This window comes from Malania oleifera, chromosome 9, assembly GCF_029873635.1.
Source record: "Malania oleifera isolate guangnan ecotype guangnan chromosome 9, ASM2987363v1, whole genome shotgun sequence".
Lineage (NCBI taxonomy): Eukaryota > Viridiplantae > Streptophyta > Magnoliopsida > Santalales > Ximeniaceae > Malania > Malania oleifera.
In genome coordinates, this window is record NC_080425.1 from 57,294,323 (window position 1) to 57,366,411 (window position 72,089).

The window sequence follows — 72,089 nt, forward strand, 5'->3', positions numbered from 1 at the left end:
GCTCCTAATGTGGCAACTTCAGGCGGCTGAGGTTCCAAGGTCAGGCGACCGAGGTACCTCTGGCAGGTTTTGTCTTTCCTCTTTAATTCTTTAGGCTACCAAACTTAATCTTCAGGCTATCGAAGAAATTCTTCAGGTGCTTGAGGATAACTTCAGGCTACTGAAGTCCCTTTTCTCACACATATTCATTTCCAGTTTAAAATTCTACTTTAATTCTTTGCTTGGGTCTTTTATAAAACAAGTTTTCCATGATTTTAAAACATTTCTAAGCCCATGTATGTACTCTAATGATCTACATGAAATGCATGAATCCAAAAATCATTCTAAGTTGTATTGAGCCTCAAGACAAATCATACAAAAATGTAAGTACATGAGTTCTAAATACCCATTCCCAAAACATTCTTGACCTTTGCTGCTTGCATCTTGATTCGCATACTCTTTAAGTTCCATGGTGCTTTCTAAAATGTATAATCTTTACTTTATGGCATCATTGACTCATTATCTTTCCATGCATGCTCAGAGTAAGTCCTGTTCACAAACTCAATGCACAGATTAAATATCAAGTGATTTGTCATTATCAGAAACTGGATTGGACTCATAGAGTCAACAGAGTGATTTGATGTTATTTTGATTATCAATTGAAAGGCCAACTACATTCTCTACAGGGCTTACAAATTCATATATACAGGGCTACAAACAATCAAGTTGAATATTGCCTAAAGAATTGCAAAGTATATATTGATTGGTTACTTATATTGTGGTTGATTGGTTTGAGTAGTTGATTGGTTGTTTGTTTGTGTTGTGGTTGTGGATTGAATAAAAGACTAAAGCCTTTTTGTGATTGCTAAAAGAATTCAAGAAATCTTTGAAAGAATTATAAAAGGTTAAGAATTCATAAAAGGATTTAAAAGAAATTTTAATAACCCAATTCACCCCCCCCCCCCTCTCTTGAGGCTACACCTTAGTTTTCAAATGGCATCAAAGCGAAGTTATAGTAAATCCTATCAAGAAGCTATATAAATATCTAGATGGCACAAATAGGAGTAGCTCCCTTTGGTGAGGGTCAATCCTCAACTAGACCACCCATTTTTTGTGGATTCAACTACACCTTTTGGAAACAACGTATGAGAATCTACCTTCAAATAATGGATTCGATGGCATGGAAGGTTGTCACAAATGGTAATCTAATCCCTTCTAAATTAGTGGATGGAAAGGAAGTACCTAAGGAAGAAAAGGAGATGAGTGAAACAGATCACAAAATGCTACAAGTTAACTCTAGTGCAATAAACACCCTATATTGTGCACTTGATGTTAATGAATTCAATAGAGTGATGGCATGTAAAACTGAAAAAGAAATTTGGGATAAATTAGAAATGACCTACAAAGGCACAGTAGATGTTAGAGACAGTAGAATTGATATGTTGACTAGTGAATACAAAGCTTTTAGAATGAATTCCGACAAAACCATCACAAGCATGTACACTTGGTTCACACATATCATAAACTCACTAAGTGCCTTAGGAAAAATAAATTCCACCAATGAGATGATTCGCAAAATTTTAAGAGTACTTCCTCCTATTTGGGAACGGAAAGCCACAGCCATAACGGAAGGTAGAAACCTCAAAACAACCTCATTAGATGAACTCATAGGATCACTTCTAACCTATGAAATGTCTATAAAATAAAGAAACATTGAAAGTAAAAATAAGAAGTCTATAGCTCTAAAAGCTTCGAAAGAACATTTGTCATGCCCCAAACCCAGAAATGGGACCCGAGGGGTGAAAATGTAATCTAACCTATCCTTGTATCCGATAAAACATCCAAAGATACAGTACAAAGGATGAGGGTTTGACCCTGTGGGGTTCCTAGGCACCCTATACACATCCAAACACATCCATATACGCAACGGAAAATGGTCATACTATATACATATGCAATACCATATCAGAGTTTATACAAAAGCAAAAACAGGCTCTATCAAAAACGTGTAAACGGGTGCCTAAAAACATCTCAAAATGGTAACCCACCAAAATATAGTCCTAACACTTACCCAAACGCTAATTGCAGTACACCAGCCACTATGCTCCCTACACCAAGACGCTAGTTCTGGTTACTCGAAGGACCTATAAAAATGTACGTACAGCAAGGGTGAGACATCTCTCAGTAAGGAAGAGCACAGGTTACATCGGTGTGTGGCATTTGAGTGTTATCATGATGCAACATACACACAGTTAAATGCAGTCCAGTACTAATTTTACACAGTACATACACACACACATACACATGATCAACAATCCCGGTGTCGTCACACCCTTCGGCCCGAAGCCAGCCAGTGACATACGGCGTTGGCCCGTAGCCAACCCGCGAACACGGTGCCACCGGCATTTGGCTAGTCCCCGACTCCCATGGCATCGTACCGGTGCTAACTAGTGGATCCACACCCTTCAGCTTTATCTGCCGGTATAGGCTCACGCCCTCAGATATAGAGCCGGACACTCTTGCCTATGTGGTAGGTGATAAACACACGCCCTCGAATATAAAGCCGGACACTCTCAGTACCTAGAACAATTCGGAACCGCGTTCCTACTAGCATTTCAACATATCACACACACATGCATGCTCATATAACCAAACAAACCACACCCATTTGGTAATCTAAATCATGGTTTTCCAAACAAATACAGTTTAAACAAGTCAAGGCATGACCATCCCAATAATCTAGTATAAATCAACATATATGCTCAGCTTTCAACAAACCAGGGATGCAGCCCGTCGCCCCCTTTTTTCCAAAACTGTAATAATGAAAAACTCATAGTTTTCCCTGTTATATTCCCCCAAATGAGTAGCCAAAACACACACAGGACTGTGAACCACCATTCCACCGAGTCCGATTTCAAAAATAACCGATATAAACACAGTTTTCCTTACCTTTTCCCCGAATAGCAAATCCCGAACTCCAAGGCCCCTAAACAATGAACCGAGTTTCAAAACCTACAATCAACAGTACAAAAGATATTCACAACATTGTTCTCTACTAAACTACCATATCAGAGTTGAAAACCGAGCCTTACCTCGATTTCTAGCCGAGACCCAAAAATCTCCAGAACGGGATTCCGATTCGTAGAACTTGTACAGAATCCTTCCACGATTCTCGTGGTAACTTCAGATCTATGATTCTCGCGACAAACGGTGAAGAAATCTATTGAGAGGAAGTGTAAGCATAGTTATAGAGAGAGAAAGAGAGAGAGAGAGAGAGAGAGAGAGAGAGAGAGAGAGAGAGAGAGAGAGAGAGATATTGGAGTTTCTTAATGGTTAAGCAATGAAATTTCTATTTATAGCCCCTTTGATTCGGACAAACTCGTCGACAAGATGGTGTCCTCGTCGACGAGATGGAGGATTCATCGACGAATCCTGATATCACCGATTCCCGAAACTCCTCGGCTTCTCCTCGTCGACAAGCCTCTGAACTTCATCGACGAGAGATGCATGACCTTCGTCGATGAACTCTAGCTTCGTCGACAAAGCCTGTTCAAATACCACTTTTACCCCTCTCTTATTTGTTTAAACCCACTTATCATGATTCGAGTTCTTATAATCTCCCCTCCTTTCAAATATTTCGTCCTCGAAATTTTTCATCTCTCATTCACAAACTCGTACACTGAATACATATACACGAAATACCAACAAGACACCGGCGACTACTACAGCGCAGCCCCATCATACACATACACATATGTACCCTCACTTATGGCAGAGAAATACCATGGTTTATATACAAACATCTCAGGAGTTCACGATACACACACTCCCAACGACTAACCACCTATTCCATCCCAAAGTAGGATAACATACAAGTGCTAAAAACAATCGTGGATACTTCCGGCATATTTCAGTTTCCAGTTCCCAAGAAGCTTCCTCAATCTTGTGGTTTCACCACAATACCTTTACTAACGGTATCTCTTTAGTACGAAGCTTCTGAACTTTACGATCCAGAATCCGAACAAGTATCTCCTCATATGCTAAAGTATCCCCAATTTCCAACTCATCGTAGCTGATAATATGTGAAGGATCCAACACGTACCTCCTCAACATAGATACGTGAAACACATCGTGGGCCCTCGAAAGTGCTGGAGGTAATGCAATCCTATAGGCTACCGGACCCACTCGCTCAAGAACCTCAAATGGTCTGATATACCTCGGGCACAATTCGCCCTTCCTCTCAAACCTCATCACCCCTTTCATCGGAGCAATACGTAGAAATACCTTACCTCCCGCTTCGAACTCTAACACACAACGGCGAACATCTGCGTAACTCTTCTACCGACTCTGAGCTGATCTAATCCTCTCCTGGATCAAACCCACCTTCTCAGACACCTGCTGCACAAGTTCAGGTCCTAACATCTGACGTTCACCAACCTTATCCCAACACAAAGGCGATTGACACCTTCGACCATACAAAGCCTCGAACGGTGCCATCCCGATACTAGAATGGAAGCTGTTATTATAAGCGAACTCTACAAGTGGCATAAACTGTATCCAGTTACCACTGAAGTCTAACACACAAGCTTGTTAAATATCTTCCAATATATGTATCGTCCTCTTTGACTATCCATCAGTCTGGGGGTGGAACGCTATACTGAAAGTAAGCTTCGTCCCCAATGCCTCCTACAAGCTCATCCATAATCAATAAGTAAACCTCGGATCTTAATCTCATACAATGAACACCGGTACCCCATGCATTCTCACAATCTCATGCACATACAACTCCACCAGCCTACTTAAAGGATAGCCAACTTTCATTGGTATGAAATAAGAAGATTTCATCAATCTATCCACGATCACCCAAATAGCATTTTGCCTGTGAAGCGCTGGTGGCAAACCGGTTACAAAATCCATGGAAATATGCTCCCATTTCCACACTATAATAGGTAAAGGCTGCAATGGCCCTGTCAGCCTCTGGTGTTCAGTTTTCATCTGCTGACATGTTAGACACTGCTCCATAAACTGAGCAATATGCCGCTTCATACTAGACCACCAAAAAGTTTCACGCAAGTCCCCATACATCTTCGTACTATCAGGATGTACGGTATACCAAAAACAATGCGCTTCCTTCAGAATCGTCCTTCTGATCTCATCATCGTTTGGAACACATAACATAGTCCCAAATCTTAGCACACCTCTGTCAGAGATGTTAAACTCTGTAACCAGTCCTTGCTATACCTTTTCCCTAACCTCTGCCAACTCTCCATCACTAGCTTGCACGGCTTTTATACATTCAAACAGGGTCGACTGGACCATCAATCTAGCAATGAAAGCCTAATGATCACCAGAAACCAATTCTATACCCGAGCTCTCAAAATCCTGTCTAATGTGACATTGAGTTACAACCGCAGATATAGCCGTAGGTCCAAATTTCTAACTCAATGCATCAGCCACCACGTTAGCCTTCCCCGGGTGATAACTGATCGTACAATCGTAGTCCTTAATCAACTTAAGCCACCGTCTTTGCCTCATATTCAACTCTTTCTGTGTAAAGAAATACCTGAGACTCTTATGGTCAGTGAAGATCTCACACTGCACACTATATAAATAGTGTTTCCAGATCTTCAATGCATACACAACAGCAGCCAATTCTAGATCATGCGTAGGATAATTCTTCTCATACTCTTTCAATTGCCAAGAAGCATACGCTATTACCTTACCCTGCTGCATAAACACACATCCTAGATCTTTCAGAGATGCGTCACTAAAAATCACAAACCCACCATCCTCCGAAGGAATGGTTAGAACTGGGGCAGTAACCAGCCAGTGCTTCAACTCCTAAAAACACTGCTCGCAATCACTAGTCCACTCAAACTGCACTCATTTCTGGTTCAATCGTGTCAGAGGCCCAAACAGTTTAGAGAAACCCTCTACGAACCGACGATAGTAACCTGCCAGTCCCAGAAAACTCTGAACCTCCTACACATTCTTCAGCCTCACCCAGTCAACCACAGCTTCAGTCCTGCTAGGATCAACTAATATAAGAACACAATCTGACTCAACTAGAATTCACACTTCTTCAGTTTAGCATACAGCTTCTTCTCACGTAGAATCTGTAATACTAACCTCAAATGATCCTCATGCTCTTCTATACTCCTCGAGTATACCAGAATATCATCAATGAATACTACAACAAACCGATCCAGGTACTCATGGAAAACCCTGTTCATCAAATCCATAAACACCGTCGGAGCATTCGTTAACCCAAATAGCATAACCAAGAACTCATAGTGGCCATATATGGTTCGGAAAGCTGTCTTCGCTACATCCTCAGCTCTCACCCTCACCTGATGATATCCTGATCGCATGTCAATCTTCGAAAAGACCCACGTCCCCTGCAACTAGTCAAAGAGATCATCAATACGTTGTAAAGGATAGCGATTCTTCACAGTTACCTTGTTAATCTTTCGGTAATCAATGCACATCTGCATCGACCCATCCTTCTTCTTCACAAACAATACTAGAGCTCCCCAGGGTGAAACACTAGGTCGAATGAATTCCCTGTCCAATAATTCCTATAACTGCTCCTTCAACTCCCGAAGTCCTGCTGAGCCATTCGGTACGGAGCTTTAGAGATCGGTGCCTTACCAGGCAGCAACTCTATCGTAAATTCCACCTCACGATCCGGAGGTAAACTAGGTAAATCATCTGGAAACACATCCAGGAACTCATTGACTACCCGAATATCCTCGAGCCTCAATTGATCCCGCTGCGGTCCCTTCATACAAGCTAGATACCCCTGACATCTGTCCAAGAGTAATGTCCTCGCCTGCAATGCCGATAGAATCTGTGGCGTCGAACGTACACACGATCCCACGAATTCATATTCCTGCTCCTTCGGTGGTCTAAACACTACCACCTTCCTACGACAATCGATCATCGCATAACTAGAGAACAACCAATCCATCCCCAGAATGATATCGAACCCCGACATGTCGTATACCACAAGATTCGCTGATAGTAGCTTCCCCTAAATCACCACTGGGCAGTCTTCCATCATATTCCTACAAAATGATACACTCCCTGGCGTAGTAAAAAATAACACCTCGTTCATGACTCGGGTCTCAAATCCACACCGTCCCACATAATTCACAGATACAAAGGAATGGGTTGCACCCGAATCAAACAAAACAGAAGCCTTATTCGAAAGCAATAATAACGTACCTGTCACCATGTTCCCTGCATGCTCAACGTCCGCTGGAGTAAGAGAATATACTCTGGCCGGAGCTGTATTCGTCTGAACGGTTCCCTGAGGTATTTGATTGCTCCCTCGGTTCCCACTAAATGCAGGTACGTATCGCTTTGATGCATGACAATCACAAGTCATATGACCAGGCCGACCACAGTTATAGTAATTACCTTCAAAAGATCGACACTCACCCTCGTACCGTCTGAGGCACCTAGTACAACGACCACTAGTCTTGCTCCCCTGATAATCCTGGCGCTTGGTATTCTGGTGGTAGCCTGAGGACTTGTTCCTCTTCTTCCACAATCCCTGATGAGATCCTGTCTGAGAACTGGAAGGTACTGTCCTCTTCCTCGATTCCTGATCCACCTCATCCTCTCAGATACCGGTCTCAATCACCGTGGCTTTATCCACCAACATCGAGAACTCGAGAATCTGAAGCATACCCACTAGTCTACGGATATCCTTCCTCAGACCCTTCTCGAACCTCCAAGTCTTCTTATATTCGCTCGAGATCAGACACGGCGCAAATTGGGATAGCTCTATGTACCGAGCCGCATATCCCTACACCTTCATACTCCCCTGAGTTAGAGCAAAAAACTCATCTGTCTTCGCATCACGTACAGAAGCCAGAAAATATCTGTCGAAGAATACCTCCTTGACACGGCCCCATAACATCTCCTCTGGAATGGCTCTCTGCTTCTCCAGCAGACTCATCGCAGTCCACCATCGACCCGCCTCCCCAGATAGTTAGAAGGTGGCATAAAGGACTCGCTGTCTATCCGTGCAGTGTAGGACCTCCAAGATCCTTTCCGTCTTCTCCACCCAGCCCTCCACCATAATTTGGTCAGGTCCTCCAAAGAACGTCGGAGGATGCATGCGTGTGAACCTCTCAATGGTACACCCCGCATCGACAGGAGAGCGCTCACATCTCCTCACACTCCACTCGATCTCCCGTAACACCTGCCTTGTCAAACCTCGAGGCACAGAAGGAGACTCATCACCCGCAGTCTCCTCGGAACCACTTCCCAAGTCATTATCCTTGGGCTCCATTCTGTAACACAATAGGAATCTATCAGTATCCCTACAACACATAATGTTAACACAATGATCTACACTAATCATGTTAACTACTCCCTGCCAGGTCTAGGTCTGTCCCATTGCACTAACACGAAACTTGTCAATGATCTGCCCTACTTTTATTGGAATTGTCATCCTAGGAAAAACACGGATTACCATCGACAAGTCCCGGTCTAGCAATAGAACAACCCTCAACCAACACTACCCATATCCAACATCCTATACTCTAGTATGTACTCACAACTAAGCCTAACCAAGTCTAGAAAACCTAATAATCTGGTTAGCTCTGATACCAAGTCGTCACGCCCCAAACCCGGAAATGGGACCTGGGGGGTGAAAATGTAATCTAACCTGTCCCTATATCCGATAAAACATCCAAAGATACAATACAAAGGATTTGGGTCCGACCCCGTGGGGTTCCCAGGCACCCCATACACATATAAACACATCTATATACGCAGAAGAAAAAGGTCATATTATATACATATGCAGTACCATACCAGAGTTTATACAAGAGTAGAAACAGACTCTATCAAAAATGTGCAAATGGGTGCCTAAAAACATCTCAAAATGGGAACCCACCAAAATATAGTCCTAGCACTTACCCAAGCGCTAACCGCAGTACACCAGCCACTACGCTCCCTACACCAGGACGCTAGTTCCGATTACTCGAAGGACCTGTAAAAATGTACGTACAGCAGGGGTGAGACACCTCTCAGTAAGGAAGAACACAGATTACATCGGTGTGTGGCATTTAAGTGTTATCATGATGCAACATACACGCAATTAAATGTAGTCCAGTACTAATTTTACACAGTGCATACATGCACTTATACACATGATCAGCAATCCCGGTGTCGTCACACCCTTCACCCTAAAGTCGGAACGTGACATACGGTGTTGGCCCGTAGCCAACCCACGAACACAGCGCCACCGACACACGGCTAGCTCCCGACTCCCATGGCATCATACCGACACTAGTTGGTGGATCCACACCCTTTAGCCTGATTTTTCGGTATAGGCTCACGCCCTCGAATATAGGGCCGAAAACTCTTGCCTACGTGGCAGACAATAAACACACACTCTCGAATATAGAGCCGGACACTCTCAGTACCTAGAACAATTCGGAACCGCGTTTCTACTAGCATTTCAACATATCACACACACATGCATACTCATATAACCAAACAAACCACACCCATTTGGTAATCTAAATCATGGTTTTCTAAATAAATACAGCTTAAACAAGTCAAGGCATGATCATCCCAATAATCCAGTATAAATCAACATATATGCTCGATTTTCAACAAACCAGGGATGCAGCCCGTCGCCCCCTTTTTCCCAAAACTGTAATAATGAAAAACCCATAGTTTTCCTCATTAGATTCCCCCAAATGAGTAGCCAAAACACACACAGGACCGTGAACCACCGTTCCACCGAGTCCGATTTCAAAAATAACCGATATAAACACAGTTCCCCTCACCTTTTCCCTGAATAGAAAATCCCGAACTCCAAGGCCCCTAAACAACAAACCGAGTTCCAAAACCTACAATTAACAGTATAGAAGATATTCACAACATTGTTCTCTACTAAACTATCGGATCATAGTTGAAAACCGAGCCTTACCTCGATTTTTAGCCAAAACCCGAAAATCTCCAAAACTTTTCCAATCCATAAAACTTGTAGAGAATCCTTCCACGATCCTCGTGGTAACTTCAGATCTACGATTCTCATAAAAAACGGTAAAGAAATCTAGAGAGAGGAAGTGTAGGGAGAGTTTCTTAATGGTTAAGCAATGAAATTTCTATTTATAGCCCCTTTGACAAGGGCAAACTCGTTGACGAGATAGTGTCCTCATCGACGAGGCTCTATAGTCCTGTCATCGATGAGACGGAGGATTCATCGACAAATCCTGATATCACCGGTTCTCGAAACTCTTCAGATTCTCTTCGTCGACAAGCCTCTGAACTTCATTGACGAGAGACGCATGGCCTTCATCGACGAACTCTGGCTTCGTTGACGAAGCCTGTTCAAATACCACTTTTACCCCTCTTTTATTTATTTAAAACCACTTATCATGATTCAGGTTCTTACAACATTCAAGTGAAGAAGATAATGACTCCAATGAATTAGACGATGAAGAATTAGCTTTTAACAAAAAGACTTGGAAAATTCTTCAAAATAAATAAGAAATACACTAGGAAATTTAGAGGGTCAAAAATTGAAAAAGGTGAAAATAGTAAAAAGGAATATAAGAGCAAAAATGAACCTCCCACTTGTTATCATTGTAAAAAGGTCGGACACATCAAGTCGGACTACCCTCAGCTCAAGAAGGAAAAGAAAAAAAAAAAAAAAAAAAGCCTGCAATGAAAGCAACATGGGACAACACAAGTTCAAGTGAATTAGAGAGCGAATCCAGTGAACAAGAAGTGGCAAACATGTGCTTCATGGCGCATAACGAAGAGGTAAACTCTTATTCCTCCTTCTCGAAAGATTTGTGTGATGAATCATATAATGATTCATGTGAAAGTATGCCCTCTTATAAAGAATTTCAAGCTGAATTATTCTCTCTTCATAATAAGTTTATCAAGGTCTCAAAAAGGAACATAATCTCGAAACAACAAAATGAATTACTTAGAAATCAGCTTGAATCTTCAAAATTTGTTGAAAAAGAAAAATACTTAAAAATCGATAAGCTTGAGAAGAAAGTAAATGACATGTCTCAAAAATTAGCAAAGTCTCAAGTGAATGAAGATGGCAAAAAAGACCTATAAATAATTCATCTTAAAAACTCAATTCAAGATAAGGAAAAGATTATTTACAACTTTACCAGAGAAAAAGAAAACTTTGAAAAAATGATAGGACAACAAAGGATGGCTAACAATAGAGAAGGAATTGGTTACAATGGAACACCAAACAAAAGAAAGAAAAACTTGTTTATGGGATATTTTGTAAATCAATCTAAACACTATGCAAGTACTTCATCAACAAACATTTATAAGCATACTACTTGCTACATGTGTAAAAATAAAGGACATATAATGTTTAATTGTCCACTCAAGAAAAAATACATCAAAGTAAAAAATGAATGGAAGATAAAAACTAAAACTAGACAAGATTTAAAAAGAGTTAAGAAAGTTTGGGTTCCAAATGTAACAACATAAATCATTTCTTGTAAGTTTGCTTTAGGCCCACTCCATCTAAAGAAAAATGGTACTTGGATAGCGGGTGTTCAAGACATATGATAGGAGATAGATCAAAATTCATTTCCCTCACTCAAAAGGATGGAGGATATGTAACCTTCGGTGACAACATGAAAGGCAAAATTATCGGAATTGGTAAAATAGGTAAAGATTTCTCCCTCACCATTGATGATGTTTTGCTAGTGGATGGTCTCAAGCATAATCTATTAAGTATTAGTCAACTTAATGACAAAGGATTTGAAATAATCTTTAAGAAAAACAAATGTATAATACAAAATCCTAAGGATCATGAAATACTATTCACAACACGTAGAATGAATAATGTGTATTGCATAAACCTTGATAGCCTAATTTCTTGAGATGTAACTTGCTTGACTACCATGAGTGAAAATAGTTGGCTTTGGTATAGAAGATTAGGACATGCTAGCATGGACCTTATATCCAAGCTTGAAAAGCAAGGTGTAGTCCCAAGAGGGGGGGTGAATTGGGTTTTAAAATTTCTTTTAATTCTCTTCAAGAATCCTTAACCACTTTTAAGTATTTTTAAATGAATTCTTGTTTCTTGTTGTTTTATTAAATGCACAATAAATCCACAACCATAACACAAGTACTTAAACAATTAAGTAACCAATCAACCTTTCAATCAGCCACACTATCCAAACCAATCAAAAACATTCAATCAAGATACACGTTGTAACTTGATGAAAATTCTCTTTGAATAATCCACAACCACAAAAAAAAAAAATGATCAAAACAAGGTTCAATCAAACAACCAATTGATTTGCTAAGTACAAGTTAACTGCAGCACTATTTAGATTGATGAAAGCTTGCAAGATTCAGCACTCTTTGGAATATAAACACATTCCAATCAATATCAAACTTTAAACCATTCAACCACAATATATTTAATCAATATATTATATTCAACTTTCAGCTTTTGTTTTCAGCCATGGGTATATAAATTTGAATCAAGCCCTGTATATATGAAATTGTTTCTTCAATGCAAACCACAACTCAAATCCCAAACAACTCAGAATTTAAATAAACTCTTAGTTAATTTTTCTTTGGGTGTTAACCAATGAACGTACTTTCTTTTGAGGTTTCCGCAAAAGTTTGATCAACCAACGTACTCCCTTTCAATTTCCGCAATCCCAAATCAAAATTGAACCTTAAGTTTATTTAACTTCCAAATTATGTAGTTTGTATGATTACCAATTAAACCATCCACGCAATTTAAATGTGCTGAAAATAAAGAGTAAGGGAAAGAAAGAGTGAGACTGGGATTTTTACGAGGTTCGGCTTATACCCAGCCTACGTCCTCACCTTTGGAAGACCACCAAAGGATTACTAAAATCAGTTCCTTTTTTGGGCAAAACAACACCAATTACAACACTCTTTTGTTAAGGCTAGAGTCCGCCTTCTCCAAACGATGTACCCTCGTTCGGTCACTCCTTTAATTGGGCTAGAGCTCGCTTCTCTAAGTAATATCCCCTTTCTTAGCCAACGATCCAAACAATCATTGGAATCATAAATCTACAAGATACAAATCAAATATATGTACAAAGAATGCTCTCACAAAGAGCTGATTAGTACAAGTTAAATCTATATACTTCAATCAAATTCACATTATGGAAATATGAAACTCAAGAAGATATCACCGTAAGCCTTCTTTCTAGATTGAAAGAATTAAGAGTAGGCTCAGAATTTTCTTGATAAATTTACAACAAATCTCAGTAGTGAAACTTTGAAATTGATTGCACAAGAGAGCTTTGAGAGAATTGGGAGATTTGAGAGCAAGAAAGCTTGTTTGCTATATTTTCTTGGCGTATTTAATCCTTAGCCTTGGGGGATTATTTATAGATGATAAATCAACTCTATTTCATGTTCCCAGAGTGGCTTGTAGTTTTTCCCAAGTTTATAGAAAGTTTGGAGCACAAGAAATATAAATTTGAAGTTAAAAACTTTATAAAAATATGACCGTTAACAGTGTTTAGGCGCCTGAAGTCTCGGGGTCAGTCACCTGAAGTTTTAGAAAACTATAATTTTTGAAGATAGGAAGGTTCAAGCACCTGAACTCACTGGATCAGTCGCCTGAGGTTGTTCTATCTACTGTTTAGGCGCCTGAACAAACAAGGTCAGTCAACTGATAGTTTCGAACCCCTTTTAGTATTTTGGTCATAATATTACCTATATAACTCAAAATTAGGTGTTCTTGGTGTCAACATAAAGGTAAGAGAACATACTACAACTTTAATGTTGAAGACTTTTTAAAATAAGGAGTTTGTGATAGAGAAAAATGCACCTCAATGCGGATGTAGAAAAAATGACAACATTTGGAAAAACCTCTTTTTGGTATTTTTCATTCCGAAAATAATTTAAACCTTTTTGAAATATCTTTTCATCTTATAAAAATATTTTTCAATTATTTTAAAAGGTATCTAGGTTCAAGAAATTAACCTAAGAGTTTCATGTATCCATATTAAAATTATTTGAAGTACTTACATAAACCTTCCTTAAGATTCCTTCAACTCTTGAAGTCTTCATGTATGTCCTTGCTTTGAGTCCATCTATTCTTCAAGTTTTCAATGTACTTTAGGCTTTTAACAAGTTCACTTTAATATGCATGCTCTCATAATCTTCAAGCTTTATTTAAATCATCTTTAAATCCATGCTTCGACTCTTTTAAGCTTCATTTGATCCTTGTGAGCACTTTGACCTTGCTTTCTCATATATGAGCCCTAGAATAACATTACTCACACAAATATGTTAAGTTCCACTTGTTTGTTAGCATCAAAACAAGATTTTAAACCTTTTAAGGCCAACAAAGCTTTCTAAAAAGAATTTAGTAAAGGGCTTGCCTAATACTAAGTTAATCAAAGATAAAGTTTGTGATGCTTGCCAACTAGGAAAACAAATCAAGACAAGTTTTAAAAAGAAGAAGCATATATCAACTAGTAGACCCCTAGAACTCATACACTTAGAATTATTTGGACCTACTAGAACTCAAAGCTTAGGAGGAAAATAATATGCCTTCATGATTGTTGATGACTACTCTAGATACACATGCGTACTGTTTTTAGCTAACAAAGATGAAGCTTGTGATTTGCTAATAACTCTATGCAAGAAACTTCAAAATGAGAAAGGTTACAATGTTTCAAACCTAAGAAGTGACCAAGGAAGAGAGTTTAAAAATAAGAACATTGAAAAATTTTGCAATGATCATGGTAGAAGCCATAACTTTTCAGCACCTAGAACCTCACAACAAAATGGAGTTGTTGAGAGGAAAAATAGAACCCTTCAAAAAATGGCAAGAACTATGATAAATGAAAATACCTTACCCAAGTATTTTTGGGCCGAAACTGTAAATACAACTTGCTATGTATTTAATAGGGTTTCTATTAGAACAAACCTAAACAAGGCACCTTATGAATTATGGAAAGGAAGAAGGCCAAACATAACTAACTTCCATGTTTTTTGGTGTAAATGTTGTGTTCTCAATTACAAAGATGACTTAGGAAAATTTGATGCTAAATCAGATGAAGGAATTTTCCTAGGATATTCTACAAATAGTAAGGCCTATAGGATCTTTAACAAAAGAACACTAACCATTATTGAATCAATTTACGTAAACTTTGATGAATCAAACCCTTTTTCAAAAGAAATCAAAAATGAAGAAAATGATGATATTTTCAAAAAAGAGGATGATCTAGAAATTAAGGAAGAAAAAGAAGAAAATGAAGAAACCTCAAGAGATAAACCTATAGAAAATCTTGAATTACCAAGAGAGTGGAAGTATGTAAGAAATCACCCTCAAGATCAAATTATAGGTGAACTTAAAAATGTTGAAGAAACCCTTAAAGATGACTCTTGGATAATTGTTATGCAAGAAGAATTAAATCATTTGAAAAGAGTAGAGTATGGCAATTAGTACCCAAACCTGAAAATCATTCGATCATTGGAACTAAATGGGTATTTAGAAACAAAAAGGATGAAAATGGTATAGTCATTAGAAACAAAGCTAGACTTGTAGCTAAAGGGTATAACCAAGAAGAAGAGATAGACTATGATGAAACCTTCCCCCCCCCCCCTATAGCTAAAATGGAAGCTATAAGGATGTTATTAGCTTATGCTTCCTACAAAGAATTTAAGTTATACCAAATGGATGTTAAAAGTGTCTTCTTAAATAGGTATATTAATGAAGAGGTATATGTTGAACAACCCCCCGGATTCGAAGATATAGAAAATATTGATTATGTGTTTAAACTAACTAAGGCCTTGTATGAGTTAAAACAAGCCCCTAGGGCTTGATATGAAAGACTTAGTGGATTTCTAATAGAAAAGGGGTTTTCAAGAGGAAAAATTGATAGTACCTTGTTCATTAAAACCAAGAAAGATGACATACTTTTAATTCATATCTATGTGGATGATATAATATTTGGTGCTACTAATGAATATCCTTGTAAAGAATTTGCAAAATGTATGCAAGAAGAATTTGAAATGAGCATGATGGGAGAATTAAACTATTTTGTTGGACTACAAATTAAATAAGTAAAGAATGAGACTTTTATAAGTCAATCCAAATACATAAAAGAAAGGATTAAAAAATTCGATATGGAAAATAGTAAACCCATAGGAACCCCTATGAGTACCTCCATCAACCTAGATAAAGATGAGAAAGGAAAACCTATAGATATAAAGTATTATAGAGGCATGATTGGAAGTTTACTACATTTAATAGCTAGTAGACTCAACATAATGTTTAGTGTGTGTGTATGTGTGCACGTTTTCAATCAACACCAAAGGAATCTCATCAAGTTGTTGTAAAAAGAATTCTAAGATATTTATTAGGCACAATTGAACTAGGACTACTGCATCCAAAAGACACCGACTTTGAAATGATTAGCTATTCGGATGCAGATTATGTCGAATGCAAAATTGATAAAAAAAAGCACCAATGGCACATGTCACTTTTTAGGAAGATCATTAGTATCTTGGTTTTCAAAGAAACAAAATTTCATGGCCTTGTCAACTGCTGAGGCTGAATATGTAGCAGTCAAGAGTTGTTGTGCACAAACACTATATATGAAACAGCAATTAAGAGATTTTAATTTAAAATACACAACTATACCAATTAAGTGTGAAAACACAAGTGCGATAAATATATCTAAAAATCCTGTTTCACACTCAAGAACCAAGCACATTGACATAAGACATCATTTTTTAAAAGGTCATGTTCAAAAAGAAGATATAACTCTTGAATTCATAAATAAAAATGATCAATGGGCTGATATCTTCACTAAACCTCTCTAAGAAGACAGATTCATAACAATTAGAAAAGAGCTTGGTCTATTACATAATAGAGAAATTGTGTAAAGAATCAAAATTTCATAAATGATCAATAGTCAGCCAATTGACCAAGGACCCAGCCGACTAACTGAACAAATGCATGACAAGAGTGTTGTAGTCAGCCGCCTAACCCAAGACCCAGCCAACTGACTAAGCTATTTTTCTAAAACAGAGACTAGTCAGCCAACTGACCCTGAAGTCAGCTGACTGACAGACGGAAAAACCCTAGACTTGTTTATAAATACCTAAGTCATTGGAGTGGTCAGCCAACTAACCTAGGGTTTATTCTCATATGTGCTCTCTTTATCTCCCTTTCCTCAATTCCTCCTCTTCCAAAAATCACAAAAATCTTGTCTTCCATTTCCAAAATCTAACACTACCTTAGCAAATCCAACTTCGGTTTTCCATAGAAATGTTCCAAAATTCCAAGAATCAAGTCCGTAGGAAGTAAGAAACCCTCCACCTCATCTCAATCTGCTGAAGATTCTTCGATCGAGCAATGGCTCGTAGACCCACAAGCCAAGAGCTTTTATCGAAATCATCGAAGCATGGCGGATCCTATCCTAGGTAAAATCCTTGATGTTTCATTTTTCATATTTGATTTCCCTCATATCATTTCCTTATTTGAGACACTAGGATGGAAAATTTTCATTTTGTATCAAGCCAAGGGACATTTTACTAACCTCGTAAAAATTTTTTACGCAAATTTTGTTAAGGAAGAAAACGGACTTTCTACCAAGGTGATGGGAAAATCCATCTCTCTCACTTCTGAGTCTCTTGCAAAAATATTTAAAAACACCCAAGGAGATTTTGAATATCCTCTTTTTAGTACTTCTTGGATTTTAGAACAGGGCTTCACTCTAGAAGAATTCCTTCCCTTGATATTGGACACCGAACCTGTTTTTTTTTTTACAATCCTCCACTCTACAAACATTTGAATCTTCAAGCTCAAATTTTACAAAAAGTCATCACATATAATATACTTCCTCTAGTCGGATCACACGTGTATATCTCCTATGCAGACTGCTTTGTCCTCTGGTGCTTGCTCAAGGGCAAGAAACTAGACTTACCGAGTCTTATGCTTCAATGGATGATATCTCGGGTGGAAGCACGACGAGTCACCCTTCCCTGTGGAAAAATTTTAAACCAACTTTTTGCAAAACTCCAAGTATCCTCACCTTCTGATTTCTTTGTGAAACGCACCCATTATGACATTTTCAATTCCACAACTCTCAAATTAATGGGTTATGAGAAGTATGAGGATGGATGGATTCCGTTCAATCAACAATTCACCACTTTCAATCAAACCATGCAAACTGGGCTTTAATCCCTCCAAACCAACTTTTCTTCCCTTCAGGAAAATTACTCCTCACTTGATGAACGTTTGAGCTGAATTAAGAAACATTTAGCCAGTTCCTCTTGTACCACTGATCTTATGGATATCAGTTTAGCTCCTGCCAGTGATGATGGGAGTGATAACGAGGACTCCACGGAAGGAAGTGAGGATGATGATAAGGAAGACATGGAAGAAGAGCATGGTTCAAGAGAAGAAACCGAACAAAGAAGAAAGAAATGAAGAGGAAGAAGAAAGGAATGAAGAAGAAGTAGATGATCATCCTGCTGATGAAAGTTGATGTTGTACTTAAAAACCTAAATCCTGTAACTTTTCAACTGTAATTTGGTATTTTGTATGAAAAAACACATCGTTTGGTTGCTTTGCTTGTATTTCTTTGTATGACTTGAGTCTTTCCCCTTTTTTTGAATGATGTCCAAAGGGGGAGAAATTGAGAAAAGCAAAGATATCATGTTAAGTATGTATTTAGAAAGATGTCATGACATGAAATAATATGTTAAGTATGTATTTAGAATATTGAAATGATATCTTAAATATGTTTGAGCTAATGATTGAGTACATTATTTGCATATTGAATATCTTTGACTTTGACATTGAGCATATTGACTATATGTATTTGATGTCACATGCTTAAAATATTGAAAGAATGCTTATAATAAGGGGGAGCTTTTTCAAAGAAACATTCATCTTTGCTCCACATTTGTCATCATCAAAAAAGGGGAGATTGTTGGCCTAACTAGGCTTTTTAATCTTGTTTTGATGATAACAAATAAAGGATGTTTTAACATGTGTTGTTGAGTGGCTTTCAGGATTAAGTAAAACGACGCTCATGATTATGGAAGCAAGCTGGAAATCAAAGTCAATCAAGTGAAAGCTTCTCAGAGTATGAAGCAATAAAAGACAAATGAAGAGCTTAAAGGGTAAGTGGGACTTGAAGTAAAGCTGAACCTCAAGAGACTTGAAGACTTAAAGCTTAATAAGTTCATGCTTAGAAAGATATTTGTAAGTACTTCAATCCAATACTATTTAGATATATGAAACCCTTTAGGATCAAAAGACTTAGAGACCATCTCTTGAAAAACCCTTGAAAATGATTTTTAAAAAGTTGTATTTGAGTTTTTCAAAATAAACTAGAGTTTAAAAATCAAAAATGAAAATATTTGAAAAAGAATGGACTGGTTAGCCGACTGACCAGAACACACTAAGATTGGCTAGCCGACTGACAAACATAAAGAATGAAAAATCTGCCCAACCGACTGACAATTTGAACTAGGATTAGTCAGTTGACTGACACCCTAGTCTATCTAGCCGATTGACCATTTTGAACATAATTGAGTCAGCCGACTGACTATTTATTGAAATAATTTTTGGACAGATAGAACCCTGTCAGCCACCTGTCCAGCTGACTGACATGCACAAAATTTGACCTAGTTGAGTGAGTCAGCCAACTGACTACACAGAGATTTCGAAATTCAAACTTAACGGGAAGTTTTTCAAAATTAATTCTAGGATTTCAAATCTTTTGTGAAATTGACTAAGAACTTCAAGTCGACTTGGTAAATAAGGAAACTCTTCCACAAAAGACTCTATAAATACCTCTCTTGCTCAATGAAATAAAACACGTAAGCAATACAAGCATTCTACGTTCATACTCTCCTAAATCCATACGTGCTCACATTTTTGCTGGGAGAACTCTACGAAATTGCTGGTTGATCAAAAGTCTTGGTTCTGATTTGCAACTAAGTTTTCTCTATCTATAAGAAAGAACCTTTGGTGACATCTAAATCTTGAGCTTCGTATTTTCTATTTAGTATTTGTTTTTAAGTATATTAAGTGCTTTAACTTGTACAAATTTGCTCTATTTTGAGAGTGTTCTTGTATGCAGACTCTTATTTCCATGTAGTAGTTCTTTGATGATTCAAGATTGATTTGGATCGTTAGACTAAACATGGGCTGTCGCTTGGAGAGGTTTCTCTTCCTAAAAAAGAGGTTATTTGTAACGGTTTTGTTCCACCCGGAAAGGAACAGGTATAGTGGAATCCTTAGGTGGTTAGCCTAAGGCAAGGACGTAGGCTGGGGATAAGCCGAACCTCATAAAAACACTGATGTCACTCTTTTTCCCTTATTCTCTTTAAATTCCAGCAAAAATATAAACTGTGTGGATGTTGTAATTCTTTCAATCATAAAAACAACGTGTATTGGAAATTAAATAAACTAAAGCTTAATTTGTTCTTGGGCTTGCAAAAACCGAAAGGGAGTACGTTGGTTAATCAATACTTTGCGAAAACCGTAAGGGAGTACGTTGATTGGTTAACAGCCCAAGACCTATTAACTAAAGGTTTATTTGAATTCTGATTTTGGAAAGAGTGATTGGATGTTATTTTGATTATCAATTTAAAGGCCAATTACATTCTCTACAGGGCTTACAAATTCATATACACAGGGCTGCAAACAATCAAGGTGAATATTGCCAAAAGAATTACAAAGTATATGTTGATTGGTTACTTATATTGTGGTTGATTGGTTTGAGTAGTTGATTGATTGTTTATTTGTGTTGTGGTTGTAGATTGAATAAAAGACTTAAGCCTTTGTGTGATTGCTAAAAGAAGTCAAGCAATATTTGAAATAATTATAAAAGGTTAAGAATTCATAAAAGGATTTAAAAGAAATTTTAATAACCCAATTCACCCCCCTATTGGGGCTATACCTAAGTTTTCATTTATTGCTTTTGAAGGTTGTTGAAGAATCATTTATTTGGGCACTTATTCTATCATCTTAAAGATTTTACTCTCACTCAATCTTCTATATTGAAAATCATTCTTGAAAGTAAGTTTAGAGTTTCTCCTACTTATTTTCTTGATAAATATTTTTTGAGAAACTTCTTTTAGCTTTTGAATCTTTGTGCATCTCCAATGCAAGATTTAAAAGCTCATATATTCTTTATTGCAAAAATCATTTTGAGCAAAAACCCTAACTTCCCTTGAACAAAATTTTTGAATATCATTTATGGAAGAAATCACTTGGGGTTTTAAAGATCTTTGAAAACATATATTCCATATTTCATTTTTGAAATCAAAGATCACATACTTATATCTTCTCTCATATATTTCATATATATACATTTGAGAGAAAAACCATACAAATAATTACAGGTCAAAACTGTGTAATTGGGCATTTTAACCCGGGCTTTACGGTTTATATTTTTAATTAAATGTCTAAAATTGTCCAATATTTTAATAAAGTGCCAAAATCATCATTTTTGAACTTTATTGCACTATTTATGAAGTTTTGGTAATTTTTCGTTGCAGGAAATTCCCAGGAATCAAAACCGATACATGTTCGTATTTCATACATAACTTTTCCGTCTGAGCTCTGATCGAGACGATTCAAATTTTTGGAGAAAGAGGAAAGGATTATCTACAACTTTTGTGTTTTGAGTTTTGTGAGATAAGGGCTCCAAAAGAGTCAAATTTGCGATGAACAGAGAATGAAAAAAAAATGAAAAAATATAGCAATTCGGGTCAACTCCAATTGGGTCAAGTTGCTGGGTCGGGTCTCCTATTCGGGTCTAGGGCTTTTCCCCCTATCCTATTTAACTCTTCTCTTCCTCTTCCTGCCATAGGTAGCCCCCAGGGCTCCCCATTCTCCTCTTCTCCTTCTTCTTCTCCTTCTTCTTCTTCTTCTTCTTCTTCTTCTTTAGTTTGTTTTGTTTTGTTCTTTTAAATTCTGCTTTGCTCTCTTTCTCTTTTCTCTATTCTCCTTCCTTTTATCCCTCTCTCTCTCTCTCGCTCAAACCTCTTTTTCCCATTGTTGCCGCAGCACAAAAAGCTCCTGCTGCACTTTGTTGCTCTCTCCGGCGGCCGCCAACAACACCAGCAAATCCGTGAGTCACTCTCCCGCTGTTCCTTGCTCCATGCCACAGCCGAGAACCAACCCACACACAGCCGCAGCTGCTGCCACGGCTTTGTGGATTTGTTTCTCTCTCCCTCTCTTTTCCTTTCTTTCTTTCTTTTATTTACTTTTCTTTGAATCTTGGAATATTTAAGAAAGTTTAGTTTTTTTTTAATGTTATTGGAGTTTTCTTTCTTTTTGTTTAAGTTGAGTAATGTTGGGTATTTCATTATTGTTAAATTAATATCTTTGTTTATCTAATTGATAGTTATTTTAATTTAGCATTCTTAATTAAATTCAGATATTTTTTTTGTCGAAATTCGATTTAGTTAGGGTCTATGATTAGTAAAGGTTGTGTTTTTATTGTGTTCCGTTATTGTTTACGTTTTTTTAAATTTCCGTTGAATTCATGTTTGCATTTAAATTGTGAGTCTTGATTTGATCTCTTAATTGTGCTAAAGGTTCGATTTTTAGTAGGTTCGGTTTTTTTTTAGTATGTGTCTAGTTTAGTTTCCATTGTGTGTTTTTAATTCCATGTTCTAGGTTGCCATTTTTAATTAACGCGTGTCCCAATGTTTCCTTAAGTAGACTAGGGTTTTCATTATTGTTATTTTAATTCCATTTTTAAAGTTTCCATTTTTAGTTAGTATGATCTAGTGTTTCCTTAAGTAGACTAGGGTTTTCATTATTGTTGTTTAATTCCGTGCGTGATAGTTTTAGGACTTTAATTTGTGTTTTCATTTAAGTCTCCATAATCTTGAAAACCCGAATCTGAACTGAGTTCAGTACCTTTTTAATTTCGATTTGAAGAAAGTAAAATCTGAGATTAAAACGCATTCCCTGAGGAGACGATCTAGCCCTTGGGCTTAATATTACACGACAGAACTCCTATACTTGGGATAGCTTTCGAGCTGCTCATTTTTCGAGTGAGTCAACAAAATCTTTTAAGCATAAATCCTATCATACAAGAGTGCATATAGAACTTCATTGTACACATTAGCTTATTTTGAGAAGCATCTGGTTGTACACACAAATTTATTTCATATCTTTTGCACCCTCACAGTTCGGGTAGTGAACCGTATTTCAGGCGTGGGGTATTGCCTGAGGAGGAGGTGCTCTATCCTGTAAGGAGCAGTTGTAACGATTTGGCTACACCTGGTTAAGGGAGCTAGGGGGACTCCACCCTATAAGGAGAACTTGTAAATGGCATAGTTCCACCCGGTTAAGTGAGCAAGGTAGTGAATCCTCAAGCGGGTTGGCTTAAGGCAAGGACGTAGGCACGGTTTGCCGAACCTCGTAAAAACCCAGTGTTATTCTTTCCCTATACTCATTTAAATTTCAGTATTTTTATGTTTATATTTACTTATTAAGATTACTACATTTACGTTTAAATATTGATTTATGATTGGTACAGAAATAATGGAATTGTCATACTTGTTTAAATTATTTGGATGTTCATATATCTGTTGGATTTGTGATTGATTAGAAAGACCCTAGGTTGTGTAATGATGATTGTGAGTTTAAAATAGAACATACTTGACCTAGGAATTTTTAAAATGTCCAATTCACCTCCCCCCGCCCCCCCTCTTTTTGGGATTACACCAAAAATCACACATACCCTAGATTAAAATAAGATACAAGACTTAGGTGCCTTTCGCACGACCTAGATTGATTAGAATGGAACAGGACTTACACACGTTGCATCTCTTAGATGATGAAAATGAGATAGGACTTACGTGCATCTTGCCCACCCTAGGATAATAGGGGACAAGACTTACATGAATCATGCACGATCTGGATTAATTTAGAGGAAGCAGGACTTATATATGTTGCATTGCCTAGAATAAGTTGAAGGGGGCGAGGCTTATATGGCCATTGCACTGCCTAGAATGATTGAAGAGGAACAAGACTTACATGCACCTTGCACAACTTGAAGTGATCAAATGTGATGTAGCAAACCTTAAAAATAGGAAAGACAATGAGTCCCTTCTGGATTTCCACTTTTAGTGTTAGTTTGTCTTCATGCCTTTAATCAATTGGTCATTCTACTTTAATAGCCTAGGACACTTTGCTTGTGGGAATCAACTTTTTTTATTTTCTTAACTATTGACATTGATATCTCCTATATTTGAAGGCTTCTCAAACTAGATTGCCTCCTTACACGTAGGGATGTAGCTAAAAATGCACTATTTTTTTGTATCTACTTCTCCTTTGTCTAGAGAATAGTGTGTGATATACTCGACTTGAATCACTTCTTCTTTCTTTTTTTTTGAAGGTAAGCAAATATTAGCACAAATTTGTGTAAATTCAAACCATGAAATGCAAATGAGCTCAAAATTATGCACTTATTTTAAAAGTGCTCTTTGAAAGGGGTGAGAAGTTGAGTTTCAAAACACAATTAAGATTGGTCCAGGCATTAATAGCTAGAAGCAAAGGAAAGAATGGGTTATTTATAAGGATGAAGTTGCATCAAACTTTGGATTGTTTCACATACTATAATATTGGCCAGGTTTGTTTTTTAAGGTCCTAATCAAAGGATTTTGGGCTTATCTTAAATCTACTCTCATTTGTACTCTGATAAGATATCTCTTTTAGACAAAAACTACCCCAATATCAAGACAACAACTTATTCATACTTTTGACTCAAAATCTACCCTAGTGTCATAGATTAGGGAATGGAATAAACTGGTCCAATTTGGAAACGTCCTCACATATCATTCTTGAAAGAAAACTACCCTAGTATCGGAATTGGGGTAAGATTATCTTGACTTCCACTCTCAATCCCTTTATTTCAAAGTACCCCAATGTATATTGGGGTATGTCCTTCTATGTGCTCTGGGGCATTACACTCTTTTTCTTTCCTTCTCTTTCTTTTGTTTTGTTTTTTCTTTTTCTTTTTTCTCTCTTTTTCCCTTCCTTATTTTTTTTTTTTTTTTTTTTTTTTTTTGTGCCCATATTCCCCACTTGGTGTTGTTCCTAGTTTTCGCCAAGTGTTGGCTCTGCATGTATACCGCCTTTTCAAGTTTTTGCCATGCATACAAATGTTTTGACTCATTTAGGATCGTTTGAAGATTGCTATACTTAGGGGATTAAATGTGAACTATAGAGGCTAATGAATCTCAAGAAATTCCACCTTGGTCGTCCTTGTTTGGCCTTAAAATGTGAGCTTTGAGCAAGCACTTAAAGTACTATGCTAAACCTATGATATCATGGTGGATTTGATGACACAGGATGAAACATAGGTTAGGTTAGGAGTTCAAGAAATGATGGGAAACTAGACTCAAAAACCTAATGTTGAACCCATGTTTCCTAGTACACATCATTGATTGACAAGAGGTTGGCACCAAGTTGGGCTGAAATTGGCCAAAAGTTGGACTGAACTTGACAAAGAATTGGGATTTGAGCTTGGATAAAAGTTAAGTTGGACTTACCAAAAATTGGATTGAACTTACTTTTGTTAGTAAGCTGCTTACATACCTGGAGTAGGATCAAGTCCTTACGTAGTTTGAGCCTACTATTGTCAACTCACTAAAAATCAGATGTATGTCTTAATCTGTAATGAGGTTAAGGTATTTGGGGTTAATAAAGAGAGGATATTTAGGCTCAAATTTACTATGCTTGGGTTTAAAGTGGTTGAGGATCAACTTTTTCTTCTCCACTTCTCTTTTTCTATTCTCTTTTCTAGTTTTCCTTCCTTATTTTCTTTGTCATTTTTTCTTCCCTCCCCCCCCCCCCCCCTTTTTTATTTTCTCCGTGATGTTCTTTTGACTTACCTCCATTATTTTCTCTTTTTCATCCTTATTTCCCTACCAAAACAAGAAAAAAGACTTCCCTAGTTTAAGGGCAGATTACTTGACAGCTTGCCCAAATATAAGGGTGATCCTTTGACAAGGCTTGCAAGAATAGACTTGAGGCACAAAATGGGGCTAGAAATGCAATTATAGAAAGAAAAAAAATGCAACACAAGCTTTGATTGATTTTTGTCTAAATCCATAAATTTAACTTCAAGGCTTGAAATTTATTCTCAAATACTAGGTCAAAATATTTTACATGAGAGCATAGAAGATGACTCAAAAAATAGACATTTAAAGTTTAGACTAAAACTTTTAGATGTTTAAAATTTTCAAAAAAAAAATGTAAACAAACTTATATTAATATTTTTCCAAGTTAAAAAATTTAAATTCAAGACTTAAAATTTGCTTTCAGATACAGTTTTAGAATATTTTAAATGAGAATATACTAGTATGGGAAATTTTTTCAAGAAACAAATAAATTTTAAACTTGCAATTTAGATGAGGTGTGACATAAGATTAAGGACTGTTGGAGGCTAGATAGGGCTTTCATGCCATGTCGAAGGAGGAACTTAAAAAAGGGAATATTTTTAATTTTTTAAAATCAAATTTTATATAAAATTACTAAATAGCTCTTTTTTTCAAATAAAGGAAAAGGGGGCATCCATCATTGAAATTAGAAATATGTATTCTCTTATATAAGTTAAAAATAATCGGCGCACATGTGGGCCCATAATATCCTCTCAAGAGTCAAAATAAAATAAATGTTTGTTTAATTTTGAAAAATAATTTTTGCTTTTTATTTTTTTTATTTTTGATTTCTAGAGAACTGTAAAACCAATAGCTTAATTTAAGTATTTTTATATTTGTAATAAAAAGGTTATGAATAAATGGTTTGTTTAATTATGAAAATAATGTTTATTCCTCGATTTCTAAATAATTACAAAAATCACATATTATTTTTAAATTTTTCAAAATTTATATCACAAGTCAAAATTTTAGAAAATAAAAAATAATATTTCTAAATTTCTTATAAAAATTTAAAAAGTTAGAAAACCAAGTGACATTTTTATTATTTTTAAAAATAAAAATAAAAAGTAAAATTATTTCCCACAAATAAATATGACAACATTTTTATTTTTTATTTTTTATTTTTTATTTTTTATAAATGCATTATGAAACTGAAAAACAAACCAAATTTCTACAATTCTTTGAGAATAAAAGTAACAAAATAAATAAAAACTTATTTTGCACAACTATTTGAATACAATTATTTGTTGTTTTTTTAACCACCTCATTTGGTTCAATAGCAAAACTATTTTGTAATTTTTTAAAATTTTTTTAAAAATTTATGAATATTTTTATTTTATTTTTACTTTAATTCATACTATAATTTTATTTTAATGTTAATTAAATAGTGTATATAAAATGAATTATTTAATTCAAAAATTATTTATGAATATTAAATTTTTTTGACAACGGATTACTAAAACAATTGAAAATCATAAAATCTAGCTTTTAATTTTTTTTTATAAACAGCTGAAATTCAACGATAATAGCATGAAACTATCAACACAAACAAACACATTTATATGATTTGTTTGTTCACTTGCATAAACAAAAATTGAAAATGGAAAATAAAAAAAAATACCAAACAAATTCTGAAAAATAAAAGTTTGTTTAATTTTGAAAAAAAAAATCATTCTTTTTTTTAACTTCCAAAGAAGTATAAAACAAATAGCCTATTTTTTAATTTTAAAATATTTGTATTAAGCAAGTAGAGAATTAATGATCTGTTTAATTATAAAAATAAATTATATTTTTCATTTTTAGATTTAAAAATAATTACAAAAATCAATCATTATTTTCCATTTTTCAAAATTTACATTACAAGTCAAAAATTTAAAAATAATAATAATAATAATAATAATAATAATAATAATAATAAAAGGATGCTTTTTAACTTTCTTATAAAAATTTAGAAAGGAATAATGTGACATTTTTATATTTTTACAAAAAAAATGTAAAATAAAAAATAAAATTATTTTCTGAAAATAAATATGACAAATATTTTTTATTTTTTATAAAAGTATTGCGAAACTAAAAAACGAACCAAATTTCTACAATTCTTTAAAAATAAAAAATAAAAAATAAAAACTTTTTTTTCCACGACTGTTTGAATACAGTTATTTGTTGTTTCTTTTAACCACTCATTTGGTTTAATATGCTACAAACAGAGATTTTCATCCATGCAACGTCTCGTTAGCAGGTCCTGGCTGCAGTTAACCGTTGGGGTTTGGCGCCCGAAGAAATATTTCCGCACACTCAACCTATTCTAATTCTTTTTCCCAATTTCTATCGTGGATCACGGAGATTCCGTCTTGCTTTTCGACGTTACTTCCTGCTTAATCATTCGAAATTTTCGCTTTCTTCAATGGAGGAAGACGAAGCACGGCACTCGATTCCACTGACATTGCTTCCGGCACTCCTTCTCTTCTTCATCCGCAGCTGCTGGTTCAATCCTCTCTTCTTCTTCACTCGTTCCTTTAGATTAATTCGTACATTGTTTGGTTTGGTGTTTTTTATGGAATTTTTCACTTTGTTTCAGTTCCAAGGATTCCCTGCACTTCGAATTCCAACCTACTTGACTATTTCTTTCGCTTCGAGCTTGACCCTCATCGCGCGTGTGTATAAGTAATTCTCAAATGGGTCTGTGTTGTTTCTGTGTTGAATGCGTTTTTCGTTCGTGGTTGTCGGCGTTATTTTTGAATTTGTATGATGATCGTTTCGCCAAGTTCGCCCCTTTAGATTTTTGACACCGAAATAGGATTTTCTCTACACATTACCAATATTACCTTCTCTCCTACACGCATACACACGCACCGAGTTGAATTGGACCGCTAACTTGAAGGCTCATGAAACAGGTTATTTAATGCTATAATTTGAACTAGGTGGAGCCAATACGTTGGGTTCCATTAAAGGGAGAAATTTTCCGCCCTCAGTAGTTATTTTTTGTTGATAATTTTATTGTTTACATATGCATAAATCAAAGGAGAGTGCAAGGGAGATTTTTATATCAAGGAGTAGTAGAGGTGAAAGATCCCCAAATTCTCAGGACTCCCGGTTTGCTGAGAGAAGGACTAAATTGATCCACCCACCCGTTGAAAGTCATTTTCATCTCCCTCTGAAGGAATACAAGCGCTCATCACTGTCAAATTTAATCTTGAAGCGGATGCTTACTTATCCGATTAAGCTCCAGCATGCATTGAAAAGATTTGGAAAGAGCAAAAGCTTGAAACTAGTTCTTGAAGGAGCTCGTGATCCAAAAGACAACGATGTTGTTGAGTCTTTTCGCCAATTGCTCTTTCTTGAAGGCCAGCTCCCAGGGAAGCACAATGACTACCATACCCTTTTGCGGTAGGTTTTGATGATAGCATTAGCTTGTTGATGAATAACCTGTGCCAATTGGAGACACGGCAAGAAGTCCCTCTTTCATTTGTAAAATGATCTATGCTAGTGGTCTTAGTTTGTAACATATTGTGATGTTTTGTTCCACCTCTTCTGATTGGTAAATTTTGTGCGTAACACTCTTTCATGATTTCAGGTTTCTGCGAATGAGGGACTATGATCTTGCTAGATCAAAAGATATGTTTTTGAAGTATCTCAAGTGGCGTGAGGATTTTCGAGTTGATGCAATTCCTAAGGTAAATCCAACAAAATTCTCATGGCAGTTTCTGGCAGAAATTATATGACTACCTATGGACAGGAATCACTGATCCTTCTTTTAACAGTTTTTTCAACTTGGGAAAAAAAAAAAAAAAAAAAAAGACAAACAAACAAATAAATCATTGAGGTAGCTCTTCCTCTTCTCTATATAATACTTAACTTAGCCTCTTCGAGATATGATACTGCCAACGGAGGTTATTGATTATCTGCATGAATCAGTGTGGGAGGAAGGGAAGCCGTGAAAGGAAAATTTTTTAAATGAATCAGGTGTCAACGTACTTTTTCTGTTTTAAGTAGCATGGTTGTGAAACAGTAATTACTTTAGTCATTGCAACTGGCTGATGGTACTCTATTGGGAATCCTTAGCTAACTGCATGATGAAGAACACATACACACTGGGACATTCTCTCTCTCTCTCTCTCTCTCTCTCTCTCTAACAGTATAGTTATGAATAAGATAGATTACCTGCATAATTCGAAAATATGGTGTGTGGATTGTGGAATCCATTGGTTTGTTGGTTTTTGTGTTGGACTCCACAATTCTTGGATTTAGCTTAGCTTGATAATACAGAAACTTAGAGATGAAACAAAATCTATAGAAGGAAGCTGAGATTGTGACACTGCTGCACTGTATGCATGGTCTTAAATTTCCACAAAATTGTCGGAATTTCCGTCCAAATTTTCAGTTTCCATCACCCTTGAAATTGAAATGGTAGTCGATTTCTATCTTGCATAATTTTCATTGAAATCTCAATGAATCATCTGAAGTTTATTGAAATCTCGATATTTTAGCAAAACTTGTCGAAATTTTAACTATACAATAAAATTTATTCAGAATTCAAATAAGAGATTTAGGAGTGAGTTAAATTTCTCTCTTAATTTATTTAATTTATTTTTATCGAAACAAAAGATTATTACAAGTGCTTTTGAAATTATATGAAAAAATAAACTTATAGCAATATTTTATTTAACCATTCATGTCTAATTGATCATTATATGTATAATAAATAATATTGAAATGATTATATTTGAATGATGTATAAATTTCATTTGTATTAACTAAATATATTTAATGTACATTATTTTACAAATATGCTTGTTACACATACTATATTACAACATTTCCACCTCATACACAACATAGATGTGTTTAACTTGCAATATAAGTCTGAAAACTTACATTATTATGTCTTTTAACCATTTCTAAACCTTCACAAATAATTTCATGCTTTACTACTGATTTCAATTATTTTTTCAAATTTAAATTGAAGTTGAGATCGAAATCAAAATTTTCATCAAAATTTCCATACTTTTGGAGCTTCAAAATTTGACTCAAAATTGAAATTTAAGACCTTGACCGTATGTATGAGAGTAGTGCTAGAGGGGAATGCAATGAGGATGTGGTTATGTGTGGCATTGGCACTACTATTATCTTACTATTCCCTTTCAAAGGTGAGGATTGAGTGATGTGATTATAATGAATTGTCTGTTAATGATTGTTAGAGGTTATATGTGTCTTTTAGTATTATTATTATTATTGAGTGTGTTAGTATGTTAATTAGTGAGAATTAGTATGGGTATTATTGTCATTGGAATGTATTTAAATTTGTATTATAAATAGAGGGAGAGACCTATCTTTAAGTTAGGTCATTCAATTTTAATCAAATCTTAATATGGTATCAAGAGCATGATCCTATCTAAACCCTATTTCCCTTAGTCGTTGCCGGAAAACACTATTCCTACAGTTGTTCTTTCCTAATCCACCTCCATCCCATCCTAAATCACAAACCAACCATATACTCATAATCACAACCACCCCCCCCCCCCCTGACGACCCACCCCACAAAACCTCATTGCCAAAGGGCCCCCATGTGCCAACCAAATGCCAGCAGGGCGACCCCACGCACCGACACATGGAGTAGTTTTGGCCACTTTTTTTTTTTTTTTTTCTTATGCCATGCTCTGATTCCTTCTTTAGACTATATTTTCTAGTTGTTAGGTCAGTTTTTTTGCTCAAAAATTCAACCTTTTTCGACCATGCACTCACGGTATTCCACTAATTTCTGTTCAAGATTTGTCAAGGCTTTCTTGTGAGTTTTTTGGAGCTGTGGCAGCGTTCATATCTTTAGTTGTGAGGCTGTGGCAGTTCTATATCTGTCGGTGAGTTGTTCACCTTGTCCGTGGTTGCATCATGTTGTGTAAAAATCCCCAAAATATGCACAACAGAATATATATATATTTGTGTAAAGAATCAAACAAACAATGCAACAATCTAAATGGTGAATATAGAACTATTCCACAACCACAGCAAGTACATAAAGCAATAACAATAAAAATGACACTAGGAATTACGTGGTTCTGTAATGCCTACATCCACGGCAGCAAACGACAAGGATTCACTATCTTCTTGTGTAAATTACAAGAACAATACAAGAACCCTCTCAATGATACTCTCAACCACAGTTGACTCTCTAGGCACACTATATACAACGTATTCTTTGTATACATAAGCCTCCTCAGAAATTTCCCTTTGAAACCCAATCGTATTAACGTCCATTTATTCAAAATTTAAAATCTGTGTTGACTATCCCAAGCCAAGTCATCGATAGTTTCAAGCATAATAGAAATACTACCTTGCTGCACTATTGCACCCAGATTTTCTTTGTGTTTTGCCTTTGAATGTGAGCCACAATTCACAACAAACTCCACCTTGGTGAACATATGCCCCTTAGGAGAAACCAAAAACATGAACCCGTTGCTCTACCTTGAACTTGGGACGTTAGGTTGGGACCGCCTCCCGTCTAGCAACTAGAGACAAACACCAAATCCAAGCAACTCCACTTGAACTTGCTGATAGCAGTTTCTGCTTCTACCATCAACTCCGATACAGTTGTACATGCAACAATTTGAGACTTCGTGCTATGCTTCCAACTAGACTTTCCCACAACAGTAAACACAAATGCTGTTGTAAGCCTTCTATCACCAAAGCCCCCTAAATAGTCTTCAACAAATCTCACAAATAATGGTCCACTCTATTGCCTGTCGAAACACCCCATTACATCATCATGAGGGACTTTTGACATATCCCGGACATCAAAGCCCATCCTTGGGTATCGAGCGGTAAACATTCGATAATGATTCTCCATAGAACCCCTTTGAGACGACAAACAAAGTCTCCCTGCATTTCCGTCCACAAAGTCTCCCTAAGATAACACCAATCTCCCTGCAGCTCTATCCATGCAAATCAGAAAACTAAGACCCTTCTTGGCCATACCCAACACATTCATGTCTAAACCTTTCAACAGAGTTCCCAACTGATAAGCCTCAGTCAAAACTTTTCTAGCCAATAACATGTCATTCACACACAATAGATACATCATCCCATTGTATCCTATCACCTTCTTCCACATTGGAAGACTCACCAACTCCCACACCTGGTTCTAATGCAATACCCCCATTTCTTCCAACATAACACTTATCCATCTATTTTTCCCTTTACTATGCATTGCAATTTGAAAAATAGAAGGAACCTTACCGCTGGTAGTAATGAATGCATAAAACACCTAAATGCCAAATTTATAGTTGAGTGGTGGTCTAATAGTGCATATGGACCCACCATGATCCTACGGGTCTCCCAACCTGAAACTCTCTGCAATATGATCAATGTCATCTCTACCCTAAGTCTGTTGCTTCACCTGCATCACATGTCCATTTATATCGTGATACTGTTGACCTGATATAGAATTCTCCACATTTCTGTCCTGAGTACCTAACTCCACCTGAATTACATGATTGTTATAGCCGCAGTTTTCTGACATTTGTTTCTCTTCCTTTACCTGAGTACGCTGTCCCATGACTTTCTAACCAAAAGTCATGTCCTCGATCACCCCTTTGTTTGCCATACAATCACCCAACTTGCACCTACTTTTCTTATACCCTTGAAAGATGTACTATCTAGAGATAACACTAAGCCTAGATCCTCCATCACTAGAATAGTGCATCAGTGGACATCCACTCACAACCAAGTAGTCTACCACAAAACTTGCTCACAACTTACCTACAACTCTCCCATCTAGCGATACCTTTGGTGATCGATCACACAAGAAATGCGTCATACTCACTAATTTCACCGAGAAGTACCCTACAAGCCCTGCAAATAACCTTCCCTGCTCACAAAATTCCTTGAACGAAACTAGTGTGCTCAGTCACAATGTCTGACCTGAGGATCTCTCTCTTGGTCCGGTACTCCATCTCAACCACAAGTTTAACTTGGTAAACATATCAGACTTGTGTCACATGAGATAAACCAAGGCCTTTTGTGATGCACCACAAAAAACATATGTCTACCCTGTGAAGCCATCCTCACCGGTCCCCAAACATTTGAATACATATAGTCACTTATATGCCTTAACCATATATGCCACAAAACATCTGACTTAGATTCTACAATTGCAGCTCCACCTACAACTGTAATACCCTACAGTGCATAGATATTTCCCGCTACCTTTTCTCCTTTCATCTCTATCAAGTCGCCTTCACATACTTTCATTTCCCCACTTTCAGACTTGTAACTATACCTGTTACAGTCTAAAGTGCCTAATAAAATTACATTCCTCTTTAGACCCAGTACATGCCTTACATCACATATGGTTCTTACAACACCATGATACATTTTGATTTTGACATTTCCATTACCAACTATTTTGCATGAAATATCATTTCCCATCAAAACACAACTAGTATTAACTAACTTATAGGTTTCGAACCATTTTCTATTTGATTTCATGTGATAAGAGCATTCGGTATTTAGGATCCAAAATTCATCCGTGAGGCACTTCAAACCCAATGAAACACATAGCATATCCCCATCATTGTATTCTAAATCTTCTTTCACTACACTTGCAAATTTTGACGAAACCTTAGACATTTATCGGCTTTCCAATTTTGGCCAAACTGATGCCGCAGAATCCTCATCCATGACGTGATATAACACGTCATCAGTCAAACATAGTCGGATGGTTGATACTGTCGTTGTTCCCAATTCATTCCAAGTCGCTTTATCCATGCTTTCCGGTTGAATTCTGTATAAGGTCTTCACCATGCCTTGCTGCACCAAAAGATCCTTCACCCTTCTCTACCACAAATCGAAATTCTCGGTTCCATCAAACTTGACAATGTCAAATTTTTAAGATGAAGATACAGAGGTCATTACAACAAACGCTCTGATACCAATTGTTGTGTAAAAACCCCCCAAAATATGCACAGCGGAATATATATATTTGTGTAAAGAAATAAACAAACAATGCAACAATATAAATGGGGAATACAGAACAATTCTACAACCACAGCAAGTACATAAAGCAATAACAATAACAATGACACCAAGAATTACGTGGTTCATCAATGCTTACATCCACGGGAGCAAACGGCAAAGATCTACTACAAGAACAATACAAGAACCCTCTTAATAATACTCTCAACCACACTTGACTCTCTAGGCACACTATATAAAACGTATTCTATGTATATATTAGCCTTCTCTGAAGTTTCCCCCCAAAACTCAACTGTATTAATGTCCATTTATTCCAAATTTGAAATCTACGTTGGCTATCCTGAGCCAAACCGTCAATGGTTTCAAGAAGAATAGAAATATTGCCCTAATGCATTGCTGCACCCATATTTCCTTCATTCTTTCCCTTAGAATGTGAGCCACATTTCACAACACGTCAGTGCTTCACATGGACTATGACTGTTCCGATTATTGATTGTTTTTCTTGTTTTTGGTGTGGTTGTTGTTTGTAAGTGTTGTGGCAGCGCTATAACCATCGTTGAGTTGTTCACCTCATCCATCATTGTGTCGGTGCTTCACATAGCTTGTGATTGGCCCGATTAGTTTTGATTGCTCTTCTTGTTTTTGGTGTGATTGCTGATTTTTGAGTGTTGGGATGGAACCTATGAATCCCAAAAACAATTTTCCTACATCGTTGCTGCAAATAACGACTCAAAAGTTGGATGGAAAAAACTATGTTCAATGGTCTAAAGTTGTTCAGATTTATTTAGTAGGATTAGGGAAATCTGACTACTTGCTCCAATCTGAGTCTTCTGATGAAAAGAGAAAAGGCGTGTGGGTTCAGGAAGATGCCTTGATTGTTTCCCTTTTATGGAATTTGATGGAGCCATAGATTGCACGAATGTGTATGCATCTAGATACGTGTAGGGAGATTTAGGATTATGTCAAACTTCTTTACTCCAATAAAATTATACGTATGTATGATTTATCCCAGTAGTAGTTTCAGTTACAACAAGGAGATAGGAGCATTGCAGATTATTTTGGAGACATGAAGAGTATTCATAAGGAGCTTAATGTCATGCAACCTATAACTGCCAACGTTTGTGAGATGCAGAAGCAGAGGGAGCAGATGAAAATTCTTCGTGTTCTAACAGACTTGCGACTTGATTTTGAGGCGATTCAGTTCTAGATACTCAGTAGTGCTAAGCTTCCATCATTTGCTTATGTTTGTTCTCATGTCCTTCGTGCTTCCTTTAGCACGCATTCTCCTATTCTTGCATCTGGCTCTGAGAGGACAGCCTTTGCTATACAAAGTGATTCTAGTTCTTTACCAAACAATCGCAAAAGTTATCGCAGCGGTTCACGTAGTCGTAGCAGTAGAAACGGACGAGGCAAAGGTATTCCTTGCAAGTGCACTCATTGTGGATGGAATAATCATGGTATTGAGCAGTGTTGGGATCTTCACAACAAACCTTTATGTGTTGCCAATGTAGCTGCCACTGACTTCATACCTTTGGGGGCAGCCAATGTAGCCACCACCGACTCCTCACCTTTGGAGTCGAGGGGGGCAACGTACTATCTCTATGTCAGAGGAAGAGTCCAAGTTCCGGCAATATGAAGCGTCACAACAAACTTCTCTTCCTATTGCATCTCTTGCCCAATCCGGTAAGCACACATTATGCATGTCACCAAGTACTTCTCGTCCTAGTCCTTGGGTTATAGACTTCGCTACCATTGATTATATCACACGTATACCTAGCTTTTTCTCCACTTTTCAATATCTTACAAATTTACCTTGTGTTACTCTTGCTGATGGATCCACTACTATAGTAAAGGGAATTAGGATGGTAAACCCCAATTCTTCTATTTCTCTTCCTTCGGTTTTATATATTCCCAAATTTCCTTTCATTTTTATGTCCGTTAGCAAAATTACTAAATCCATGATTTGTTCAATGACATTCTTCCCTGATTCTATGGTTATTCAGGATTTAAAGACAAGGAAGACGATTGGCGGATGGCATGAAGCTGGTGGACTTTATCACTTTGACCCACTATCCCGATCTACCGCCTACACTACTGCTGCCAAACCTTTTCAAATTCATCGTCGCTTAGGTCATCCTTCATTAGAAAAGTTAAAATGTCTTGTTCCTAGTTTGAGTTTTGTGTCTAGTCTTGATTATGAGTCTTGTCAGTTAGGAAAGCACCATCGTGTTTATTTTGCTTCCCAAGTCAATAAATGAGTTGAAAGCCCTTTTATGTTAGTTCATTCAGATGTATAGGGTCCTAGTAGGGTTATGTTCAAGTTGGGTTTTCGGTACTTTGTAACCTTTGTGGATGATTATTCAAGAATGACTTGGTTATATTTAATAAAAAATCATTCTAAGTTATTTCATATATTGTGTGCCTTTTGTTCTGAAATAGAGACTCATATTGGTTTTCCAATTTGACTACTTTGAAGTGATAATGCTAAAGAGTTTTTCAATGCACAAGTCACTACCTATATGGCTCGGTTTGGTATTGTTCATAAATCATCTTGTGCCCACACTTCTCAATAAAATGGGGTTGCAGAGCGGAAAAATAGACATCTTCTTGAATCACTCACACTTTAATTTATTAAATGCATGTACCTAAAGTGTTTTGGAGTGATGCTGCACTTACTGCTTGTTATCTGATCAACAGAATGTCATCCTCTATTTTTAGTAGTAAAATTCCCTATTCCATTCTCTTTCCTAATTCACCTTTATTTTCTCTTTCTCCTCATATATTTGGGTGTGTGTCCTTCTTTTATCAACTAACTCTTGGCGTGGATAAGTTGGATCCTCGTGCTACAAAATGTGTCTTTTTGGGCCACTTGTATACTCAAAAGGGATATCATTGTTATAGTCTTGTATTGCATTGCTTCTTTGTTTCTGCTGATGTTACCTCCTTTGAATCTACACCTTACTACACCTAGTCACTGACTGCTTCTAAGCTCAATGAGTCTCTTCCTTTGCCTAATCTTCCAGATTCTACATTGTTTTCCTTGCCCAACCAACCATTTGAGTCTCCATGTAGTTCAAGTCCTTCTCATCGCCTTGATCATCCTAAGTTATAGGTGTATTCATGATAGCGGCTCCAAGAAAGGGAGTCCCCTCTAGCTTCTACTACCACACCTTTGGTTTCCTCGTCTGATGATCATACTTCGCATGATGTTGATCCTCCTATTGTTGTTCGAAAAGGTAAACGCACATGTACTCAACAACCCTATTTCCAACAATGTTTCTTATGACTCCTTATTGCCCTCCTATTATTGTTTTGTCACTGCTTTATCATTTACTACCCTTCCTAAATCTGTTTAGGAAACCTTAGCCCATTTAGGATGGAGGGATGCTATGGTTGTTGAGACAAATGCTTTTAATGAAAATGGTACTTAGGACTTGGTACCTCTTCCTCCTGACATGTCTATGGTTGGTTGTCGCTAGGTTTACACTGTGAAAGTCAACCCTAATGGTTTTGTGGCTCATCTAAAGGCTCGTCTTGTTGCTAAAGGATACACTCAAGTGTATAGTTTGGATTATTCTGATTCTAATACTTGTTCCCCGATTGCCAAGCTTACATCAATACGTCTATTCTTCTCCCTAGCTACTACTTGTCACTAGCCTTTGTATCAATTAGATGTAAAAAATATCTTCTTGCATGGTGACCTTGAGGAGGAGGTTTATATGGAGCAACTACTTAGTTTTTTCGCTCAAGGGGAGTCAGGCTTAGTGTGTCGGCTCAAGAAGGCTTTATATGGTTTAAAATAGTCTCCTAGAGCATGGTTTGGTCATTTCAGTGTTGTAGCACTTGACTTTGGTCTTCAATGATGTGTTGTGGATCATTCCATGTTTTATTGTCATACTTCATCGGATAGGATCATTCTTTTTGTTTATGTGGATGATATTGTTATTACAGTTGATGATGATAGAGGTATTTAAAGTCTCAAACTTTTCTACAAACTAAGTTTTAGACCAAAGACTTGGGACCGTTGAAATACTTCTTGGGTATAGAAGTATTGAGATCTCATATCGAAACTTTTGTGTCACAAAGGAAATATGTTCTTGATCTGTTAGATGAAACTGGCTTGTTGGGATCTAAACTAGTTGATACACCCATGGATCCTAACAACAAGTTAATGCCAGATATGGGTGATTTGCTACCTAATCCTGGACAATACCAGAGGCTTGTTGGAAAGTTGAATTATCTCATAGTTACTTGGCCAGATATATCTTTTGCAACAAGTGTTATAAGTCAATTTCTAGATTCTCCAAGAATAAATCTTTGGGACGTAGTAATTTGCATCTTGATATATCTCAAAGGTGCACCTAGGAGAGGTCTTTTATATTGTGATCAGGCTCACACTTATATCCATGGATATACCGATGCAAATTGGGTTGGATTGCCTTCTGACCGAAGATCCACCACCAGGTACTGTATCTTGGTTGGTGGTAATTTCGTTTCTTGGAAAAGTAACAAACAAACTGTGGTGGCAAGGTCAAGTGCTGAATTGGAAAAATTGGGTTTTCGCATTCTTAGACTATGAAGTTGATATATAATAATCAAGTTGCTCTTCATATTGCCTCCAACCCGGTCTTTCATAAGCGGACAAAGCACATTGAAGTTGATTGCCACTTTGTTTAGGAGAAACTTGTGCAGAAGCTCATTACAACCGCTTATGTGAAGTTGGACATGCAGCTTTCTGATTTTTTTATTAAAGCATTGGAGGGGGGGGGGGGGGCTCGTGTTAGATTAATTTATAACAACCTGGGAGCTTATGACATTTATGCTTCAGCTTGAGGGTGAGTGTTAGAAGTTATATATGTCTTTTAATATTATTATTATTATTGAGTGTGTTAGTATGTAATTAGTGAGAGTTAGTAAGGGTATTATTCTCACTAGAATGTATTTAAATTTGTATTATAAATAGAGGGAGAGACCTACCTTCAAGTTAGGTCATTCAGTTTTAATCAAATCTTAACAATGATAAATAGATGTAAGGCTGCCCCCTGTTGAAGACAGCAAGAAGATTGCTGGAGCTAACAAGAAGCAGACTTTGGGGATAACTATGTGGAGTTCGATTCTTGCACAGAATGAATATCTTTCTTTAGGTTTTGAACCACAGATTAGCAGCTAAGTTGGTACTTGGTAGCACTTTTGTTGATGGTGTGCTGTCTGACAGGAAGCTTTAGTGGCGTTCATAATGCATGTAGAAGTTAGTGTTAACTAAGGAGTGCAATTGGGCATTCTCTAATCAGGAATGGACTTATTATGGAGCCCTTGTATTGTTTCCGAAATCCTTCTACAATCTAAAAGGGAAAGGTCAAATATAAAAGCATTCCGTGAATGAAAAGATCGAATGCACAAGCTAATTTTGATGTTCATGCTTGTCAGATGCCAAATTGAAAGTAAGAGTATATAGTGCAATCTTTTTAAGTACCAAATGCATAAAAATTATGGGGGAAAAAAGGCACCAAATTCTGAAATAGCATGGCTTGAAATTAAAATTTATAGATATAACTGTAAACATTATCTTTTACAGTTTAAGTACTTCTGCTAAAAACCATTTATCAAAATCTGCACGTGTATGTGCATACACACTTTGGCCCCTCCACTATGATTTCTAGATCCATCACTGGATCCACTTGTATTATGATGTCTGTATCGAGGAATGTCCACTTCAAATTAAAATTTCCCTGGATAGATGTGTTCACTAGCACTATCATCTTGCTATCTTTATCTGGCAAGCATCACCAAATATGTTTATATATTATATATATGATCTTTTTATAGGGAGGCCTATAATTATGTTATATGTCCAATTAAGGGAATCTGTATTGGAAAGTCAAGGTTACAAAATGAACTTAGACCATTAGAAATCACATAATAGATTGTACATTTGTGGATTTTCAAATTTATCTATGGATAAACAATAGTTGAGCTATGAAGTTCAATGCCCCAGAAGATTTTAGATTCCTCACAATGTGTTCTACATGTTAAAGGGCCAATAATAATTTACAGTGTGGTAGCACAGACTTGTTGATTTCCTGGCTGTGATTCCATGTACTTACTTTTCGTAGGTGGATGTTTAGGATGTTGTTATTCTATTACTATATTCTGTGAGGAATTGTGTTGTGGGTCATATCTACTTCAAGCAGGTGTGTATTTTACACAAAACTCTTATAATAATTTCCAGAATCTCCACATTTCGCATGACATGAATTCGTATATTGGGTACTATCTTCGTGATGTCTTATTTGAATTTCTTTTAGTTTTACAAAAATGTTTTCATCATTGGACTGACACATAATCGTTTCTTCTCTTTGGCTACACAATGATCTCCCTGTAAAGGTCAGTACTGTCTTGCCTACACACGCACAAATACATGCACAAAATATTTATGTTTAGATTTGCTTTACTTTTATCTTATCAAGTCCACAAGTTTTCTTTTGTTTTTTTTTGGATTCATTTGTTTCAATATAATTTAGGAATTGAACTTCAAGGAATATGTGGAGGTCAAAAAATACTATCCTCATGGGTTTCATGGAGTGGATCGATATGGTAGACCACTGTACATTGAAAGGATTGGGATGGTAGATCTTGATGCCCTCCTGCAAGTAACTACCATAGAGAGATTTGTCAAGTATCATGTGTCTGAACAAGAGAAAACATTGGACTGGAGATACCCTGCATGTTCAATTGCAGCTAAGAGACATATAGCTTCCACCACAAGTATTTTAGACGTGAAAGATGTGGTGAGCATTTATGAATGTTCCTTTCTCTATTGCTAACTTAGCAATTGATCAGAAGTCCCTTGCCATCAGAAGGTGTCAATTTCCATTAGTGAAATATTTGTGCAGCTCATTTTTCAATCTTTATATAATGTTGCTTCCACTTATCCAAAGTTTTGATTTCATGGTCCAGTGCTCTGCTTGATATATGCTAATATATACATTGAATGTGATTATGATGTCTACGGACTACAGAACTGTTATGCTTGTTAGTTGGCAATGCTAGTCATTAGAAAACTTAGTTTGGCATTGGAGCTGTTAAGTATGGGAAATAGTAGATTAGGAATGTTTTTTTAATGAAAGATATGTCTTGGCAACTCATTATTGGCTGTCATTTTATGACTAGTGGATCTTAATTACTTGAATTACTAAATTGGACACTGTATTAGTGTTTGGGAATGTGATTTATTAGCATCTATCGATAAGATGAAGCCTATCTTACACTACAATTGCTGTTGATTTCTTTATGTCTTATTTAAGATCCACATAGGAACAACCATGATCTTAAATTTCTACAAGACTGTTGAAATTTTCAGAGAAAATTTCTGCTGTCCACCACCCTTGAAATTGAGATGGCAGTCAATTTTTGCCGAAATTTCCAGAATAATCTGAAACTTATTGAAGTCTTTGAAATTTTAAAGGAATTTTCCAAAATTTTGACTATGGAGCAAAATTTCCTTGATATTAAAATTTGAGATTCTAAACCCAAATTTGAAATTTCTCTCTTAATAATTCTTCTAATTTATTGAAAATAAAGGATATTACAAGAAATATATGAATAATAAATTTCAAAATTTTGATGAAATTTTATGAAAATTTAAGGTTAGATATTAGCTACAAAATTTTGTTCAAATTTTTATTTAAAAATGGATGTGTTTACCCTAATTTAACTGATTTATAAATTTCATTATTATTAACTATTACTTTTATACGTTTAATATGATTATCATATTGCAGATACTGCATCTTATACACAACGTACTTGTCATTGATGTATTTTATTGACAATATTTTGCTTAGAAATCTTGCATTATTATGTCAATTATTTTTGAAGTTTTAGATAAATTTTTTGTGCTTTACTACTAATTTTCATCATGTTTTAAAATCAAAATCGAGATTAACATTGACATTGAGTTGTTGAAATTTCTGTACCTTTGAAGTCCCAAAATTTTAGTGGAAATCAAAATGTAAAACCTTAGGAACAAAGATTTGTTGACTACTGAATTAGATATAATATTTTGTTCATCTGGATACTTTTTGTACATTTTTCCCCAAGGTTCCAAAGGGGTTCAAAAAATCACAATTAATTGATAGTATTAGTGCTTGCAATATGTGGCTACGAATGTTTGCAGTCAACTGAAGTTCCTTCTCATGCGCACAAAGAAAAAAAAAATATTTTACTTCAAAAATTTGAATGGCAGGTTAAGTTCCATAATATTCTTTAAGATTCACATTTAGTGAAAGAGAGGGAGAGTTTTTTAAAAGAAGACAGAAGGATGAGGGGGAACTAATTATGCTCTTTCAGGAATGTAGTTGTCTTGGAACATTCATCTTTCAACCATAAATTATTAATTACTTCTAGAAAAATTTTCATTATTTGAAACTAAATATTCTTCTTTGAATAGGGAGTTTCTAATTTCTCTAAACCTGCAAGATATCTCTTTATGGAGATTCAGAAGATTGATAGCAATTACTACCCCGAGGTATGTCAAACTTCATTATTCTCTTTTCATTTTTATTTTAGTTTATTTATTTATTTTTGCTGGACAATCAGAAGGTTGACTGCAATTAGTACCCCGAATCCCAAACCTGTAAGGTAGGAATGGGGTCAATATTGTTATAGCCCCTTGAACATCTCGAATCTTCCTGCCCTGATTAAGAGCATCATGCTCTTGTTGGGATTTTCTACAAAAACTTCATGGCGAGCTCTATGAATGAGGTGAGTACTGAATGGTATGTTGTTTTTTTGTCCCACATTGGTAGAATAGTTCCGCGTTAATATAAAATGTTGTTTTCAATTTTTTATATTATTTGTCCCATATTGGAGAGATGTGTTTTTTGGACTTAAGGTTGAAGTTATATAAAGAGTTCAACTCTTCATTTGTAAAACATACCTCAAAGTTGTACTTTATCAAGAAGTAGTGGATTGATCATCGGCGCTCGAGAACGTAGATAATTCTATACCGAGCCTCGTAAATTTCTTATCTTATTCTTTTTATTGTTTTATTATTAGTTTCTGCATTACTTTAATTTCTTATATATTCAATAACAATAGTTGTAATATTGGTGTTTGGCACAAGTGGGGTGACTGACACAACAATTGGTATCAGAACTAGGTTGAATAGTGTTGATACAGAAGTGTTCCTTTGTTAGGATCCTTGATTCCACGTTTGATGCCTAAGAAAGACCTTGTCTAAACGAGTGCTCAAAGACCATTGTGGCTCAGTCGCTCCCTGGAGGTCAGCCTGATCAAAGTGGAATTTCATAAGATAAAACAGAGTAGACACAGTTGGTACATACTATTCATCCTAGTTCTTTTGCTTTGTTGGTTGCTATTGAATATATAGAAGATGGCAGAAACTAGTACAGCAGTAGAAGAAACATTGTCCACACAAACTCCAACCCCTTCAGCTTCGACATCATCATCGAAGACGATAGCTAATGCTCAGTTTGAGGTAGAGAAATTTGATGGTATTAATAATTTTGGTATGTGGCAATGTGAGGTGATGGACATGTTGTATCAGCAAGAACTAGAGATTGCTTTGGATGATAAACCAAAAGATATGGGTGATAGGGTTTGGGAAAAGATCAATCGTCAGGCATGTGGTACAATTCATCTGTGTCTTGCCAAAAATCAGAAATATTGTATTATAAGGGAGACATCTGCAAAAAAATTATGAAAGACATTGGAAGATACATTTATGACCAAGAGTCTGGAAAATCGGTTTTATTTGAAAAAGAAATTTTTTCGCTTCCAGTATCAACCAGGTATTTCAATTAATGACCACATAAATGCTTTTAAAAAAATTTTGGCTGATTTGTTAAATTTGGATGAAAAGGTGAAAGATGAGGATAAAGTCATATTGTTACTGAATTTTCTCACTGATGAGTATGAACATTTGACCACCACTTTATTGTATAGGAAAGATAAAGTTACTTATGATGCTATTTGTACTGCATTGATTAGTACTGAATGCAGAAAGAAGGATCAGAAGGTCCATAAGGAAACAGAAGAAGCACTAACAATAAGGGGACGTTCTCAGAATTGTATGCCCGAAAGGAAGAGTAAATCTCATTGGAGGAGTAAATCTCACGGGAGACCTGCTAAAGATGAATGCACTTTTTTTCGTGAGAGAGGGCATTGGAAGAAAGATTGCCCTAAATTACAGTAGAAGAATAAAGGAAAAGCACATTCTAATGCCAATATAGCCAATGATGATGGAAGTGAGTTAGATTTTTCTCTTGTTGGAACATCTTCGTCACATTATTTTGGTGAGTGGATTTTGGATTCTAGTTGTTCCTATCACATGTGTCCCAATAAGGAATGGTTTTCTAATTTTGAAGAATTAGATAGTGGGGTTGTTTTTATGGGAAATGATAATACTTGTAAAACAACTGGAATAGGATCAATACAGTAGAAATGTCAAGATGGAACTATTAAGACCTCAACTGATGTTAGGTATGTTCCAAGCCTAAAGAAGAATCTAATTTCATTGGGTGCCTTAGAATCTAAAGGGTTCACTATCACTTTGAAAGATGGAACCTCAAAGATTAAATCAGGTGTGCTAGTGGAGATGAAAGGAATAAGGAAAAATAACTTGTATTATTTACAAGGTAGTATAGTTATTGGCTCAGCAGCTGTTGTTTCTGAGAAAGATGTAGGTTCAGATACAACCAGGTTATGGCATATGCGATTAGCACATGCAGGAGAAAAATATTTACAATAATTAGCTAAGCGAGGTTTGTTAAAGGGTGCAAAAGTGTGCAAACTTGAATTTTGTGAGCATTGCATTCTAGGAATACAAACTAGAGTGAAATTTGGCATAACAATCCACCAGACTGAAGGTATTTTAGACTACATTCATACAAATGTATGGGGGCCCACAAAAACGGCTTCGTTAGGTGGTTTGCATTATTTTGTCACTTTTTTTTTATTTTTCTAGAAGAGTTTGGGTTTATTCTATGAAGCATAAAAATGAAGTGTGTGATATTTTCCTTAAGTGGAAAAAATTAGTTGAAACTCAAACTGACAAAAAGATTAAACGGCTCAGATCAGATAATGGTGGTGAATACCCAAGTGACCCGTTTATGAAGATATGTCAGGATGAAAGTATTGCTCGACAATTCACAGTTCGAAATACAGCACAGCAGAATGGGGTGGTAGAGTGCATGAATTGGACTTTGCTAGAGAAAGTTCGATGTATGTTGTCTAATGCTGGGTTAGACAAAAGGTTTTGAGCTGAGGCTGTTAGATATGCGTGTCATCTCATCAATTGTCTACCATCATCTGCAATAGGGGGAAAAACATCCTATGAGATATGGTCTGGAAAGCCTGCTAGTGATTATGATTATTTACATATATTTGGTACTATGACTTATTATCATGTTAAAGAATCTAAGTTGGATCCAAAAGCCAAGAAAGCAATATTCTTGGGGATAAGTGCAGAAGTCAAAGGATACTGTCTTTGGTGTCTAGAGACGAAAAAAATGATTTTAAGTAGAGATGTAACTTTTGATGAACTTGTGATGATAAAGAAAACAATACGCAAGGAGTCACGAGTTGAAGAGAAGACCAATAGTACTCAACAACATATGGAGGTTGAGACAATTTTGGGAAACCCAGTGAGAAATGAGACTACACAAGGTAACTCTCCAGTTACGATGGGGAATAGTGTATAAGAAGAGGAGATTTCAATTCGAGAATCTTCACAGCAACAAGAATCAATTGTTTCTCAAAAGCCAAGACGAGAAATTCGAAAACCTACTTGTTATACTGATATGGTGGCCTATGCACTTCTAGTTGTGGATGATAATGTTCTTAACACTTTCAAAGAAGCAATGAGAAACTTTGAATTAGACAAGTGGAAAAGAGCAATAGATGAAGAAATGCAGTCGCTTCATCTAAATAAGGCTTGGGAGCTAGCCCAGCTGCCCAAGGGTAAGAAAGCAATTGGTTGCAAATGGGTTTATGTAAAGAAAGAAAGATTTCTAGATGCAAATAATGTTCGCTTCAAAGTTAGATTGGTAGCTAAGGGCTACGCACAGAATGAATGCATTGATTATAATGAGGTATTTTCTCCAGTTGTTAAACATTCTTCCATTCGAATTTTGTTGGCTTTGGTAGCACAATTTGATCTTGAACTAGTTCAACTCGATGTACAAACTGCATTTTTATATGGTGATTTAGAAGAGGAAATCTATATGACTCAGTCAGATGGATTTCAGGTTGTTGGAAAAGAACATTGGGTATGTAAACTTGGTAAATCGTTGTATGGTTTAAAACAGTCTCCAAGATAGTGGTACAAATGATTTCATCAGTTTATGATGGGTTAGAAATACATCAGAAATAAACATGATCATTGTGTTTATTTTCGCAGACTACAAAATGGATCTTTTATATATTTAGTCTTGTATGTTGATGATATGTTGATAGCTTCAAAGAATAGGGAAGAAATCAACAAATTGAAAAGTCAGTTAAATCATGAGTTTGAGATGAAAGATCTTGGTGAAGCAAAAAAGATATTTGGCATGGAGATACGTAGAAACAGAATGAGAGAAAGAGTTAGTTTGTCTCAGAAACAATATTTGAAGAAGGTAGTATAGAGTTTTGGCATGTCTGAGCAGTCAAAACCAGTAAGCACTCCTCTTGCTCCTCATTTCAAACTTAGTGCGGCTTTATCTCCTAAATCAGATGAGGAACGTAAGTATATGTCACAGGTTCCTTATGCAAGTGCTGCTGGTAGTCTGATGTATGCAATGGTTAGTACTAGACCTGATATTTCACAAGCTATTAGTATGGTGAGAAGGTATATGCATTATCCGGGTAAAGGACATTGGCAAGCTGTGAAATGAATTTTGAGATATATTATGAATACGATTGATGTTGGTATAGTATTTGAGAAAAATAATACTATTGATTAACGTGTTGTTGGATATGTAGATTCTGATTTTGCAGGTGATTTGGATAAACGTCGATCAACTATTAGATATGTTTTTACATTTGCTAATGGTCCAGTGAGTTGGAGGTCTACCTTACAGTCTACCATTGCCTTGTATACAACAGAAGCAGAGTACATGGCAGCTTCAAAGGCTGTTAAGGAAGCTATTTGGTTGCAAGGTTTACTTGAAAATTTGGGAGTTGTTCAGAAGCACATTGTTGTGTTCTGTGATAACCAGAGTGCTCTTCATTTGACAAAGAACAAAGTCTACCATGCACGAACGAAGCATATCGACGTTCGGTTTCATTTTATGCGTGATATTATTGATGGAGGTAAGATACTTCTTCAGAAGATTGCTACAACTGGAAATCCCGCAGATATGTTGATCAAGATTGTGACAACAATCAAATTCAAACATTGTTTGGACTTGATCAATATCATGCAAGTCTGAATAATTTTGGAAGGCATCGATGATGTGGAACTCTAGAAAATGTTGGTGACTGAAAAATTTGTTGAATTTATCGTCAAGGTGGAGATTTGTTATTTTTTTGTCTCACATTGGTAGAATAGTTCAACATTAGTATAAAAGGTTGTTTTGAATTTTTTATATTATTTGTCCCACATTGGAGAGAAGTGTTTTTTGAACTTGAGGTTAAAACTATATAAAGAGCTTAACTCTTCATTTGTAAAACATACCTCAAAGTTGTACTTTGTCAAAAAACAGTAGATTGATCATCGGCACCCGAGAATGTAGGTAATTCTATACCGAATCTCGTAAATTTCTTGTTTTGTTCTTTTTATTGTTTTATTATTAGTTTCTGTACTACTTTAATTTCTTATATATTCAATAGCAATAGTAGTAGTATTAGTGTTTGGCACAAGTGGGTGCCCGGCACAACATGGTTGGTATGTTGCAAATAGAGACTTGGAAGAGCCCCCAGACACAACTGTAGATATGGCTCTGGATAAACCCAAGCCACTTTAAGCTTTCTATAAGTGCAACTTATCAAAAACTTAACAGTTGTATTTTCCTTAAAAGGAAAACTCTAGCAAGTTATATGGCATGCTGTAGCTCTTATAATGGAGGAATCTGCTTTTCCAGCTATTTTTGCCGAAGAAAGATTTAGATGAGTACAGGTGCACCTTTCCAGATTATAAATAAATAAGCAAAGAAGAGGACATAATGTAGGCCAGACGTATGTTTTCCATCATGGGGTCGGCCCTTTGATGCATTCTTTTATTTCATGGGCATCTTTGGTGACACTATGTTATCTCAAGTGTCATTCTGAAGTTACTGGTTTGCTTGATTTGTTTATTGTTTATTTGCAGTTCTTGGGTGCATTTCATAGTTCTTTTTCTAAAACATCTTCACTTGGAATTTTTTTTTTTTTTTTTTTTTGAATTACTAGAGCTGCCTTATGATTAGTGCACAACAAACTTAGTATCTTTGTCATTTTTGTCCCTTAATATTATTTTAGATTTAAATTACAGCTGAGGGGGAGAATCAATATATTAACTATGAGATTGGGCATTATCTTTACCCAAATGTTAAATGTTTGTGTGGATGTGATGTGAGAGGGAGATTGAAGGATATGGGAGTTGAAATTACTTATTACCGTATTTTTAAAAACTTCAACCCCAAGATTCGAGGGGTCTAATGCATTATCCATTTTTATGGAAAAATGTGTAAGTTGGCAGCACCAATAAAAGCATAGGTTTCCTTTATCAGAACAGTTTAGAGATACCTTCTAGGAGAACTTTAATTGTTGATGGGATGCCCCGCCATGACCAACCTCCAGAAATCCAAAACATGTCAATAGTGTTAAATAATATAAAACCTATAGCTATTAAACTTTTCATGTGTTTTAAAGGATTAGTTTTCTTTAAGTCATATCTGTTGGAGACAAGTAGTCTTTCATTGTCTAGGATCGATCCATCTCTTCAACAGAATACAAGGAAACATCGATCAACTTGGCATTATATTATGTAAACTGAATTTATTTTTTACCCGTTTAATTATGTATTCAGTGGTAAGTGAGACAATTCACCACTATTCCAACCTTCTCCTTTTTCCCCCATAAAGGCTCTTGATTTGACAAAACCACTGAAATAGATTTTTCAATCCATGACCATTTACCTTGAGTTTTGTCTCTGTTTAAATATCCAGTTTAGTCATTTAAGTTCAATTAAGTTTATTAGAGACATCAGGATTCTATGGGTTTTTATTAAACATATGAAGCTTTCTACTGAAGGCTTTTTTTACCTGTTCTGATCTCACCAAGTGGTTTTTTATTACGCACCATTGCACTGGTCGGTTGCCGATGTAAACTTCCTACGTACGTGTTTGATTTGTTTGACCCCTAGTCATGTTGATTGATGTATGTATCTACATAATATTTATTAAATTTCGTCCATTTATATTCTTGCAGACTCTTCATCGACTCTTTATAGTGAATGCTGGATCTGGATTCAGGTTTCTTTGGAAAGCACTCAAGACATTCCTTGATGCACGCACATTGGCAAAGATTCAAGTATGCTAAAGCTAACATTGTTGTGGTTTCCTGCCAGAGAACAACAGCTTAGTATTTTCATTTGAACTATTTAAGATTTTAATCTCAGGTCCTGGGATGCAACTACTGGAATACTTTGGTTGAAGCTATTGATCCAAGGTACTAATTTGTTGCATGTCTCTATGTGTCTGCATAATAGATGATAATTTGGGCTACTACAATTTGTTATTCATTTCTACAGTAACTTGCCAATTTTCCTGGGTGGAAACTGCACCTGTTCTGACTACGGGGGTTGCCTGTTTAGCGACAAGGGACCCTGGAATGATCCAGAAATTACAGAAATACTTCAGGTGAATGTTTTGGTGCAATGAGAAACTTTTGGACCTTCTTCTGCAACTTATGATGGAGCAAAGCTTAACCTGAGATGGATGTCACATCTATTTCTTACAGGGAATTTTCAATAATGAAGAGTGCTGCATAGCAGAAAATGGTGGCATGGCTTTAGAAGAAGCCTTGGTGTGTAATATAGCAAGCATCTTTCTCTTTATGAGATTCGAGATATATTTTAATTTCCTCGCTTAATATTTTGTGATATGGTTTGGTCATTCTAAGCCTTGCAACTAATGGCTGCTTCTGCCATTCTCTTGATTGTCTTGGCTTGCTGAATGCCTTGAGGTCTCGAAGTTCTTAATGCGAGACACACACTTCTATGCATCTAATAATCATTGATGAAAACAAAGCTATTGCATGTATGATGAAGGGATTTTTCCTTCATTTTCTTTTCCTTTTCATGAATAAGTGGCGGAGTTGCTGATGCTGGTTCCCCTATCACCAGCATTTTACATGATTGTTGAAATTTCTGGGAAGTACTCTTGCCAGACAAGTGAACTCTGTTCTTTATAAATCACTTCTTGACATCTATCCCACCATGTATACTGTATAAGTAAACTCTGTTCTTTATTAGAATTTCACTTCCCACAAGCTTTTCTATTAAGTTCTAAATCCATTTAATGCAGGACGATATTCGAATCAAAGATCCAAGGAGTGAGGGACAAGAGGATCAAGTGCAGCGTACCGAAGTAAAGTATTTTGACAAGACTATTCCGCTTAAGGTACAGGCATTTGAAGCTGCACTTATGGACACCAAAACTGTGAGTTGTATGCATATTTATCCATTTTTGTGGCTGCCTGCAAAAATCCCATGCAAATTATATTGTTAAATCTTGGTATGACAGAAGATCCAAGCATTGGAAGCTGCACTCGAGGAGACCAAGGTGGTAAGTTTCAACATATATATATATATATATATATATTTGCTTTGTTTATTTTTTTAGTCGTTGGGAATTGCTTTTCTTTGTTGACAATCTCAATCAAATGTTCTTTATTAAGCTTTATCTCTCATTTATTTGATCTCAGGTCTTGAGAGGACTTGCAGAGAGTATAGATGACCTAAACAAATGGCAGTCCAGTGCATAAAGCTTTGGCGTATATGGAGTGCAGGGAAGGGGTGGACCATACTAAGGAATTAAAATTATTGTCAAGCAGAACTCAGCTTATTTTAGTAAAACTGAAGTTCCCTCTCCTTTTTTTTTTATAAATGGATGTGGGAGTGTGTAATAAATTTTCAAATATGATCATTATATTTATGCTTCACTGCCAAGAAGCCGTATAATAAGAAAAGCCAATGTTACAAACTGAAATGCTGTCCGAGGATACTTGTATCCTTTAATTAAAAATCATAATGCGTGTTTGGTACATATGAATGAAATCAGGTAGAAAGGAATCACAATTTTTTTTTTTTTGATTTCGTAATACTCTTCATTCAAATATTTATTTCATTCCATTCCTATCATATTTCATTTCACAAACCAAACATGATTTCATATTTCATTTCACAAACCAAACATGATGAGAATTTTTTTGGCTTCCTCCATAATCTTTATTTGATTAGACTTCATTTTTTCATTCATTATTAACTAACATTTGCTTTCCTTATCCATTCCTATCATTTATTTATTCATTATTACGTGTAAGGCATTTTGGGAAAAAAGAAAAATACAATTGTATTTCATTCAAAATATTTTTTGACAAAAAATGTAACATGTTTCTTTTTTTATTTTTTTTATTTTTTGTGTGGCAAGATTAGTTTTTGTGTCTTACATATATGAGTCATACTTTTAATTTATAATTTATTAAGGCAATATTTAATTAATTTATATACTAAAGTACCAATGAGTAGAGAAATAGTTGTGATATATGATTTTTGATATATTAGGAATGAAAACATTTATATAATGATAAATTGCACCAATAATTTTCAAACTATGACCTTTGTTCATACTCATGTCCCAAATTTTATATCTCATCATTAGTCACAAATGTCCAAAATTAGTTAGTTTCATCTAACAAATGGTTTCAGTGAAGGATTTTATATGGAACTGCATGGTGGCACTTCTATGTCCAACTAAGTTGCACCAATGGTGTTGTAATGGTATACCTGATCCCGAAGTGTTAAATTGTTGGAGTATGTGGCTCATATTGAGTGGAATACATGCTCAGAGAAAGTAAGGTGAAGTAAAAGAATAAGGAAGTTGAGCTGCAAAAAGGAGTCGTCAATAGTTTGGTCGACGGTTTGATCGACGGTTTGCTCTCAAGAGATAATCATCAATAGTTTCAGTTTGATTACTTAAGTCTCTGTATTAAACTGTCGACAGTATTGTGCGATGCTGATTACGAGATTTGAATCGAGAAGATCAACAGATTGGGGATTTCAGAGGATTTTCCTCCCGGGATTACCACAGGAGTATTTTAGATCATTTCTAAACCTTCTGTACACATAGGGTTAGCATATAAACATTATTTTTGTAACCCTTGTTTATGATTGATAATGAAAATCAGTCTCTTATTCCCGTAGACGTAGGCACATTGTCGAACCACGTAAATTCTTATGTCGTGTGTTTTTATTGTTTTTCTTGATTCTCTGTGATTGATTGTTTTCGTATTATTCATCGTTAATTGTTGCATTATACGTTCTGATTCTATTTGTGTTTCCGCTACGCATTGGTGCATATTTGCACAACAATAAGTTTAGATACTCTTCCTCAAACTATTGACTAGGTTTCAACAACACCAAACTTTAGGGACAAGTTTGAAACTTATTAGTCAATCATTTGGAGACTATTGGTGCGATAATTTAGAGTTTCATTCAAAATATTAACTAACAATAAGTCAATGAAATTTAAAGAAATTTTCAAAAACTTTGGGATTGATGGTGAGATAGATTGAAGTTTAGGAATTAACATAAAAGATTGGTTATATTTGTGAACTGGTAGAATTTTCCTTCTATGTGAATGCAATTTTATTAGGTAAAATCTTCATAGTTGCTATTTTTTGTTTATATAATCAACAATTTGTTAGTTTTTTTTTCTAATTTAGTAAAATTAACTTTTATTATCTAGTGGGTACTTTTAGGTTCATAACGTTATTCCTGTTTACTCTTTACAAATGTTATTGTTTATGCAAATGATATTAGAGATTTTATAATAATTTTATAAGATGTTGAGAAATTTATTTCTTTTATTTGAGATCTGCCTTCTTTATTTAGTATTTGAAATATCAATACTTTTATTTTATTTTATTTTATTTTTACCAAATATGCTTTTTGTCACTAGGCAAATTTTAACTTACTTAAAATTAACTTTCTGAATATAGTTTAATTTTTCTAATAATTTTTTATAGCAATAGTTAACTCTTTGTATCTCACGGTTGTAAAGAATGTTTTGATTTAAAAGTAAAATTTTTTTTTTCAAATTTTCTTCCCAATATTGTCCTTGACCATTAAAAAAAATAGAGTCCCTAAGGGCCTAATCACCTATATTTTTGTTTTCTTAGTATGAAGAAAACATCAAACTACCTAAAAAACAAAATACTAAGTTTACAAATAACAATAATGTTAAATAATAATAGAGAAAAATGCTGCAGAGCAAGAAAACGCTTCAAGGCACGTTATAATGTCGTTTTCCTTAAAACGTTATTTGCCTCCACCAGATCGGTGTGTATTGAGTCAGCAAATACATTTTTAGGATACAATGAAGTTCAGAATATAATCTAATATAAATTTGGGTTATACACAAACGAAAATCAATCACAAACACCCTTAAAAGAATCTGAACAAATTTCTCGAATTCTATTTCTACAAAAAACAAAACCCAGGATTGAAAAAGATATAATTTGTGAAAGCTTTTTGAGAGAAAGAGAATGAGAGAACGATTGAATATTTCTATATTATTCTTGGAGTTGATTTTGTCTTTAAATAGATAGAATTATGTATTTTTCAAAAATTTGCATTTGTACAAATTTGAACAATCTGTTAAATAATTATTTTATTAATTGCCACTCACGAAGCAGATTTTTGGGTACCTGGTCACACCCTAGCTAAGCCATGGTCGAGCCTAGTCTAGACCTAGTCGCACCCTGGTCAAGACTTGGTCGAGTCTTGGTCAAACTCTGGTCGACACATTCTGGAATATATTCGATTCTTTCTTCATGTTTAGTAGACCTGGTCACACTTCCAAGGTCACCTGGTTGCGCCCTGGTTTAGACATTCTAGAAAATCAATTATTTTAGAAAATATTTCAACATTCTCCCATCATTTTTCAAAATATAGATGAAAAATAATTTATTTAGATAAGAGATGTTGGCCTTATAAAACTTAAAATCTTGTTTTGATGATAACAAATCATAGGAACTTAACATATTTGGTTAAGTGATGATATTTCATGACTTAAGTATGAGAATACAAGGTCAAATGCTCACAAGGATCATTGAAGGCTTATATTCCAAAGACAATCAAATGAAAGCTTACTGGATATTGAAGCTTGGAGTTAAAGAAAGATGAAAGCTCAATGAATATTGACACATAAATTGTTGACCTTATAAGTCATATTCCGTTTTGATCATGAAAAATACTCTGGTATTTAATACTTCTCGAGTTTGTGTGCAGATTCATATTAGCAAGATCATCCGAACTCGTGAAGTTTTGGAGAATAAAGACCCAGATATTTTATTTATTGTAATTTAATTAATTACTATTCGAGATCTGTAATAATTAATGCATTGCATGCATGATAGGAGAGATAAGCTCAAAGGCCTTAGACTGACTTTAAGAGACTCTGCACGAAAAAGTTTTTTATTGACTTAGAACTGATTATCACGTGATTAGGGACATTGCATAAGAGGAATATGACCGAAATGCCCAAAGTTGGCATGTTCATAGATCGATCAATTCACAAATCAATTAAGATGACAACAAGGATCAAAGAAGTGGCATCTTGGCCACGACCTTTGCGGCAAACTCCAAAGACTTTACAGATTAGATATGAGAGTATGAGATGAGTTGACAAAGATAGATGATGGTCGATCGGTGAGAATGTGAGATAGTCTAGAGACAGAGAGAGATGGATGATGGACGATCACAGCACAAGATCACAACCTAGAAGGCCAGAATGGAGAACCATAGCTGCCTGCCTATTCATTTCACAATTTCAAGATTCTAGGGTTGTTTACATATATATATAGAGAGAGAGAGAGAGAGTTATTGGAGGGAGTAGATTTTTCGATAAATCATTGGTATAGAGAAGGGAATAAAGTGGCAGATGTCTTGACTCAACAAGGTGTTATGGAGAGGAATAGTTTGTTTACAAATAATAGTTAACTCCCTAGAGTTAACAATGGTTTGTATAAATTGGAGAAAATGGGTACGGCTTAAATGAGGTATGTTTAACTGTTTTCCTTTTGGTTTTATCTTATGCCCTATATTGTTTATATTTTGTTTTATTTTGTTGTGTGAGGTTTGTTTTATAGGTCCTGTTTTATTTTGTTTTGTTCGGTCTTGTATTCCGGTTTTTGGCTGGATATTGATGTTGTTCTTTGAGAGATTTTTAACGTGTTGTCTTTTGTTATCTTCCATTGATTGTCTTGTAACTACGGTTTTCCTCCACCAAAAGTGAGGGGTTATCAATAAATAAATGGAGGTACCGCTCTTCTTAAAAAAAATAAAATAAAACATATATATATATATATATATATATATATATATAGAGAGAGAGAGAGAGAGAGAGAGAGAGAGAGAGAGAGAGAGAGAGCAAGTTAAACAAGTCACCCGTTAAATGGGTCGAGTTCGGGTTAACCCATTTATAAATAGATTACTTTATGTTAAACCCAAATTCGATTTAAATGAATAGATCACTTTCAATCCATTTTGCAACCGCTAAAACAAAATTTATTGACAAATTTCAATGAATTAGAGTGGCGGCAATGAGGAGACAAAATATATTAAAAATGAATGAGAAGGAGAAAACTTAGGAAATTGAAATGGGCACACCCAAAATTGTGGAGTAATAAAGGTTGCATGACATGAATGGAGCACTTAAGCGCAAGAAGGAACGAAAAAAAAAAAGTAGTCACGTGGACAACCTCAATGAGTAAGAAATGCTTACATTTTTGTATCTATAATAATAAGAAAAAGAAAAAACAAATGGAAAAGTACCACTTAACATACGCAAGTACTTTGGCACTAGAAACAGCCAAGCCCAATTTTAAAGAGGTGTATAGATTTATAGTTATTAACTTTAATGTTTTTCATCAAATTAATAAAATAATATATGATATTAATTAATATAAATTACATATTTGGTTAATGTTAGCCAGACACCCAATCCTACAAATTTCTGCTAATTAGAAAAATTAAGAATATTAATTAAAAAAGTAGGGACATTTGGAAATTAGAAAATATTCATATATTGAATATATATATATATATATATATATATATATATATACATTTGACAGTTATGGTGTGATCCCAAGAGGGAATGAATTGCGTTTTAAAACCTTTTGATTAAATTATATTTACCTCACAGCAAATCATATCTCATTCAAAAATATAAGCGTGTATGTAAAATGATTAAAGTAATGAGTACGGACATACACATGTGGAACATATCTCATTTAAATTAAATGTGTGTATGCAAAATAATTATAACATTAAATGAACAAGCATATACATACGGAATTTAAATTGTGGAAATTAAATAAGAGAGAGAGAGAGAGAGAGAGAGAGTAGATTTGTTATCGACGTTCGGTCAATCCTGCTTACATCCCCGCCTTGGGCAAACCCCAAGAATTCCACCAACCTACTCACTTACAGGGTGAAGTCTTTCCGGCTCAATTACCAGACTGAGCCAAATTGATTCCTCCTTATGAGGCGGAGTCTCCCCAACTCAATTATAGGCTAAGCCAAACTGGTTCCTCCTTATGGGGCGGAGTCTCCCCAACTCAATTACCAGGTTGAGTTAAACTGGCTTACAAGTATAAAACTTTTCGTACAATATGAATGTTTCTTAAAATAAGCAAAAATATACAAGTTGAAGATCTAAATGTACTCTCATATGATTTAAATATGAAGGTCAATAGAGTTATGATTTTTCTCTCAAAAATATTTTTCAATAAAACGTGAGAGTATGGAAAATGATTTTCTTTTTAAAATGACCTTTAAAAATAATCAACAACCCTTCCAAGCAAATATGTATATAATTAAATACATGCTCAAGACTTATCTCAAGAACTTTTTCAAGCTAATATATATCAATTAAATATATGCTCAAAGTTCTTAAATAATCCAAGAAGTTCTTCTCCAAAAATATTTTCAAATAAAAATAAGAGAATTTGGGTTTTCTTTCTAAATAAGTGACCTTAAAAAATAAGAAGATTTAAGAGCAAAATATATATGAGATTTAAATATACGCTTTGTAATGCCCCGAACGTGAAACTGAGGTCCGGAGTGTTATTTAAAAATAAATCTCTGATACCACATAAATAACAGTGAAAGATCTCCATAGCAATTTACCAAAGTACTAAAAATCATCATTTATTATAATAAATATCTCAATATGACAATAAAGTTCTGAACTCATCAAAACATAAATAAAATATCAACAATATCTTCAAAATCAATTTAGTACATCCTTAAGAATTTCAAGATAAAGTAGAATAACAAAATTATCATTTATTCTAAATCTCACTATCTAGTGTCACCCACGCTTCCACTACACTACTCTGATTCCTATCTCTCTCCACAAGGTATCTGAAAAATATTTGATAATGATGGAGTGATACACTTCTTAGTAAGAATGAAATAAATTATTATCAATGTATAACAGATGAGTTTTAGTGTATACAAAATATAATTACTTGTTAAACAACAACAACCGTTAAAACACTTATAAACTGTATTCACATATGCAACATTCTTTTAAAAGCGAGAGTTCACGAGGATTGGGAAGATTACATGTTCATACATGTAACCAGGGTCGGCTCTTCACAATATAGGGCCCTAGGCGAATGATTTAATCAATGATCCTTAATATTTGTTTAATTTTTATTTTTATTTAAAATTAATTTTTCTAACTTTTTGATATGCAAAATCACTAATTAAAATTTTATATTCAAGATTTTCAAGTATTTCTTTTTCTATTGATAACATAGTTAATTCATTTAATCTTTCTTGTGACATAATTGATCGCAAATAATTTTTTATAAGTTTAAGTTTTGAAAAACTTTTTTCTGCAGAAGCTACTGTTATAGGTATCGTTAATAAAATTATATAAGCAATAAATGCATTTGGAAAACAATCTACCTTTTTTATAAAATTCAATGTTTCAATTGGTGTACTCGTTTCTTCCAAACTTTCTTTTAAAATTCTCAATTCTGAAAAATCAAAACCATTAATATCTGAATGTGTTCCACATTTTAAAATATTCTCAAGTGTCAAACATTTTTGTTTCAAATTATCCTCATCTAATGATTTTAATATTTTTAAATCATAAAAAAAACCAAAAATATTCCCATATGTTTGAAATTGTTCAAATCTACTCTCAAATGAAATAATAGTTTGATCAATTATGTATAAAAAAAAAATTAATCCTAAAAGATTCTTCAACTGAGTGTGTTATATCATCATTAGCATTCTCATCAAATTGTTTTTTCCTATTAATTACATGTTTTTTATGAAATATAGGTTCAATATTCATTTCAAGTGCAATCTCTTTTACTGAAATCATAGAAGACATAAATCCATTCTCCCTATAATTTTTTAGAAAAATAATAAAACCTTTTAATTGATTAATGGCGACATCAATACACATATCTTTTGATTGTAAATTTTTACTAACACAATTAACAGCAAATAGTATGTCATACCAAATAATCATTCCTAGTAAGAATTCAAAATTTTCCATTTCATAAGTTGCTATACAATAAGATTCACTCTTTGTTTTTAGATCATCACTAGTTTTTTCTAATTGAAGTAAGGTATCTCTAATTTGAGAAGTTTGAAACCTTATTGCCTTAACACTCTCTATTCGACTTTCCTAACTTGTTTGTGATAATGATTTTACAGTTAAATTTGGTACATATTCGGTTAAAATTTTCCATCGTTTCGTAGAAAAAGAAAATAATGTATATATTCGTTGTACTACTTCAAAAAATGTTATAGTTTTAGAACAACAATTAGTCAAATCACAAAGTACTAGATTAAGACTATGACAACCACACGGAATATAAAATGCTCTAGGATTTATGTCTAATAGTCTCTTTTGTTAAAATGTCTTTCAAAAGAAATATCATTAGTGAACATTTCCTATATATCAATGTTATCTTTATCACTATTATTATTATTATTATTATTATTATTATTATTATTATTATTATTATTATCATCAATGATTATATTAGATTCTAATTCCATCTCTGGAATTGATTGCTCGTTTCTTGGAGGATTTTCATCTTCCTTATTTATATTTTGCTTAGAACTAAAAATAAATTTATCAAGAGCTCCTTTTTGAGATAACACTAATTTTTTTTTTCTTTATTCTTTTTTCATATCTTGATTCACATTTTCTTGTTGACATAATTAAATTTCAAAATTAACACTATAAATTGACAAATTATGTAAACAAATAAAAATAAATTTAATAAATCTATAGAAATAGTAGATTGAAACAATATAACCTGATTATTATTATTATTGCAAATCGATCGGCGAGCGAGACTTTAGAGATATCGGATTCTTGCTTAATACAACGCTCTAACCTCAAAGCTTCAAAAATCTAAGAAAAAACAGAAAAAAAATTTCAGAGTGAAAATAATAGAAAAATAATATACAAACATTAAAATCAAAATTAGAGTTGATGAAAATTACAAAGAATCGGACGCCCGAAGATGATGAACACAATAGTTGGTGCAAAAATCATAGAGAGACCAAGAGATGAGAGTGAGAGAGTGTGAGAGATGTGTTGGAAGTCCCAACCCGGAGTATATAGTCTAGAGGGGGGGTGAATAGACTCTTTTCGTGGAATACGTATTTTTTTACAAAATAAAAAATAAAAGAAATTATATCGTAATATAAATATAAATCATGCACAAGATATAAAATAAAGAGTGTAAGGGAGAGAAAGAACAACATCGGTATTTTTACGTGGTTCGGCACCAAGTCTACATCCACGCCTTAGCACCAAGCCAAGGATTCTACAATCCACTAAAGATACTCCTTCACCGGCGGAGAAGTCTTACAACTCGAGAACAAATCACTACACTCGGGAACAAACCCCTACCGCGCTCACCAAGAGCCTTCGCTTCGGTTCACAAAGAACCTTACAACAATGGTTCACAAAGAACCTTACAAGAGATTGGAAATACAATTTAATGCCCCTTAAATGAGCCAATATGAAACACAACCAAATCCTCACTCTATACTCTCAAGGAATGAATCTTACAAGATAAGTGAGTAAGAGAGAATTGAGCACTTGTGAAGAATAACTAAAATGCAAAGTGCAAAGTGCTTAGGTTTTGGATAAAATGATATTTTTCACAAATATGATCAACAATGCTCAAAACCATGTTAATACAAGTCTAATAGCTTGTATTTATAGCCCAAGAGCCAAAGGAGCCGTTAACTAGCCGTTGGGGGGAAGAAAAACTATTTTATTTGGTAAACTAGTCATTTTCCGCCCGTTGGAGCGGTTCTGCCCGTTGAATTCGTCGACTAAGCCCTGCACTTGTCAACTAACCATACACTACACTCGTCGAAGAATCCCTTATATTAGTTGATGAGGTCCCTGAATTAGAAAAAGTGATCAACATAAAAGTTGTGTAATTTTGTCTTAGCTTTCCAAGGACACCAAGATAGCCCCATTTGGAATTTTTTAGCAAAAGTTATGCCTAAAATACCAAAGGGTGTTCAGGACTCAAGGCTGCACTACGGTAGTAACGATTGCTTTGTTTTTCCTTGTCAAAAAGCGTTTTAATGACTTAAAACATTCTTGGACAAAAGTATATGAAATATATTGAGTCTAATGAAGGTTAAAACTTGTCCAAGTGAGTTTCCCCATAAATATAAGATATCTTGTTTTATGAAAACATATTTGAAAACTCGTTTCGATATCTTATATGCTTAGTATGTCCTTTATTGAAAATATGCTTGACTTTTAGGACTTTAGGACGTAGAGCTAGTTTTGTAAAACCGGGACCAAGTTTTGAAAATCTTTATAACTCATATATTACTTAACACTTGTCCCATTTTGAAAACTTAATTGAGTATAGGATTATTTTGACAAACTCTTTATTTTCACTTTGAAAACTATGAATTGTGAGTTTGTTATTTTTGTGCAAATCCTATATGCTCATGTATCCTAGTATGCTTATGTAATGGCTAAACTCTTACTCAGAAATCATGCAAGACACCCACCACAAGATTTACAATACGCACTCACTGACACAACCCTTATTACAATTAATTTATACACAATAAAAACTCCGGGATGTGCTTTAGTGCTTTAAAGTCTGTGTCCTCCTGATTTTTCTACTTGACGTCTACTCGGCCCGATCTTTACTTCTGATTTGGTACCTCCGTGTATCCAACACTTTGTACTTGTACTAGACAAGATCTAGAAGGATGGAAAATACTAAAAACAACAAATAGGTTAATATCATCAAAACATATAAACCAAGATAGTGTAGCTGATAGGGCTAACATTCTCCCCCTTTTTGATGATGTCTAACCTATTAAGAATCTACTTAATCTTTGCATTTGTGTTTGTTCTTAATAAGGCTTATTGTGCAAAAATAATCTTACTTGGAACCACTAATGGGTTGTTATCATCAAAACAAGACAATTAAGCTTACGTAACATCTAAGGCTAACATTCTCCCCCTTTTTGATGATGGCAAACCATTGGTGTTCTATATGAGGTATGTTTTAAAGCTCCCCCTTAATTTATGTGCTCCCCCTTAATTTATGCATATTGTTAAATGATATTTATAATTTGCTCCCCCTTACTATATGCATATGAGGCATAAAAATAATTCATGTTCATTAGAGCTTTTAACGTGCATTCCATATTTTCCCCCACACATACATCATGTTTTCCCTCACATATATAACACCATAAATCTTATGCTCATGGATAACTTCAAATATCTTCTCCCCCTTTGATCATCATCAAAAAGAGAGGTGCTAATCATTTATCTTAAAAATACTATAAGAGCCTATTAAGACTAGTTTCCATGGTGGTGAGGTGAGTGTGTGCTAAACACATATACCAAAATTTTGGGTGCTAAACCATAATATTAGAAAAGCCTAGATTGACTTCCTTCCAAACTCATGAATGATGATTCAGAAGTTAAACCATTTGTTGTAGATCAATCATTCAATGATCATTCAAGAATGGACATTTTCAAAATAAGCACAAAATTATCATGCTTATAATTTAAGCATGGTAAATGTGTCCAAACAACTTGGTAAAGAGCATGGGTATAATTTAGAGCATTCTAGGAAAATTCAAAGGATTATTGAAAATTTTGCATGTTTTTTAATATAGCATACAATGTTTAGGATTCAACATGTACCACTACCTATTCAATTATTGAGCATGCATTACAAAAAATTCATAAAGTTCAACCCACATGCAATGGATTTCAAGCCATGATCATTTAACATGCAAAGACTTATAATTACCAATGAATCTTCATGCAAATGATCTTTTTATTATGCATCATTTATAAATATTCATTAATGACAATGTGCATGAACCAGTCTAAGTGACCACTTAAGGTTAAAACACTAAGTTCAACTTGGTCACCATACTAATACTGCATAAGACTTTTAAAAGTATTTAGAATTTAAAAAATAAGTCTTATGAAGTCATAATTTTAGTTGATTAACTAGCATGTATGTCTAAAATAGATCAATGAATTCAACATGCTAGACCCTAGTCAACTACCAGCATACAATGCACAAATCTGCATCGACCAAGTAGATTATGTTCAAATCAAGCATGCAGTTTAGTATATTCAATCAATATAAACTATTCATCAAATTATATAACATTTAGAAAGTAATGGATAGTAAGCGTTCAGTTCACATGAAGCATCCAATATATATAAAAAAAAGATATTTCCAAAATAAGCACAATACACTAAAGTATTTATTAGATGAACTTTAAATTTGCTACTTCCCTTCAATTATACAACCTAAGCACAAAAGTTTTATGATCTTTTGAATATATTAATCATTTAAGCTTCAAGATGAGTTTAGGGCTATATGTACAAAGTCTATAATTAATTCGCAAAAGCTCAATTTTGTATGATGGACAAAATATGCTATATTTTAAGATATTCATACAAAAACATATGTGTATAGCATTTAAAAAATTATTTCCCCTTATAACCTAACAAGAATCTTATGAGTAAAAAAAATTTCTTTTAAGATATCTCATAAGATAACATGCAAATATAACTCATGATTTGTTAATGAATTTAACACAAGATGTAAATCATGAATCATGTCATGAGATAAAGTAGAGGGAGGAAAATTAACCTTTCCAATTAACTTGACTTTATTTGACAATGCTCTTAGAAAATAGGAGACATGTTCTCCTAATTTGCCACTAATGGGAAGGTATTCTTCAAACATATGATATCACAAATAAATGCTTCATTTTAGAATGTCATTTGTTGTTATGATTATTTTTACTAAAACTCAATTCATGAATGCTATGTTTAGATATTCTACTATGTATTCAAACAAGAGCATATATCATTAAAATGAATTATGTGACTAAGAAATACATCTCTTTTCCATAAGAGATGGATTTACCTATCATAGCATGTCTTTGAACTTAAATTCAAAATCTTAGAAACTTATATGAGAAAAATAAGGTATTTCCATTTAATAAACTTAGAGCACATGCTATTTATCCCATAAATAATAGCCAACATTTTCAAAAAGGAACCAATTGATAATGACATATACAATTAAAACATCACATTGGTTTTATAATTTGAACTCATTAATATTGGCATATTTTTCAAAAGTTCCCAACAAAGTAATTTAAACAATTCAAAATTTGGGATTTTTCGCTTATTAAATACTTTTACCTAAGTGGGGTTTAAATCTACCTAAACCTAATTCCTAATCCTAGGTCCTAAGGAAACAATTCAAAGAGCTCATGTGTTTCCTTTTGGTACCCATTCCTCCTTGTGTCCCAATAGATTTTTCTTCACAACTCATTCCATTTTTCTTTCTTTGCCTCTAACTCCTCTGAATGGGTAAAAATATATAACATGATCATTTCTTTCACAATATAAACAAATCTTGTTTTCATGTGAGGGTCTTGACTTATTTGCATTATTTTTGCTTGTTGAGGCATAACCTTGTGATTTATAAGAGGATTTTGAATTCTTTTTAGAAACATTATTTTTCTTAACTTCCAAAGATTTATTTATGTTTTCTTTTCCTCTTATGATTTTACCATGATTTTCAACTTTGTTTTTCAAGAGAGTATTTTCTTTCAAAATATTTTCAATTTTTTTTTTCAAAATTCCTACTTCCCCTTGAAGAATTTCATGATCTTTTTTAGCTTTTTCCATAAGCTCCTCATTTTCCTTTTTTAAAGAGCAATTTTCTTCTTTCAAGATAGAACAAAGACAAGGTTCCTTGCCTTTGAATTTTGACAATTTTTCTTCCAAATTTTCTACCTTTTCTTTCAAAATTTCATGCTCTTTTTGAGAATTTAAAACAAACTCTTCATTTTTCCTTTTAAGGAATTCATTTTCTTCTTTTAAAGAAAATTCTATTTGTTTTGACAAAGCAAGCTCTTTCTCAACATTTTTATTCTTCCTTTTTACTAAAAGTAATTCATCAAATAATTTAACACAACTATTCACAATTTCATCATATGGCAATGCATAATCCTCCTCATCCGACCTTACTTCATCTTCTTGTTTGTTAGCCATGAAGCAAGGATATGCTTCTTTCTCATTTTCATCATCGGTGGCTAATCCATTGATTGATCCCAAGTAGCACCATTTATGGCATTATGATCCCCATTTAGAAAATTTTCTTCATTTTGATTTAGGGGGCAATTTATCATGTCATGCCTAGAGTTAATACAATCGCAACATTCAATGCATGACTCTTCTTTTTCTTTTTGTTGCATTCTTTCACTTAAAAGTTTCTTAACTTCTCTTGTGAAGAATGCAATATCACTATCTTCAATTATTTTTTGTTGATTAGTACAAGATGATTCTAAGACAAAACCATTTTCTATCTTAGACTTTTCAAGATTTCTTACTTCTTCAATGGTCATAGATGACTTAGGTAAAGATTGGAGAATTTTTTGACTATAATCTTCTAATGAATAAATTCTACCAAATGTTTTCAAGTTGTTTATGAGGCGTGTGAACTGAGTGAGCATGGAAGAAATTTCTTCACCATCATATAATTTAAATATTTCATATTCTCTAACTAGCATGCATATTTTTGATTGTTCATTTTTGATGTGTTTCCATAGATGTTTTCAAGTACGTCCCACATTTTTTTTACGGTTTGACATTCACAAATAAGACTATGTACATCATCATTTAAACCACAAAAAATAATATGCTTTGTTTTAAAATCTAGCCCAATTAACCTTTTTTCACTTGGTGATTGTTCGAATAAAGTCTTCGGAATATCCTCATTTTTCTTTTTGATTGAGAAGTCTCCTTTGGAGATGATCTCCCATAAATCCAAGTCATATGCTTGAATGAATACAGACATTTGATTTTTCCACGCTCTGGATTTTACTCCGAAAATACAAGCGCCTCGCTCTGATACCACTTGTTAGAAGTCCCAACGCGGAGTATATAGTCTAGAGGGGGGTGAATAGACTCTTTTCGTGGAATACGTATTTTTCTACAAAATAAAAACTCTTGGCAAGATACAAGAAATTATATCATAATATAAATATAAATCATGCACAAGATATAAAATAAAGAGTGTAAGGGAGAGAAAGAACAACACTGGTATTTTTACGTGGTTCGGCACCAAGCCTACGTCCACGTCTTAGCACCAAGCCAAGGATTCCACAATCCACTAAAGATACTCATTCACTGGCGGAGAAGTCTTACAACTCGAGAACAAATCACTACACTCGGGAACAAACCCCTACCGCGCTCACCAAGAGCTTTCGCTTTGATTCACAAAGAACCTTACAACAATGGTTCACAAAGAACCTTACAAGAGATTGGAAATACAATTTAATGCTCCTTAAATGAGCCAATATGAAACACAATCAAATCCTCACTCTATTCTCTCAAGAAATGAATCTTACAAGATAAGTGAGCAAGAGAGGATTGAGCACTTGTGAAGAATAACTAAAATGTAAAGTGCAAAGTGCTTAGGTTTTGGATAAAATGATATTTTTCACAAATATGATTAACAATGCTCAAAACCATGTTAATACAAGTCTAATAGCTTGTATTTATAGCCCAAGAGCCAAAGGAGCTGTTAAATAGCCGTTGGGGGGAAGAAAAATTATTTTATTTGGTAAACTAGCCGTTTTCCACCCGTTGGAGCTGTTCTGCCCGTTGAATTCGTCGACTAAGCCCTGCACTTGTCGACTAACCATACACTGCACTTGTTGACGAATCCCCTATATTAGTTGATGAGATCCCTGAATTATAAAAAGTATCAACATGAAAGTTGTGTAATTTTGTCTTAGCTTTCCAGAGACACCAAGATCGTCCCATTTGAAATTTTTTAGCAAAAGTTATGCCCAAAATATCAAAGGGTGTTCAGGACTCAAGGTTGCACTACGGTAGTAACGATTGCTTTGTTTTTCCTCGTCAAAAAGCGTTTTAATGACTTAAACATTCTTGGACAAAAGTATATGAAATATATTGAGTCTAATGAAGGTTAAAACTTGTCCAAGTGAGTTTCCCCATAAATATAAGATATCTTATTTTATGAAAACATATTTGAAAACTCGTTTCGATATCTTATATGCTTAGTATGTCCTTTATTGAAAATATGCTTGACTTTTAGGACTTTAGAACATAGAGCTAGTTTTGTAAAACCGGGACCAAGTTTTGAAAATGTTTAGAACTCATATATTACTTAACACTTGTCCCATTTTGAAAACTTAATTAAGTATAGGATTATTTTGACAAACTCTTTATTTTTACTTTGAAAACTACGAATTATGAGTTTGTTATTTTTGTGCAAATCTTATATGCTCATGTGTCCTAGTATGCTTATGTAATGGCTTAACTTTTACTTAGAAATCATGCAAGACACCCCCCGCAAGATTTACAATACGCACTCACTGACACAACCCTTATTACAATTAATTTATACACAATAAAAACTCTGGGATGTGCTTTAGTGCTTCTAAGTCTGTGTCCTTCCGATTTTTCTATTTGATGTCTACTCGGCCCAATCTTTGCTTCTGATTTGGTACCTCCGGGTATCCGACACTTTGTACTTGTACTAGATAAGATCTATAAGGATGGAAAATACTGGAAACAACAAATAAGTTAATATCATCAAAACATATAAACCAAGATAGTGTAGCTGACAGGGCTAACAAGATGAAAAAAAAATTTTAGAGAGACTAAGAGGGAGAGATGGGAGTAATAGATAATAATTTCATTTATTTATTAGTTGGGAAGTCAATTATGGGAATAGAGCATAATAAATAATATTAATATTATTTAATTAAAAAAATTTTGGATCCCAAAAACTATATTATTATATTAAGAAAAAATTGAGGGGCCCCAAAAATTTGGGGGCCCTAGGCTAGCACTTCAATTGCCTAAAGGCAGAGCCACCCCTGCATGTAACGTCCCTTTGCTTTGATCCCTTATATAACTTTGCCCATTTAGTTTGGATGTGACTATAACTGATACCTATCAGATCACTCGCTTTACTCAGCAAGCCCTTGGGTGGAGAGTCTTACCTCGCTGTAATTTGTTTATGCATTTTAATTCACATACATGTAATCACACACATTCATCATCAATCATACCACAGAATCCGCATACACGTACTTTTCATAATAATATAGTACATATATCCAAAATCATAATGTAATCAATTCATCTACACATACTCACACCCACCAAGGATAATGCACAAGTACTTCAGTATTCATCATTGTCGCTGTGTACCGAGCAGATCTCAATACGTGGCCCACACAGGGACTTTCACAAATACAATACAAACAACATCATTCATAGCACATCAACAAAAATGAACTCCTCATCCATCCTACCAACTTTTTTGCCCCATTTATATAAATGACAATATAACAAATTCCTCATAATCCTGCCAACGTTATATCACAACTTATATCATAGACAATATAACGAACTCCTAATTTGCCTGCCAACGTTATATTGTGATATGCATGAAGGACATTAAATCACACAAACATATAAGTACTCACACCACAACAATCACAACTAGTTTATTAAAGTAAAATATTAATCTCATGCCACACGATTTATGTATTTAACCACTTATAAATAATAAATCATACTTTAATAATCCAAGACCATTAATTTTATCCGTTTAATTTATTCAGAAAATCCGTTATAATCATCGAGTAATCAAATACTTTAATTCAATCGGTTCAACTTTAAAATAATTATTATTATAAAATTCCTAAGCTCACAAACATCAATTTAATCAATTCATAATAATAATAATCCAAAATCCAATTTCCATATGTCAGAATATTTAGAAAACGTATATATAATTCGTGCAATCTTAGATTACATTTTAATCGATTAAATTATAAAAATTCCTGACATAATTTATTCCCCTTACCTCACCCCAGGAGTGGTGCTTAGGAAGCCCAAACCTAAAATCTACTTCGATTAACTTGTTAAGAATTGAAGCCGCGACCCTGTGGTAGTGTCTGATCATCAATTTGGCTGAATATTCGAGAGAAAATGAAGAGAGAGAGTGAGTTTACCTTATCTCAGGAGTGGTGCCTACGACGCCCTAATCACAAATCCACTCCGGTTAAAATGTTGGTGGCCGAGATAGGAACCTAGTGGTATTTTTCGTTCTTCAATCGGCCAAGAATTCGCTGAGAAAATGAGGAGAGAGAGAGAGAGAGAGAGTGAAGGCGTAAGGAGAGAGAGTTGGAGAGAGAGAGAGAGGCGAATGCTTTCTGTAATCCGTTCCTGAGGAAGATAACCTTTATATGTATATATATATATATATATATATATATAATATTATTATATTATATTATTATATTAATAATAACTATTATTAATTAATTAATTAATTTTAATTAATTAATTTTTTTTTTTTGGATCACTACATTCTCCCTTTGAAAAAAATTTCATCCTCGAAATTTGCTAATTAATCATTTTACGTAATCCTAAAATTACTTAACCATCATCATATCACAAATTTCAATATACTCCACAAATATACATAAATACGTCACTTAGAATCAAATCCTCAATTTAAACATCAAACACCCAACTTGACCTCAAATTGTTTAATCACAACACCTAAATTACCAAGATTTTTCTTCAAAGACTTTTCTCTACAAATCAATCAATCTAACTTTCGACTTCAAATTTCAAGGTCCAGTCTCTCTGCTTGGAAACATCACTGTCGATGGATTTACCATGATTTTCTATAACTCGCGACTAATTCAAAAAATCACAGAAGACCAATAAGGGGTTTCTACCTCTAGGTTATGAAACAAAATTCAAAATTTCCTTCCAGTATCCTAATCTACCCGTTCCTATCCTCATCCTAACTCGAACCTATTGTAACGACCCAAAGAATAATGATATTTAAATAATAAAGAGGGAGGGAAATGGAAACAGAAACAGAAGGAGGTAGTAAGCGTTTATCAACGATATTGCACTTTGAATATAATAATTTAGAAATTTTACATAGGACCTCGTTAACAAACACAAGGAGTTCGTCGACGAGCGCATAAGTAGGCCTCATTGACGAAGCCACGCCTCATCAACGAAGCCACGCCTCGTTGACGAGAAGATACCGAGAGGGTTTTTTGGGGCAATCTGAATTTTGCATTCTTCGACGACATTGCACTTTGAATATAATAATTCAGAAATTTTACATAGGGCCTCGTCGACGAACACAAGGAGTTCATCGACGAGCGCATAAGTAGGCCTCGTCGACGAGAAGATACCGAGAGGGGTTTTTGGGGCAGTGTGAATTTCGTCGACGAGGAGGTAGGGTTCGTCGATGAAATTACTTAAGGACTTGTTGACGAGATGACGTGTCTCGTTGACGAATCCGACTATATAAATAGTGAAAACCCGGATTTTTGGACGAATTTTCAGTGCAAACCCACTCTTTCTCTCTCTAAAACGCACCTCTCACCTTCTCTCTTAGATCCCGGCCCCGTTTCACTCCAGATCGATGATCTGAAGCCACCACGAAGCACCTGGCGAAGTTCTCTGCAAGCCTGCAAGAGTTGATCATTGGTGGAGTTAGTTTGAAATTCATCCAAAACTCAAGGTAAGGTGTTTTATTCAGAATCTGCTCTCCCTGCAGTTATATGAAAGGTTGTATGTAGAAAAATACTAATGCTTTGTTCTGAGAGATGTCATTTTCAGGATGTTGAGTGTAGAACCCTGCGGGTATAGGGCTAAAGTACAGTAGGGACTTTTCAGAGATAAGGTAAGGGAAATATGCTATGCTAGGAAATTTGAATATGTTAATAGGAATTTTACCAACATGTATGTATACCAGTTATTATGTAGTTTTTCAGGATATGTCTTTTTAAAGTATGTGTGGTCTGAGTAGATAATATTTTATGTAGAACCTTATGCAGTTTTCCAAAATATGAAGTTGTACAGAACATACAAATATAGCCAGATATTCATAGAGATTATACAGATAGATATACGTACATATACAACTTTTATTCAAATAGTTTCACAAAACGGATATATATATATATGTATACAGAAATTTACTCAGATCAGTATGTTATAGTTTTATACAAATCAATATATTAGAGATGTTTATCTAGAATAGTATATTACAGTTTTACTCGGATAAGCATATATAACATTTACAGTATATCATGTTTCCTATTACCATAACATTCAGAGTATACAGACAGAGTATATAGATATATGTTTCATAGACAGATATACATAGATAACATCAAGATGCTACAGATACAGAATATAGAGATTACAAAATTTGCAGAACAAAAAGATAGTGTTATGGTAATTTTGGAAACATGATGAAAACAGTAAAAAAGTATATAGTATCAAATCCCTGAGGAATGATTACACATAGATACAGATAAAGAATACAGA

The 72,089-nt window shown here is 34.8% G+C and overlaps 1 protein-coding gene across 2 annotated transcripts; it reads left to right on the forward strand.

Moving 5' to 3' along the window:
- The first annotated feature begins 28,616 nt into the window (after positions 1 to 28,616).
- LOC131164294 (phosphatidylinositol/phosphatidylcholine transfer protein SFH11) lies at positions 28,617 to 52,076 on the forward strand. Of its 2 annotated transcripts, XM_058121379.1 has the most exons (12): positions 28,617 to 28,817; positions 28,946 to 29,310; positions 29,498 to 29,597; positions 41,412 to 41,678; positions 43,340 to 43,417; positions 50,302 to 50,403; positions 50,492 to 50,541; positions 50,624 to 50,732; positions 50,833 to 50,898; positions 51,399 to 51,533; positions 51,618 to 51,659; positions 51,799 to 52,076. In XM_058121379.1, the coding sequence occupies exons 1-12, from the start codon at positions 28,809 to 28,811 to the stop codon at positions 51,856 to 51,858; spliced, it is 1,383 nt and encodes a 460-aa protein (XP_057977362.1). In that variant the 5' UTR covers positions 28,617 to 28,808; the 3' UTR covers positions 51,859 to 52,076. The 2 variants fall into 2 exon arrangements, with proteins under 2 accessions (XP_057977362.1, XP_057977361.1); XM_058121378.1 differs by having other exon boundaries at positions 28,618 to 29,310.
- Positions 52,077 to 72,089: the final 20,013 nt, after the last annotated feature.

Excerpts from the sequence above, each read along its gene's own strand:
- LOC131164294 (XM_058121378.1), top strand. The coding sequence starts at position 28,931 with ATGCATAAATCAAAGGAGAGTGCAAGGGAGATTTTTATATCAAGGAGT. Across the intron at positions 29,598-41,411 it reads GAGTTGATGCAATTCCTAAG|GAATTGAACTTCAAGGAATA; the intron begins GTAAATCCAACA and ends AATATAATTTAG. Across the intron at positions 50,542-50,623 it reads GTTGAAGCTATTGATCCAAG|TAACTTGCCAATTTTCCTGG; the intron begins GTACTAATTTGT and ends TCATTTCTACAG.